Source organism: Chenopodium quinoa, unplaced genomic scaffold (assembly GCF_001683475.1).
Source record: "Chenopodium quinoa cultivar QQ74 unplaced genomic scaffold, ASM168347v1, whole genome shotgun sequence".
Taxonomy (NCBI): Eukaryota; Viridiplantae; Streptophyta; class Magnoliopsida; order Caryophyllales; family Amaranthaceae; genus Chenopodium; species Chenopodium quinoa.
Genome location: NW_018744633.1, coordinates 6,651,217 through 6,709,837, shown reverse-complemented (window position 1 = coordinate 6,709,837; position 58,621 = coordinate 6,651,217). Strand labels below are relative to the sequence as shown.

Sequence of the window (58,621 nt, the reverse complement as noted above, 5' to 3'; positions counted from 1 at the left end):
GAGTTTGGGATCTTCAATCCAGGAAAGTTCTAATCTTTTGTTTGTTATTGATTTCAACAGTTATTTTACCAACAATTTAGAAGCGAAATATTTTGATTTATTCTGTTGATATCATGACTAGCAATTCTCAAACTCGTCTATACCTAGATCTGTCTAAGGTTGAGTCTCTTGATGGAATTAATTATAAGAGATGGTCACAAAGGATGTTGATTGCTTTTGAACAAGTAGAAATTGATTATGTTTTGTTTAGGGATGCTCCAAAACCTATTGAGCAAACCAATACCATGATTGAAATTCCTAGTACTCATGTTCATGGGAATAAAGAATCTAGCTCCAGTCAGATGACCACTACTGTTGTTGCTAATGAATCTGAAATCAAGAAATTTGATCGTGATAATAAATTTGTTAGAGGTCATCTTTTGAACAGTATGAAAAACAACATATTTGATTTGTATGTTAATATGAAATCTGCTAAGGAGATGTGGGAGTCATTAGAGAAAAAATATGGTGCTGATGATGCTGGGAAAAAGAAGTATGTGACTAGAAATTGGTTGAATTTTAAATTGGTTGATACAAAGCCTATCATGGACCAAGTCCATGTGTATGAAAATTATGTTGCTGAAATTCTTGCTCAGGGTATGAAGATGTGTGAAATCCTTCAGGCTAATGTCTTGATTGAAAAATTGCCTGATTCCTGGTGTGATTATAGAAATCACCTCAAGCATAAAAAGAGGGATCTAACCCTAGAAGAACTTGTGAGCCACATGAAGATTGAGGAAGCCAATAGGCTTAAGGATGTTTCCTCTAAGCCTAAAAATGTGTTAGCAATCAAGGCTAACCTTGTTGAATCTGGTGCTGTCTCTGACAAGAAAGCAAGTGATAATCGTGCCAAGAAGGGGAACTCTGAGAAGAAGGGAAATCTCCAAGCTAAGGGCAAGATTGGGAAGAAAGTCACTGGCAAGTGTTGGTCATGTGGTGAAGTGAGGCACTTTGCTTCACAGTGCAAAAACAAGAAGAAGAAAAATCTGAAATCGAGTGGAGGAAACAAGGATCATGCTCATCTGGTTGAGAATGAGGATGAAGATGTCATTGCTGCAGTTGTCTCTGAAGTCAATCTGGTTGAGAACAACAGTGAATGGATCGTGGACACTGGTGCCTCTAAACACTTCTGTGCTAACAAGGACCTGTTTGTCAGTATGGAAGATGCAAAGGAAGGTGAACAAGTCTACATGGGAAATTCAAGCAGCTCTGAGGTACTTGGAAAGGGCAAAGTGGTTCTGAAGCTGACTTCAGGGAAGACCTTGGCTCTTCACAATGTGCTGTATGTTCCTTCTATTTGTAGAAATTTAATTTCTGGTGCTTTGTTGAACAAAGTAGGAGTTAAGTTAGTTTTTGATGCTAATAAACTTGTGTTAACCCGTAATGGGGAGTATGTTGGAAAGGGTTACCTTAGTGGGGGCCTATTTGTTCTTGAAATTGTAATTGTTCCTTCAATGAATAAGATTTCTACTTCTGCTTATATTGTTGAGTCCTTTGAATTATGGCATAGTAGATTGGGTCACGTTGGTGCAACAAAATTGAAACAAATGAAAAGTCTAAATTTGCTCCCAAATATACCATTAGATGGATTTGAAAAATGTGAAGTGTGTGCGGAGTCTAAATTCGTGAAGAAACCCTATAAATCTGTCACGAAGAGAGAGACCACACCACTCGAGCTAATTCATTCAGATTTAGCAGACTTTAAGAACTTGGAAAGTAGAGGCGGGAAACGCTACTATATCACCTTCGTTGATGATTGCTCTAGATATAGCAGGGTGTATCTTCTGAGGACGAAGGATGAAGCTGAGTCCAAGTTTCTTGTGTATAAGGCAGAGGTAGAAAATCAGTTGGAGCGGAAAATAAAAAGAGTTCGCTCAGACAGGGGTGGAGAGTATGGCTCCGATTTCCTCAAGGACTTATGTGAAAGTGAGGGAATAATTCATGAAGTTTCGGCCCCGTATACTCCGCAGCAAAATGGTGTAGCAGAGAGGAAAAATAGGACCTTGAAGGAAATGATGAATGCAATGCTCCTAAGTTCTGGGTTGCCAGACAATTTGTGGGGTGAAGCGGTACTATCAGCTAATTATGTACAGAACAGAGTAACTCACAAGAAGTTAGACAAGACTCCATATGAAATATGGAAGGGTTATGCTGCAAACTTGAATCACATGAAAGTATGGGGGTGTCTAGCTAAGGTGGGCTATCCATCGTTCAAGCGCTCAACTATAGGTTCTAGGACCTATGATACAGTATTCATTGGCTACGCTGAGAATAGTGCCGCATACAGGTTTATGAGTTTGGAAGATCGCTCTATATCTGAATCTTGTGATGCAAAGTTCTTCGAACAGGTATTTCCTTTGAAGAAAATTTTGGTTACTGACGATGTTTCTTCAGTTCCTTCATCTGCAGGGCCAGAAGTTGCTTCCCCTAGGGTTGAAAGTGAGATTCAACCTAGGAGAAGTAAAAGGCAAAGAGTGGAGACAAGCTTTGGACCTGATTTCCTAACAGCCTTTATAGCAGAGTGCGGAAATCTAGGTGAGTTTGAAGATGATCTAGATGAGATCATGCTGTGTCTTCAGGTTGTGGATGAAGATCCGAAATCGTTTGAAGAAGCTATGATTTCAGTTGATGCAACCTTCTGGAAGGAAGCTGTAAACAGTGAGCTTGACTCAATCATGTCAAATGGTACCTGGGAGCTTGTGGACCTGCCAAAAGGGAGTAGAGCCATTGGGTGCAAGTGGATTTTCAAGAGAAAGATGAGAACCGACGGCACCGTGGAGAGGTTCAAAGCTAGATTGGTGATAAGAGGATTCACTCAAAAATTTGGCCTTGATTATTTTTATACTTATTCTCCGGTGACTAAAATTGCCACTATTCGTGTTTTGTTTGCCTTAGCCTCATCTTACAACTTGATTGTGCATCAGATGGATGTTAAGACAGCTTTTCTGAATGGCGATTTGGAGGAGGAGATCTACATGGAGCAACCTCCGGGTTTTGTAGTTCCTGGGATGGAGAATAAGGTGTGCAGACTAAAGAAATCCTTATATGGTTTGAAACAAGCTCCGAAGCAATGGTATGAAAAATTTCATAAAACTATTCTTAGTTTTGGTTTTGTTGTCAATGGTAGTGATGCATGTGTGTACTCTAAGATGTTTGGTGCGCAATGTGTGATATTATGCCTGTATGTTGACGACATGCTCCTGTTTGGCACAAACATGTGTGTCATAAATGAAACTAAGAAATATTTAAATTCAAAGTTCGAGATGAAGGATTTGGGAGAGGTAGATGTGATCCTTGGTGTTAAAGTTACTAAAACCAAGAAAGGGTATTTTCTGTCTCAGTCTCATTATGTGGAGAAAATTCTAAAGAACTTTAATTGTTTTGATTTGCCTCCTTTGAGAACTCCTTTTGATCCTTCTGGAGCTTTGGTGAAAAATGTGGGGGACGGTGTGTCTCAAACTGAATATGCTAAGGTGCTTGGTAGTCTGATGTTTCTAATGAATTGCACTCGCCCTGATATTGCCTTTGCTGTTAGTAGACTTAGTCGCTATACTCATTGTCCTAGTGAGCAACATTGGGTTGCTTTGAGGCGTGTACTCAGATATCTATGTGGAACCATGTCTTGGGGATTGAATTTTGTTGGTCATCCTTTGGTTCTTGAAGGGTATTGTGATGCAAATTGGGTAACGGATAGTGATGAAACAAGCTCTACAAGTGGCTATGTGTTTACCCTTAGTGGGGGTGCAGTTTCATGGAAGTCTGGTAAGCAGACGTGTATAGCTAGATCAACTATGGAAGATGAGTTCATCGCATTGGATCTTGCTACACAAGAGGCAGATTGGTTGAGAAATTTGCTTGTTGATATTCCTCTATGGGGGAAGCCGTCACCACCTGTTTCTATGCATTGTGATTCACAAGCCGCTATATGTGTTGCTAAAAATAGTGTTTACAACGGCAAGAAAAGGCACATAAGAGTCAGACACGAGTCTGTGAGGCAGTTTATTGTGAATGGGGTTATTTCGTTGGACTATGTTCGAACAGAGAAAAACCTGGCAGATCCTTTTACTAAGGGTTTGAGTCGTAGACTAGTGGTGGAGTCATCAACTGGTATGGGTTTAGGACCTTTGTTTTAATGACTTGAAATGGTAGCTATTCTAGCTATGTGATATGATACATTGGTTATAATAAATTCAAGAACCTGTTTCGGTTATTTTGTTTCATTGGAATGAATCATGTGGATTTGTTATATGTGTATCATGTGTTTGAATCAATTACTCTATAAGAGTGGTAAGTTGATTCTGTTAGGATGAGTTTATCTCTTAATGTCATTAGTCCAGTTGTTTTCTGAGCAGGGATAGGTGGAGGAGCTTATATAGTTAAGACCTTTGTCCCAGTGGCTCTTAAAACAGGATAGATAATGACACCGAAAGTTGAAGGGTTGAACTTATGTTCTTAATGTTCTAGTTCCACTGCATGGATTTCTTAGGTTTGCAAGGTGCTTAAACACGTTTAAGCCTGCAGGGAAAGACCTTTGAATTTGCTGGGAACGTGTGTGAATAACACATAGGACGAACACCTACGTGAGTACGAGAGGTGGCCTCTCTCAAGGGAAGACTGGAGTATTGTTTTCCTGAAGTACTCATGAGAGCCCAAGTGTTGGCCAAGATTGGCGGAGTTGCTTAAGCTCTAAAGTCAAGGTATGTGTATTCAAGGTCCCTTCCTCGCTCCAAGGAGTTCAAATCTTAGGATACTCACTAGGGAAGTGTTGAAAACCTTGTGCACTAATGTGTTAGTTCAAACCTTTGGATACTAGCATTTAAGTACTAAGACTTTCATTTACTGTTCAGATTTCATGTTGAAGATCCGCTCGCATTAGTGGGGGATTGTTGGAAATAGTAATGCAATCGGATGACTTGCGCCCGATCGGGCGGCTCTCGCCCGATCGGGCGAAGGTGGTCAAGGAAAAAACGGAAGCTCTCGCGCCCGATCAGGCGACTTCGCCTGACCGGGCGACGGACAAGAGTTTTTCTACGAGATCTCTCGCGCCCGATCGGGCGGGCTTCGCCCGACCGGGCGGTGGACTCAAGGTTTTGACGAGCCCGATCGGGCGGATTCGCCCGATGGCTCGCCTGGGATGGGGTTTCTAGATCGCCCAACCGGGCGGTGTTCGCCCGACCGGGCGCGACACTACGTCTGGAAAAACCTGATCTCGCGCCCGATCGGGCGGCAGCTCGCCCGATCGGGCCCGCCTTTTTTCCTAGGTCGGTTTGATTACGTGTTTCTTTTTCTAGGACTCATATAAATACGAGTCATACCTTTTTCATGATATTCATTCACTTTTCTAGCCGAAAACACAAACCTACCTTTTGAGATCTGAACAGTTCTTGAGCAATTCCACTCTTCGAGTTCGGGTGCACGGATTACGGAGAGAGTTGTGTTAAACTTGGGGGGCGTGCGTCACTAGGAAACTTGTACCGGTGGTGGCGTATTTCGCTTCTAAGGCAGTGGATTATTGTTCCACGGCGCGACTGTGAGTTTGGGATCTTCAATCCAGGAAAGTTCTAATCTTTTGTTTGTTATTGATTTCAACAGTTATTTTACCAACATTAAATCCATTACAATTTTCAATCACTTCAGGATAGTCCTGATAGATCTATTCAAGGTGAAGGCAGGGGAGAGTACACAAGGGAATGACAGTTTTCAAGATTGACTAATTGCACCAAATGACTAGAAGTGTTGTTGCTACCAGCCTCATCAGTTGGACTTATTCTGCGGTAAGCCCAACATGTTGTCTACTTGTCTAGTCAAATTCTGATCCTGCAAGATCATTGTTATATATGTGGTGGATGAGAGTGGGGTGAGCGAGCTTGAAGCACAAAAGCCTCGCTTATTAGTGTCCAAAGTCTCCAAAATTATAGCGAACTTCACAGCGCATCATGCTCCAAATGTGAGGAGTCTGAGGCAGCCGGGAATCATCAGGGGATCTATAATTCGTACAGTTTTCTTGTTATAGGCTTATAGCCAAGGTGGAGGCATGGAGCAACCATAAGCGTGTTCTCAATCAGGTGCGTACTTTATCACCTAGCTCTTTTGGATAGCTACGTAAAATGTACTTTTTTTTCTTTTTTTTTTACAAAGGTTATACAAAACGTAAAATGTACTACTTAGTACATTAATGTTAACAGGCACAGAAGAATAAAAATACCTGAAATATTGCATCAATGTGACCATTTGGCATTTATAGGGAATCCGTAGCAATAACTTTGAAGTCAGAGGTTGATTTAAGGGCAATGTAGTAACTTTCATTTGAGGGATACATTAGTAAATACCTTAAAGTGGGTTCTTAAGGGAAAGGGTCATAGGAACCCAAGCACTATTCATTCACAACATGTTACATAGTACTCTCTCCTCCCCTTATTTTTTGCTTCAGTAATGTTACTTTGTTAATATTTGGTTGGAAAACAATTATAAGGGAGAAAAGTGGTGTTAATGGGGTGATTGTAATAGTAAAGATGTGGTCTCATATGTCAAAAGATAGAATGGAGTAAAAATAAAAGGCCCGCTAAAAAGAAAAGTAGGGCAAAAAATAAGGGAAAGAGGGATTACTAACTAGGAGTAGTCACTACGCTGAAGACTTTTTTTCGGCAACTACTGTAGTTCCAAAGTCTTTGGTCCAAGTAAACCCATGTCTTCTTAATGATTAAAAGGGATAATTCCCTGTTCCTCACCGTCGGAAACAAGGAACGTTTCTTATGGGGACAGAACAGACATTTCCCCGCTCAAAAGTCACTTACTGGACATGTTGATGTGTACTCATGAATACTATGTGTCTTACTTTGTTTGCCAACTGTGTTATTGGATGAGAATTGCTCTTGACGCCGTTAACTTTCAACGTTTAATTGATTTTCATAATTTTGAAATGTGAAAAAGGCACTCGTTTCCACTGGCTTGAGAAGGCACGAATTGTGGCTGATTCATATGGGTTGCAGTTGAGTTCTGGGCGAACACAAGTCGAGTACGCGGTTCCAGGTAACGTCTGATTTCCAGTCGAACATTAATCTTCACATTCCTCCTTTTTCTTTCCCCAATTTGAACAGCCTTTGCTTGTTTATATGAATGTTGTTGGGGTAGGTAACAATGGAATAAATTGACAAATGAATTGGTAATTTATGGAATTATTGAATCGGTAATTTATGGAATTTGCGACTCTAGTTAAATTGTGAAATTAGGGAATGAGCATAATTCGAGTTTATCAGTAAAATTTTGTGTTCCCAGATAATCAATCAGCCATTTCTCGCCAACATCAAAACTTAACGGCTAAAAAGGATGAGAACTGTGAAATCGTTTGCAGGGTAACGACATTACTCAAACATATTGCCACATAGGCTGTCCCCACATAATTCGACTCATCAGCTCAATAAGTGATAAACTTGTAAAAAATTTCCAAATGCCATCATGAGAAACGAAATTGTTTCTCACCGTGAGGAATGGGGGCTCCCTCAATTTAAAGTCTCATCTTCGCTAAGGGGTATCACATTTATTTTTCTTCTCTGTATTCTAATTTTATTACAAGAAAAGCTTGGTTCTTTTTATGAAAAATGGTCTTGAGAGAATATGAGAGATGAGAGAATATTTGCCGTGCCTTCTCATTAATCAAAGATTAGTATATATACAAGATTAGGCGTCTAGGTTAAGCTACGCTAAACTAGGAAAGATATACACTAAATATATGCACGATAATTACAAAAGATTATTTCCATAATCTATAATCTAACACACCCCCGCAGTCGAAGCGGTAGGACTACGAACACTGAGACTGTCCCGAAAATCATCAAATAAAACCTTAGGCAGACCTTTAGTGAAAATGTCTGCAATCTGGTAACGGGATGGAACATGTAGGACACGAACTTCGCCGCGTTGAACCTTCTCACGAACAAAGTGAATGTCCATCTCAATATGTTTAGTGCGCTGATGTTGTACCGGATTACTAGAGAGATAAATCGCACTAACATTGTCACAATAAACCAATGTTGCTTTCGTAATAGGAAGAAATAGCTCTAGCAACAAATTCCGAATCCAGCATGATTCAGAAACCACATTTGCAACTAGGGGTGTACATAAACTAGCCCGGACCTGAAAACCGACCTGAACCGGACCTGTTGGGACCGGACCTGATCCGGACCTGCAAATTCAGGTCCGGTCTCGGTCCTTGAAATTCTACGATTCCGGGTTTCAGGTCCGGTCCGGGTAAAACTCGGAAATTTCAGGCCCGGACCTGAAACCGGTAAAACTATTTTTTTTATTTAATAAGTCTAAATAGGTCCATAAACAGGTCCATAACAGGTCCAAACAGGTCTAAACAGGTCCAATCAGGTCTAAATAGGTCCAAAACAGGTCCAAACAGGTCCATAACAGGTCCAAACAGGTCTAAACAGGTCAGCACTTTCATCTTATTTTAAAAAAATCAAAAAAAAAATAATAATCAGGTCTATTCAGGTCCAAACCCGGACCGGACCTGGTTTTTCAAGTCTGGACCGGAACCGGACCTGTTGATTCAGGTCCGGTCTCCGGTCCTTAAAAATCAAGGATTCAGGTCCCGATCCATTCAAGTCCGGGTCTAGTCAGGTCCGGTCCGGTTTTGGACCGGTGTATAGCCTTATTTGCAACCCCTCTGTACTCTGCTTCACAACTGGATTTAGACAAAGTAGGTTGGCGTTTCGAAGACCAAGAAATCAGATTATCACCAAGGTACACACAATACCCTGACGTAGAACGACGAGTGTCCGGACACCCGCCCCAATCTGCATCTGTGTACGACACAAGAGAAGATACGGGAGATTTATGTAGTTGTAAACCAAAATCTGTCGTACCTTTAATATAGAGAAGAATGCGTTTCAACGCATCCATGTGCTCAACACGGGGTGAGTGCATAAACAAGCATACTTGCTGAACCGCATAAGAGATATCAGGTCGAGTGAAAGTCAAGTACTACAAAGCACCACATAGGCGCCGATAAGAAGTAGGATCGTCTTATGGAGAACCCTCCTTAGTACTCAATTTGCCTTTGGTGTCAACAGGAGTAGACGAAGGTTTGCATTTCGCCATTCCTGCTTTTTCCAAAATTTCCTGCGCATGCTTCTTTTGAGATAAAAATAAACCATTTTTACCTCTAGTAACAGCAATACCCAAAAAATAACTCAGGGGACCCAAATCTTTCATAGTAAATTCAGAGCTGAGCCTAGAGATAATATGTCGTCGGAGAGAATCCGAGGAAGCAGTAAGCACAATATCATCAACATATAGAAGGAGATAAGCAGTATCATTACCATGGCGATAGATGAACAATGAGGTATCAGATTTGCTATTAGCAAAACCAATTGTAGCCACAAAATCTGCAAAACGTTTGTACCATGCTCGGGGTGCCTGTTTCAGACTATAAAGTGACTTTTCCAATAAACATACATGATCAGGTTTGGCAGGATCCTTGAATCCTATAGGTTGATACATGTAAACTGTTTCATTCAAATGACCATGTAAGAAAGCTTTTTCACATCCAATTGATGAATTTTCCAAGACTTAGCCAAAGCAATGCTAAGTACCACCCTAATAGTTGTCGGTTTAACAACCGGACTAAAAGTCTCATCACAATCAATTCCTTCCCGTTGAGTTTTACCATCACCAACAAGACGAGCCTTATGTCTTTCAAAAGACCCATCAGACTTGGTCTTATGTCGAAAAATCCACAAAGACCGAATTATGTTCATATTCGGCGGTCGGGGAACCAATTTCCAAGTACCATTGTCAATAAGAGCATCATATTCTTCCCGCATAGCAATTTTCCAATTATGATCACGAAGGGCATGAATCGGGTTCTTTGGAATAAGTGATATGGAGGTAGAGGTGTGATGGGATTGATCTCGGTATTTGGGATTGGGCTTGACAATGCCATGTTTACTACGAGTAACCATGGGATGGGAAAGAGGAGGAGAGGAAGGAGGAGAAGAGTGAGGAGAGGAGTGGGGAGGGGAGTTAGAAGGCTGCCCATGGTGCTGGGCAGGAGCTGCGGGCGCAAGGAACAACCCGCGGCTTGGCAGTAGCTGCTGGGCAGTAGCTGCGGGCGCGGGAACAACCCGCGGCCTGGCAGTAGCTGCGGGCGCGGGATTGTGAAGCTGCGGGGCTGCATTGCTTGGCAGAATGCTTCGCAGGCAGTCCGCGGCTGAGGAGTGTGTGCCATGGCTCGGCTGCGGAGTAGACTGGGAAGGGGAAGAGCGTGCACTAGCAGCTCGGTCGGCACCCACGGTGGCGCCCGCTGGTGACCCGACGGGGATAGCAGAATACGGCGAAGCCACAGGCTGTTGGGCGCTCGTAGGGGCGGACTGAGGAGCTTGGTGCGTGCTAACATCATGAAAATGTTGAAGCAACGGATGAGGTTCTAAACCATCACTTAAGAAATCATAGGTGTGTGGTTTGGGAGTATGAATTTTAGAAAATGGAAAAACCGATTCATCAAACCAAACATTTCTTGAAATAATTATTTTCCGACTCGAAATATCGTAACACTTATAACCTCTATGATTGCTTGGATACCCAAGAAAGACACAAGGAGTAGAGCGAGGTTGAAGTTTGTTAATTTGAGTAGAAGAGAAAAGAGGATAACAAAGACAACCCAACACTCTAAGATGAGAATAGGCGGGGTGTTTCTGATACAATATTTGAGTTGGAGACTTATAATCAAGAATTTTAGTTGGTAAGATGTTATGTAAATAGGTAGCCATTTCTAAAGCGTGATGCCAAAAAGAGGGAGGCATAGAAGCATGACATAGAAGAGTGCGAACAATATTATTAATAGTCTTAATTTTACGTCCGGATTTGCCATTTTGAGGGGAAGAATATGGACAAGATAATCGAAAAAACCATTCCATGTTGGTGACCAAATTTAATAAAGGGATCATTTTTAAACTCGGTTCCATTATCACATTGGAAAGCTTTTATTTCCCGTTCAAATTGAGTACGAATATAGGTTCTAATTCGAAGAAACAAGTTAAAAACTTGAGACTTTGATGCAATTGGAAAGGTCCACAAGAAATTTGTGTAATCATCAAGAAAGAGAACATAGTATTTGTGCCCAAGAGAACTAGATACGGGAGAAGTCCATAAATCACTATGAACAATGTCAAAGGGCATAGTAGTATAAGATTGAGAATCATAAAAGGGTAACTTTATTAATTTTCCCATAGGACAAGAGTGACAAACATCAATATGAGCCTTATTACATTTAATCAATTTACTACTACGCAAAGAACCTATAATTGCATTTCCTAGATGGCCTAAACAGGAATGCCACACACTTGGAGAGATAACTGCAAAAGCGGATGGAAAGGAATAAGAAAGGACTTGACGATCCGAGAAGAAAGGGTAAAGATCGCCACTGCTATCACATCTCACTATTTTGCTCCTCGTCTGCAAATCCTTCACAGAAAACCCAAAAGGATCAAACTCAATGGAAACACTGTTGTCAGTAGTGAATTTTCGAACTGAAATAAGATTTTTGATTAGCTTTGGGACATGAAGGACATTTTTGAGTTGGAGTGTGTTTTGATTAAGAGATTCGTGACCATAACCTTAAATTGGAATTTTTCTACCATCACCAACAAGAATAGAATTATGAGCGCTATTATTTAATTGAAGATACGAAGACAATTTACCTTGGGAATTTGTCATGTGAGACGTAGCACCCGTGTCCATGTAGTAATTCGGATCGGAAAGATTCATAGTATGCATAGCTTGCTCAATGTTGGTTGGCATATAACCCGAGGCTTGAGACGAATCATTCACAAAATATGCTTGAGGTGGTCTCGGTCCTTGCACACCGGACTGAGATGACATAGGTCGAGGGGTTGCCCACTGTTGTGGCCCTTGACCTTGAGAGGGATACGGGCATGGAGGCATCGTCCAAGGTGTTGCTGGCTGCCAATAGGCCCAAGGGGGGGGGGGGACGCCCACCCTGCCTGCTGCTGCTTGTGAGGCGTCGGTGCTCCACGCGAGGGCTTCTGCTGCTGTTGCGTGGAGCCACCACACTGCTGCTGTCCGGCACCACCCTTCCCCTTGGTGGTGCCGCCTTTACCCTTATTTTTCCGGCCACCAGAACGCTGTTGATTTCCCCCACGAGAGTGAGAATTGTGAGAGTGATCATGTTGATGTTGCGGTGCCGAGGGAGAAGCTTGCGAAATAAGAGCCTCATCATGTGACTCGTGAGACAATTCCGTAGCATTCCCCTGTTCCTCCAATTCTAGCATAGAACGGAGAGTGTCAAAAGAGGGCAAAGGGTTGAGATGTCGAACGGATGTGCGAAAAGGTTTATACTCCCCCGAGAGACCTTTTAAGAGTTGCAAAGCCATTCGATTGTCGGAGACTGGATCTCCTACATTCTTCAAACCATCAGCCAGAGACTTGAGTTGAGAGCAATATGGACGGATGATGGGCGTTATAACGGTCGTACATTCCACACTCAATCAAACACATTTATTAACAAACACCTTACAAACCAAGCATAATGACAAGTAAGAGTTCGGTCCACAAGGAACGGGATATGGTTGCCAAAGATCTTTACACTTAAGCTAATTCGAAGTCAATTGGTGAATTGGGGTTAGTCAAGAAGACAAACAAACTATGGTTCTAAATCAATGAATTAAAGATACTAGGGAATGGGATCCACTCAACCAAGGCAATTAGGCAAACGGGGAGTAAAGTAGACAAGATATAGCAAGGACTATATGTAAAATCAACCTCATGCAATTAGAAAACAACTCACACTACTAAACTTAGATTCCTCATTAGTTTAGCAATAGTGGTACATAATCAAATTACAATAAGTAATGACATACTTAATTTACACTTCCATGTCAAATTAGGCATATCATACTATCAAGCTCCTAAGTCAAGGGTAGCTAAACCTATCATGGGGAACTAACAAGTAATCTCAATAATCAATTTAATTGCAATACAAACATTAATGCTTCTCCCACATTTGCATAGTTAACCCAAAAGGTCGAGCTTCACCCAACCCCTAGCAAGAAGACTACTCACAACTCATGTTTATCAACATGCAATCAAGAATTAGGGTTCTAAATACTTCAATAATTGGGGAAAAGTGGTTAACAATTGAAATAACTATCATCCAATAACAAATTACCAAGAACTAAGAAGATTTAAATAACATGCAAATACCAAATAAAATCTGAAATTAAGTGAAAAAGGGTTGGAGAAATTACTAATTGAAGCTTCAAATGTTGAATACAAATTGCCGAACTTTGAGAGTAATTCTTGAATTTCACTAATACAATGATTTGATTTGATGAAAACTAGGCTAAATTAATCCTAAGGAATGTTTCAAACTAAGAGAGGTTTCTGAAAACTAGGCTACTGTACTCTCTCCCTAAATGAGCTAAAAGTGGAAGTATTTATACTCCCCGAAACACATAGGGAAAACCGTCAAAAGAAAACGGATTCCCAGCGAGGAGCACCCGCTCCTTTTGGCTGCACGCCCTCTCCAGAATGCTTCAATGAAGGATCAGATTTGAAAGTGTCAGGGAGGAGCGCCCGCTCCCCTGTTCCAGCAGCATGGGTAGATTCAACTTCAAAGGGAGTAGCGCCCGCTCCTGGTGAGGAGCACGCCCGCTCCTAACAGCACCTGAACTTGGGCAGAATGTAGCTAGAGTCGAGGAGCGCCCGCTCCATGAGAGGTGCACGCCCGCTCCCCTGGAGAGCCCTCTCCAATCTTCAATCCTCTTGTCTTAAACACGATTCATGCACCGAAAGCCTGCCCAATTGAGTCCATAGACCTGCAAAACATGGACAAACACAAACCAAGAGGGGGAAAGCCGAGACAAAACATTTTCATTCAAAATTGGGTTAGAAAGAGGGGAAATGATCGCAAAATCGGGTTTAACTTTACACAATAAGTGGTCAAATAAACCACTTATCAATGGACACCCTCAAATTGTTCCAACCGAGTGTTTGTGAATTGGGCATCAAGTTGCAAAGCCCTAGCCGACTTGTTATTCCTGAAAAAAATTTCCAATCGATTCCACGCATCAACCGCTTTATCATCCGAATCAATGATGGAATTGAGAAGATCAAGAGAAATTGTGCTATAAATCCATCCACGCACAATATCATCAAGGCGTTGCCAGAGGTCCATGTTAACTTGAGGTGGTTCCTTACCGTCGGCCTGGGTAACTGGTTTAGCAGGGGGTTTAATATGATCGAGGACCAAATTTGCGCGGCAATGCAATTGAAACACAGTAGACCAGGTATTATACTGCTTGCCATCATAATCAAGAACTATGGGTATACACGCCTTGATATTGGTAACGACAGTAGCAGGGTGAATCTTAGAGGATTCGACCATTGATAAGGAAGAAGAGGAGAAGAGAAGAGATGAGCGGAAGAGAATTAGGTCGGATCGTAACCTAAACTCGTGATACCATGAGAGAATATGAGAGATGAGAGAATATATGTCGTGCCTTCTCATTAATCAAAGATTAGTATATATACAAGATTAGGCGTCTAGATTAAGCTACGCTAAACTAGGAAAGATATACACTAAATATATGCACGATAATTACAAAAGATTATTTCCATAATCTATAATCTAACAGGTCTCTAATGGTTTTATAAGCATACAATTTCCTTTCATAACCTGTATTTTCTTGTTGTTAGATGTTGTTCCCTTGTCAAATTCTGAGTATGCACCATATACAGCATGCTCTATTCCATTTTCATGCGGGCAATTCCAAAATGTCGGGTATCCATTTTGGGGGGATAATAGGCCCAACTTATGTGGAGTCCCAGAATTCAAGGTCATATGTGGTAATGATTCTGAAGTTTACATGAACGTATTTCAAAACAACATCATGAAGTTACAAGTGCTTAGCATCAACCAATCTTCCCACACCATCGCTTTTTCCCTAAGCAACTTGTTCAACAGCTGTTATTTGCAAAATACAAGCTATGTATCACTTCTTTCCACGGCGATGAAGCCAATCCTAGACGTGGATGATAGAAATATAAGTCTAATCTATGGTTGCAATAATAGTTGTAACTCTAGATATTACTCGACGACTTTTTCTTTCTCCAACGGTGATGGTACCAGTTGTACAGCTTATTACTTTGGTAACCCATCAATTGGGTGTGAGGTTCCTAGTTCTTGCCCGAGAACTGGTGGTGATACTGCTTATCACTTTCATAATTATTTATCAGGCATAATTAGATCATGTTCGTGCAAGAGTAATGTTACTATTCCGATAAGTAAGAGAGGGCTAGATGAGCTCAGCAGCAGAAATGTTTCACTTGTTAATGACTTAAAGAGGTGGTCAAATGTTAGGGTGGAGTACAATGTGAACTTCACTGCCTGTTCTAACTTCTAAGTGTGAGAAGTCTGGCGGCAGATGTGGATCATCAGGGTCTTTAGCAGAGAATCAGTTCGTTTGTCATTGCGCGGATGGGCCTCATCCATTAGTATGTTCTGAATCAGGTGCTAATTCATTACTTTTTAATTTGCTTTTTAATTTTGGAATAGCAAAAAAGCCTTATCTTTATTACAACAGATCACATTGACAAATAATAATACCATGTTTAGTTATTGGAGATAACTCAATAGAAAGGTAAAATTGTTGATTATTTGGTAAATATATATATCTGGTTCATCTACATTTCCTTTTAAAATCATCTGATAAAAGAAGTGAAAGTCTAAAATAGACTTTTAAATTACAATAGTATTCCTCTACATTGTAATAGACTATCAAGTTGTATTAGACTGTAAATCTGGTTTGTATATTCTAATGAATAAGTGGAAAATTTAAGATGAAAGGTTGGAAATTTTATTTGATTGATAATGGCAAAAGGAGGTTACAAATGATAGGTTGTTGAATCTATGAACACACCCATGTGTGAGTGAAGGTGTTGTCCCACATTGAAAGAGAGTAAAACTGAAAAGGAGTATTAGGATGCGAATTCCATATTGAAGGAAAGAATTAAAGTGCACACTTATAGTGGATGTGGCCCAAGCTCGTTTATCATAGGTCCATAGTTTTAGGCTATTATTCTCTTTGATAGGTTGCTTGGTGATTTTTTTTTTTTTTTACTTGCAGTATTATTAAGGATTCAAAAAAGAAATCAATCAATATATAAAAAATGTACAATTTATATTTATAGACGGACCAAAAAAAACTAGCATCACTCAAGGATTAATGCTTAAGCACAGACTAATGTCTACAAGTTTTCTTTGTGCAGGTGGACGACGAAATTTAATGTTAGGACTTAGGATCAGGTATTGTACATACAATTCTCTTTGTACCATTATGAATTCCGTAGAAAGTGTTTGTAAGAAAGGGAACGAGGGATTCAAAATTGAGGAAACTTCAATATGATTATTGTTCTACAGGTGCAGCTGCTTCACTAGTAGGGACAATGATGTTGGTTGCTTTGATCATTTGTCTATATAAAAGACGAAAAACCAGTAAATTTTCATTACTATGGAGTAGGCGAACGATAGGGGATCAAAATGTAGCAGCCTTTTTACAAAGTTATGGATCTCTCGCGCAAAAAGGATACACATATGCAGACATAAAGAAAATAACCAATTCCTTCAAAGATAAACTTTGTGAAGGAGGTTATGGAAGTGTTTACAAAGGAAGACTACACAATGGTCGTTTCGTGGCAGTGAAGAAATTGAAGGTTTTAAAGGGTGATGGAAAAGATTTCATCAATGAGGTATTAAGCATTAGCATGACTAATCATGTCAATGTCGTGACTCTTTTAGGATTTTGTTTCGAAGGATACAAAAGAGCTCTTGTGTTTGAGTTCTTGCCTAATGGATCACTTGAAAAGTTTATATATGGTAAAGAGATTAGACAGCCATTGCAATGGGAAACTATGTTCAACATTGCAATTGGAATTGCTCGGGGATTAGACTATCTACATAGAGGTTGTAACACACGAATATTGCACTTTGACATTAAGCCTCATAATATTCGGCTTGATGATGAATTTCATCCAAAGATTTCTGACTTTGGCCTTGCTCGATTATGTCCACCAAAGAAAAGTTTGATATCAATGTCAGAAGCAAGAGGGACAATTGGGTACATTGCTCCCGAAGTTTTTTGTAGAAATCTTGGTGGCGCTTCCCATAAATCAGATGTTTATAGCTACGGGATGATGCTCATAGACCTAGTTTGTGGCAGGAAAGTTCCAACTAATGAAGTTCAGCATGACAATAGTGAATTGTACTTTCCCGAATGGATATACAGTCGATTTGAGCCTGTGCAGGAAGCTGCAGTTGATGGGATTGAAGATAATGACATTAACGAGTTAGAGAGAAAAATGATTTTGGTTGGCTTATGGTGCATACAAACATATCCTTCAAACAGACCGCCAATGAATAGAGTTGTAGAGATGTTGGAAGGGCCACTTGAGTCACTACAAATGCCGCCCAAGCCACATTCATCTTCCCCTGCAAGCAGGGCTGGCTAAGGGCCTGTGCAAACAGACCCTTAGCACAGGACCCCGAAATTTAAAGGGCCCATTTATGCCGCGCAAAATTAACTCTTATTCTCACGTAAAAGAGGGAAAGCAGCTTATCTTCCTCCTTTATTCTATCCTTCATTTTCTCCCAATTATCTAGATTCTTGTACCGTAGTATCTCAAAAATTGCTCCCCAAATCCCTTTAGTTTCCTATATTCTTCAATCTTCTTTCCTAATTTCCCATTTAATTTATTGTTTTACTCCTAAATTTTCAATTTCCAAATTAAACGTTTGTCTTCTATCACAGATGATTTCTCAAATCTTGAATTGCTTTTAATGGAGAAATTAATTTTGTGTTTTGTACAATGAAATCCCTTAATGTTCATTAATCAACGATTGAACTTTTCACCCCCTATAAATATAATTTCAATCTCCTATCTTCTTCAATAACAAATGTTATTATACCCCGTCAATAAAAAAAAAAAAAAAAATTAAAAAAAAAAAACTAATGTTATTATCAAACTCAAATTACTTTTTGCCAAGTGAATTGCTCATAGTCAGCCATGGAAATGCTAAAGTGAGTTACAACAATTAGAGTTGCAAGTTGTTAAATCCTTTTTGCAATTTCAACTATTAGTTTAACTAGATAAGCCTCGTGCCATGCGCGACATAAAAAATTTTTTTGAACTAAATATTTATTTTACATATGTCACTTGTATGAGATAAATTATAAAAACATAACCATTAATTGCAATGCTATTTAGATCTAACTAATTTTTAAAAAGAGTATAAATTTAAGTAAATTATACAATACGAATTACTCTTTAACCAGGAGTAATTATATTTTGAAGCCAAATAGTAACTCAAATTCATCATAATATAATATATGGAATATAATATAATACTAGATTAGGTCCCGTGCCATGCACGGTAATTTTAAATAATTATTATTGAATGAAAATAACATTTAATTATAAAAAAAAAAAAAAAAAAACATACATTTGCTAACAAAAACAAAAAAAAATAATATAATGAATTTGTCTAAAATAATATGATGAATTTATTAAGAAATATCCCATCAGCCTGATACGTATTTTAATATACACATTTGACAATACCCGGTCTATAATATTTGTATATTTAACCAACATATTAGTATCATTTTTTTTATTTTTTTTTTATTTTTTGCTTATTAACCAAATGAATTTCTTAAAGCTATGTACTATGTATTTAACCCGTAAATATATTTCTATTTTAATTTTTTTTAGAAAGTAAATTGATGTTGTAAAAAAATAGTACATTACACTCAATATGTCACATGTTAAGAATCCTTTTTTTTTCCTAAAACTTATACTCTGTAGTTGTTAATATTTTTGTGGAAGGATTTATCAAATATTTTATTTTAAGTAATTTTTAATATTCTAGTCACTTTCTTGAAGCTTCTAAATATACATCATTATTTTATAAAGATATAAATGCAATTATTGAAGTACATGACACTATAATTGGCAAAATTATGTTGAAGCTAAGTTTGATTTTTTTTCCCCCTTTACATAAGTTTATATAGTTGTCAAGAATACATGAAATCTTTTATTTATGTATAAGTTTATAATAATTTATTTTATTTAAGATTTATTTTTTAAATAGGTTTTTTTTTATAAAAAAAAAATTTTAAAAAAAACTAAGGGACACACCAGAAAATTACACGTGTCATTGCTGGTGTATCTTTTAGTATATAGTTATTGATAATAACTAGATTAGGCTCGTGCGATGCACTATTTTAACAATAATTTACGATTTTAACTATATTTGTGTGTAATATGTATGTAGTAGAAATAATTTAAGAAAAATCTAATAAATTGATAAATTAATAAAGAATAGACACCCTAATTCATATACGAAGTAATATGTATACAATATACGGAGTATGAGAAAAAGATATTGTTTATAAGAAAATGAAATAGTCCGACCTTCTTTTAATTTATAAAATCTATTAGAAAAATATTTAGCATTTTCAAATTTTTATTTTTCCTCAAAAAAATATATTTATGTTGAAAAATAATAATAATGTCATTATTAGTTTTAGTGGGAAATTTTTTTATAATAAGTTGAAATGTGGAAAGTAATGACATCAAAGGTAATTACTTTAGTTATATTTATAGATTTATAGATTGTTTTTTTTTTAAAAAAAAAAAAGTATTGTAATAATTTAAGGTAAGAAAATTAAAAAAAAAATATTAAAATATGATGTCAGCAATGTATTTAGGCGGGAAATATTTCAACCACAATTTGACATGTGTACAATTTGAAAAGTGATGATGTCAGCGGTTGTTGTTTTAGTTTATTTATAGATAGATTGCATGATTTGTTGTTTTTTTGGCGAATTGTTTGTTTAATTATTTACACTATTGCAGTTTTTTTTTTTAGAAAATTATGCCTCCCAAAATAAAGTATGTGTTTAGTTATGATAAACTTATGAGAAAGAAGAAAAACGGAAGAGCTAACTCAATCTCAAAGAAGAACTCTGTTCAAATAGTTTTAGTAATTTAGATTGTATTGGGATATTAATCATATTATTTACAATTTAAATAAAGTAGTTGAGTTTTTGGGTTTTGTTTAAAACAGTTAATTATTTCATCTATGATAATATATTGAGATAATTTCTTAGAAAAAAATAATATTACCTTTGACATTTTTTTTAATCTCTCTTAAATAATACTCTAAAATTGTAGATTTAAAGAAATTGAGGTAGTACTTCATTATAAGGGCCCAATTTATGAGTTTAGAACAGGGGCCCTAAAATGATTAGGACGGCCCTGCCTGCAAGATGTGTGTTTGATGCCTCGCTAATGAGCATCACATAAGTTTTGTTTTTGCTTATGTTCCTTATGTCATATTAAGGCTGTCTACCACCATTTGATCGAACAAATATGATAGAGAAGCTGGAGTACAACTAGGCGCATAGTTCCTACGGAGTATGGTCATGTTTGATAATTAACTTTTTAATGGCTTTTTGGTTAGTTTTTGGCTTTTGGCTTTTTTAGGTGGTCAAATAGCCAAAAAATGTGCTTGGTAATTGGCTTTTTAGTCAGCAAAAAAGCTGGCTTTTAAGCCAAAATGAAAAAGCTGCTTTGAGTAGCTTTTTTGTTGGCTTTTGGCTTGTTGGCCCACAAATTATCTAATAAACAGCCAACAACCAACAATTAATTTACCAAACACTTCTATAAACAGCCAATTCCAAAAGCCATTATAAACAACCAAACATTCCAGCTAGTCAAACAAGTCAAGTGAACCAGCCAACAGCCATTTGCCAAACAAGGCCTATATGTTTGCTAAACATATAGAGGGCAAAATTGTAAATTTGATAAGTTTTTGGAAAAAGTTGAATCTACAATGGTACATTATAATGTACCATTATGCATATATAATGTACTATTAAAATATAAAATGTTTGAATAATACTTTTGTGTAATATTGTGCATGCAGTGGTACTGTTTACCATCATATACATTGAATATTTTCCCCTAAAATATTTACCACCTATCATCTAATATACATGTAATGGTACATTTTTCATCCTATATGTTTGATAAACCCATAGGAGCTATGCACTAAGGGTTAATCGAGAAGCTGGGAATTGGGAGCGATGGATAAAGTACAGTTGCCTTTTCATTCATGTTGTTTGATGCTAAGTCTTGAAGTCAACTGAATGTGTTTTTGCTACTCAAGTTAAAGATTCCCAAGCCTATTCTTACTTTATACTGTATCATAATCTTCATAAACCCACATGGGTGAAGTGAAATGTCACTTGTACAGTTGTACCCATTTGATTTAAAATCCTATATGAACTAGTGAACTATTGATCATTTGCAGGCTTGGGCGTTTTTTTTGTCCAACGGGCTTTATGTATCAATCTCGAACCCTTTTATGCTGGCTTGATACTTTGTCCAGGCCCGCTTATTAAACGGGTTGGGCTTGCCTCTGCGAGCTAACGGGTTTTTTTTGTTTTTTATAAAACTAATTAACCTTTTTATTATTTATCGGTGCTAAAATTATTTTAGTATTTTTTGTTCACAAATAGTAATAGAAATTAAATAGAAGGTTCAAAGGTTGAAATTATGACATATGTTATAAATATAGGAAAAAAAAACTTATTTAATAAGTGTTAATGATAAAATATAAAAATAAAATAAATAATTAAAACTAATAAAAACTTATAGTTCAATATAGTCTCTTTGTATTTATTTTCTAAAATACACAATATATGTCATAATTAACAAACTAAATAAAATTATTATTACCAACGGACCGGGTTGGCTAGCCCACGATACATATTTTCTTGTCCATGCATACCCGTCCATTTATATTAACGGGCCGGGCCTAGCCCGCCCAAATATCCATTTTTTTCATAAAAGTTGTCCAAGTGCGCCCTTTTTGCAGGCCGGGATGGGCGGACTTAACGTGTCGTCCCGCCCATGAACAACTCTAGAACTACCTACTCCCACAATTAGCTTACTCCGTATTGGTCATTTCACATAATCAATCAATTATTTACCAATATAATTAGCTAATAAAATAAGTTAGTCAAATCAATAAGCTACATCTTTCAGTTAATCACCAAACACGACCGTTCAAAAATTTTGTGGAATGATGTTTTCTCTAGCTAAAAAAACTATATATATTTTGCAAACTTTTCAGCTTTTGAAAATAGAAAAAATGTCGGAAAAGTAATAGATAAATCATACTCTGTAACATACATCGCATGAAATATCACATTCAAAGGATATATTCGGTACCAATTGAAAACATTAGCTCTTTTATTTATTTTTCTAAAGTAATGTTAAATTAACATTAAGTTTGGTAAGATGACATAAAGAAATTTTATTACATTTGATAAGAATTGAACTCAAAATCTCAAACCTTTCGTATCAATTTTAAAACTTTTTACGTCTTCTATTTAAGAAGTTAGCCTATTCAATTATAAGTTTTTTTACATAGTCAAATTTTGGTTCTATTAACATTAATCTTTCTTCTTCTTTTTTTTTTTTTCTTTGCCACCAAGGCTAGTTAGCTGATGTAAGTCATTGAACTCATTTAGCTGATGTAAGTCATTGAACTCATGTAACTATGTAAGAGCAGTTAGACCCTTAGACACATGCTAAGCTTGGCTCAGAAGGGCTATTTTTGGCATAAAATATTGTTAATATAATAATAATCCTGCTTAATTACAATTAAATTTTTTTATAAAAAATCCTTGCAAACCAAGTAATATTAGGATTAGCAAACATTTAGCACCATTTAATCATCTCTCCTCTTCATAAATTAATCAAACATTTTTTTTCTTCGCTCATAAAATTTCGTTGTACGTCGTAGTAAGAGAAAAACCGCATTTTCTCTCAACTAGAGCAATAATTTTTTCACTTTCAATCCAATCTAGGGTTTCTTCCTTTCAGGTATAATTTAATTTCTATCCAATTCATCACAATTTACTTATTTTTAATTTTTTAGCATTGGGTTACTTTACATTTTCCCTAAATTTGCAATCTTACAAGTTAATGTTTTTAAAGTATGAAACTTTGATTGATTTTCTGCTCATTATGTAAAAATATGCTGTTTTTGGATTTCATTTCAGGTATAATTTACCCAATTCATCGCAATTTGCTTGTTTTTGTAAATTTTCAGCATTTGGGTTACTTTACAATTTTTTGTAAATTTGAAATCTTAAGGCTTTGTTACAATTTAAATTCATAAAGTTTAGAACTTGATTGAATTTCTGTTCTTAATGTTAAAATTTGCTGTTGTTGGATTTCATTTTCAGTTGGAATTTGGTTGTTATTACATTTGGGGAGTATTGTGTTGTTTGTAGGGTGAGTGAAGGGGGATAATTGGAGGGGGTTAAATTAGCAAAAGCAGAAGTAAATGAGTGGTGCTCCGAAAAGAGGGGCGCATGAGGAAGGCGTTCATTCGTCGTCTTCCTCGATGCGGCCAGGTTTTGCTGGTGAGGAGGAGGAGAATTCTGGTTTTCCAAGGGTTAATTATGGGGCAGTTCAAGAGTCTACTAGACCAGGATTGTTACCTCGTCCAGAATTTCGTGATGGGGAAAGACGATCCCCTTTGCATTCGGTGTATAAAATGCCCTTGTCGTCTATAAATGCTGATTCTGCACATGCTACTCATCCTATTGCTGGTCCTGAGATTAGGACAGAAGTAAGGGATTCAAAGGAGATTAGAGAAAGCAAGGGCGGGGAGGGTAATAGAGATGTGAAAGTTGAATCTAGAGAGGTGCATCATCAGGCTGTCAAAGCTGAGAAGGAGAGTAGGGTGGATGAGAGTAAAGAAGGGAAACATGAGAGGGACATTCGTAATGATTTGAAGAGTGAGGTGAAAGTGGATAAGGATGTTTATGGAGGGTCCGGGAGTCATACTAATTGGAAAGAGCAATACAGAGGGAAAAAACATTCTGATGTTCCAGGCGGTGGTGGAATGCCAAACTTTTGGATGAATGCTACTCAAATGCGCCCCAAATTTGACCCTGCCAGGGATGCTGCTGTGGCATTTCGTGAAATAAGTGAAGCCGTGGGAGAGAATAGAGTTGACCTTAAAAGCGACGATAAATTCAAGGAAAAGGAGAGAAAGCGTAAGGAAGGGAAGCACCATGATTGGCCTGAAAGTGACAAAGATAAGAGTGATCACAAGAGTAATGTGCAAGCAGCTGGTACTACTAGTAATAATGTTTTCAAGGAAGTAATTAGAGAAGAAAGGGAATCTGAGCAGTGGGGGAGGGAGAGAAAAGAAGGTTTAAAAGAGAAGGAAAGACCAAAGGAAAAAGAAAAGGAACATGTTGACAGAGAAGGTCGGATTGGCGGGGAGAAAGAAAATCATCAGAATGAGAAAGAGATCGCAGAGAAAACATCTGTTCAGGAGAACTTTCCTGTGGAACAGAAGAAACCAACTGAATCTTGGAGAAATATGGAAAGAGAAGCTAAAGAGAGGAGGAAAGAGAGAGATGCTGATTTAGAGGCAGAAAGGCCCGAGAAGCGCACTAGGGTCTATGACAAAGAGTCTGAAGAAGGGGGTGCTGATGTTGATGGAGCTGCAGACAGAGAAAAAGACACCTTTAGTTACGGGGTGCAGCAGCGGAAGAGGATGCTTCGTCCAAGAGGTAGTCCCCAAGTTGCTAATCGTGATGGACGTTTCAAGTCTCGCGGTCAAGATGGAGAGGGGTAAGTCCTATCCTCTATTTCTAGACACTTTTACTTAGCTTAGGCTTTTAATTGCTTCATTGGTGTGCTATTCTGGTCCTTGATCTAGATGTTGTGTGAATGATGTTTTGAGTTATGGCTTAGGGCAGTTCTTATATATGTTTGTATTGGTGTAATTCATTTGGTTCTAAAATGCATGTATACCACTAAAATATAAAAAATTGACGCTATGTATCTGCTAAGTAGTCAGGCCATTTACACTTAAGAATATTCTGAAATACTACATGTAGGTTTAAGTGTTTAACATAGATTGTTCTGAAATGTAGGTTTAATATAGATTGTTCTGAAATATTACATATAGGTTTAACATAGATTGTTCTGAAATATATTACATGTAGGTTTAACATTGATGGTTTTTGAAAATCCCATTATAAATATGAATATGATTGTCTTTTATTTTTGAGGTATTGACCTACCAACTTTGTAAACATCTATGTCCATGCTGAATGTTGCTTTTCAGACACTTACATTGCATTGTCTAAGACATTGCTAACCCTCCTTTTCTGCTTTCTTTGCAGGTCTCAAGGTATGCCTGATATGTTGCCATTAAAATTCACTAAAATGGACTTTCTGTTCACCGTGAAAGTCATTTTGGCATAAGCCATGACATGTTGCTTGGTGCTCTCTTTTCCCATTGTATTTTGCTGCTTATCTTTCTAGTAAAAATTGACTTAATATGTGAACTTCTTCAGTTGGTGGGTATATGGTGGGGTTTTACTGAGTAAACTTTGGGTATATATATGCCCTTTTTAGGTCTTCCATGGACATTTTTATAATAGCCTAAAGGATGAACTATTTTTTCAATATTGTACTGTCATCATTACTTTGCCGCTGATGGTTTTTCTCTATTATATAAGCCAAGGGGTAATAAGTGGTGTTTGTGAAATTTCTAAAATTGCTCCTATCAATTTGATATGAATGTGAAGTATTATTTCTTTCGAAGGAAAAATCTTAAAATTATATATACAATACAATTTGAAAGATCCCAAATTTCTACATATTTATTGTACAAAATTGATATTTACGGAATTTTGTAATCTTATATACATTATAATTTTAAAGTTTCTATGTAGCATTCTATATTGTTCGTAAATAAAAATAATAAAATGATTTATTCAACATAATCTTATAATCAACGTACCATGTTCCAAAATATTTTCTGTAGAATGTAAAAATTGGCTATAAAGTCAATGACAATCATGAACTTAGTTTTGTCATCTATGTTATACTCCATTCTCTCTAAAGAAATAATAAACTTCAGATTAGAGGAATTAGGTTTATGTGATAACAATTGTTGAACTATGATAATAAAATTTTCATCATGTTTATATGTATATATTCTGATATTATTGGCTTACACATTACACCATATAGATTTATAAGTAAAATTAATGTGAGGATTATATTGTTAGTTGTTTCACCTACTTTTTAATATAATTCGCACGTATCGTGTGTATATAGAGCTTATTATATATGTTGCAAGTTTTATAGTGCAATGCAGTCAATGGTTTCATTTAAAGGGGTTAGATTATGTCTTTGATTGTATCTTCTTTTGGCCTTCTTGAGTTATTGTACTCATCCAACTGTTTCAAATTCTGTGACCCCCCACTCCTCTCTCTTTCAAAAGTAATAATTATGTAAATATTGAGTACCCTGTCTTTTCTAATTTTTAAATTTTTAACAGTATAGTCTGATACATGCTTTACTTTGTTTGGCCAATCTTCACTGAACATTAGTTAGGGATTCATACTATGTAATGACACTCATTCGTATCTCACTCCCTATCACGGATAATTACATATTCATCTAGTTCAAAATAATTACATTTGGATTAATGGAGATGTAGGTAGCATTTGGTCTGCAATATATATAGCCACTGAACATTTTTTCCACAGGTAAAACTGAGGTATCTACTGTTTATAAAGTTGGTGAATGCATGCAAGAATTGACAAAATTATGGAGGGAATACGAATCATCCCAGGCTGATAAAAGCAGCGATAATTTATCTAATGGTCCTACTTTAGAAATCAGGATACCGGCTGAGCATGTAACTGCTACAAACCGTCAAGTAAGTTAGTTCCTGATGATTGTTGTGTCTATTTCAGAATTACCAGGATCTAATTTCTGTTTTTTCTTTAATAATTATACCAGTGAGTCTACCATAAATAGTTGAATTGATATAACTTGCAGTTAGGTATTTTGAGATCTTTTTAGCTTTTGTACTTGCTTCTAGAGTAGTTTCCCAAACATTGTCCATATGCAATGTTAGTTGTCAAGGCTGACGAGCTTTGCTTGTTAGTAAAACAACAATTCACATATAACGGCTCTGTGATGGAAATGTTGGTAACAGAAAAGCGTTCCTCTTCTTCTGATTCTTAAAATCACTGTTCCATTTATTACTTCATTATTTAAGTTTGTTAATTAATTGATTGGTAAGTCGTAATTTTCTTAAATGAAACTGCTGGATCAGTTGGCATATTTGGTTAGCAACAGTCCTGATGATGTTTTTGGAGTGTTCTGTGATTATAGCGAGGTTGTTTGAGTGTGGAATGATTTGTTTCTCCCCTCAGTGATATCCTATTTATCTAGGATCGAGTTTTAAAGATTGTGAATTTTTTGTATTTTAGTCTATACTCTGTATGCTATGGGGTTTTTTTGTAAAAAATTTTTTTGCTTTATTGGAAACCCAATGTTATTTTCAGTGATATTTGATATGTTTACTGAACAGGTTAGAGGTGGACAGCTTTGGGGAACAGATATATACACTGATGATTCAGATCTTGTTGCTGGTAGGTAATTTGATAATATTTATTGAGCTGAAAGAAGGATCAACATGTTGAAGAAACACGTAACGTGAAAACATTGTCTTTTCAGTTCTCATGCATACAGGCTATTGCCGGCCAACAGCATCTCCTCCTCCAGCAGCTATTCAAGAGTTACGTGCAACAATACGTATTCTACCTCCGCAAGATAGTAAGTCGAAAGATTCAAAACTTCAAATTTTGTTAAACTAGAGTGTATCCGTGTATATACGTAACATGTATATTTAGAAATCTCATTAACTGACTCTGTAATTATATTATAGATTTTCACAATATGACTATTTATATTTGATTTGAAGCAGTTTCTCATTTGTTTGGTACTTTGGTATATGCATACAACAATGTTTTTTCATATTTTAGTTTGTGTTTGTAAATTGTATGCTTAATTTTCTGTGTGGATGATTTTTGGTAAAAAGTTTTATTATAGTGAGATAGGTTAAATACTGACATGGTGTTTAGGAGAGCTCTGTCTTGACTTTATAGTTCTATTGAAATTCTATTTTTAATGTGGAAATGTTTAAAATGTGATATGGAGATTACTTCTATAGCCTTTGCCAGTTGCCTCTAGCTTTCTCCCTAATGCATCAGCATATATTTTGCTTAAAGTGGTGCTATCATCTCCTCATTGTGGAATTGTTGGTTAACGTGAAGGGTGTCAGCGTGTCACACATAGATGGGTGCAGGATATTTTTTTTCCCCCTCAAATGTTATTTCAGCTAAAAAACGTGAGCAATGTGAAGTGAAGTATCTTCCCTCAGAATACATGTTTGAAAGTTTGACCTTTAGTTGGCAAATGTCTGGCAGATAGACGTTTCCTTAAATTATGCTGCCGGTTTTGAGTTGCAACTCACATTGTATCATCTCTTCTTTTACCCTGCCTTCCCCCCTTTTTCTTATATATTCACCTTTTTCTTTCATCTCTAAATCAATTTCATTTCCTTCCTTCCATATTCTTTCCATAAAAAAACAATCCTTTCTTTTTCTTGCTTTACATAGAAAAAGATATGCAATTTTTGTTGAAAGATTAACCCACCAAATCTCATCTTGTCTCTTTCTATTGTTTTGATGACAAATATGTCACATTGAATTATGAGTTTGGTATTTGGTTCTGATCATCTGCTCTGATACGTTTTCATCTGGATTTAAAGGACATTATATATTAATTAAATAGAAGGTCTATGGTTGCTTCTGTTTCTGTCCATAAGGGTCTACAGTTTTGTTCTTTGCTAGTTTTTGCACAATGCTTTGTTTGTGTTATGTGAGCTGCATTGGCGATCTATTTCCTCTTTTTCTGCTTGTTAAATTATAGACACCCTTATTCTGTTCAGCTGTCTATATTTGTTCCCCATTTGCTATGTTTGATATTTTTTTTCCTAGTAAGAAACACTTATATGCATGCATCCTGCCTTTTGCTGTTACTGCATCTAACAAGTGAACTTGGACTGCCTGAAGGTTATGTTTCTACTCTGAGAAACAACGTCCGATCTCGTGCATGGGGAGCAGCAATCGGCTGTAGTTTTCGTGTTGAACGTTGCTGCATTATGAAGGTGCGCTATTTGGTGCTATCCCTCTTGTTTCTCCTTCTCTTAGTCAAGATTTTTCACACTTACACTCTTTGTTTCCTTGGGGACTTTCATGTTTCTCCATTTTCAGAATGATCTTAAACTAGATGTGCTTTTCTTTTTTTTTTTTTTTTTTTTTTTTGGGGGGTGGGGGGTGGGTGGGGAGAGGTATTTAATGTGGCTCACAATAACAATTTACTCCCTCCGTGTTTTAATAAGTGTTACACTTGACTGGCACATAGTTTTAGGCAATTTAATTAACTTAAATAAAATAAGAGGTAAGTGGGGTAATTGGAGTATTAAAAATTATAAAAGAAAGATAGTGGGGTTAATAATTTATTGAAATGTAATGAATGTGAGAGGAAAGAAATAATAAAAAAAATGTAGTAGTGGGTTTGGGTTGGGACCATTGAATGAGTAATATATAATATTAAAATGTAGATTTTTGCCAAAAAAAAGGACATGTAAAACTTAGTAAAAACACAGCCGCATTTGGTGAATAACACTTATTAAAACACGGATGGAGTATAGATATTAACTGAGGAAATATTCTTTGGTTCTTCTTGTATCTGCGAAATAATGAATACGAAGCATAAAAATTAGGTAGTAAAATTAATCAAATTCTGGATTAAATATAGGAGATTGAAAATGGACTATATTTATTGGGATATATATGGTATATAGTTGTTGATAGCCTAATTCAATGAATGAATTCTTTACAAAAGATTGCCGTTTTAGTACTCTGTATAATCTTAATGAGAAATGAATTCTATTTATTTGCAAAATTATCAATTCAAGTTAAATATCTCGACAAATGAAGCTAGTTGATTGCTTTACTAATCAGAAGATTTTTCAAGCAAGATTAAATGTATTATGCAAAGTTGTGTACTTTGACCAATTCTGTCCTCACTAGAAATGAAGCTAAGTAGTATGATGTTAGCATTTGGGGGGGAGCAATGGCAAGGATTTGAACTAGTTAGGAAAGGTATTTGATATAAAATGGTTGAAATCCTGTGAGGAGGAATTAAATCATAGGGGATTAAGTATTATAAGGACCAGATCCCATCATGCTTGCAGTAGATAAGATCTTGGTCTCAGAATAGCAGCGTGATTCATCAATTCTAATTGATTTGATGGTTTTTTTACTTTCTTTGTTTTATTTCAGAAAGGAGGTGGATCCATTGATCTTGAACCTTGCCTCACGCATACATCTACAATTGAGCCTACCTTGGCTCCAGTTGCTGTGGAGCGCTCAATGACAACTAGAGCTGCAGCCTCGGTAACTTTTTTTGTTTTCTCTATGGAATTTGCAGCATTTAACTTATATATAGGCTGTTTAAGCAACGAAGTTCCCCAACCATACATTGGTCAACTATTATTGTTGGGAAATCTTTTTAATGTTGAACTATACAGGAAAGTTAATTGAAGAAGACTGTATAAAAGTAATACTGTGAAATGTTTCGCTGTTTTATATGGTAAAGTATGGAGAAGTATATAATTACACATTTTTTTCATTGATTAGTTTGCAAAAGACAAAAATAAGTGAATATGTATGTATATATTAGTGTTATTGTTTTTTTTATATTTTTTTTTCTCTCTCTCTTAATTTTCCTCAAATTTATCATCAAAAAGAGAACTATGGACAAATTGGTAAACCTTAATTGTATGGTGTTCTTAGCTTTCTATCTTGTCCATGGTTTTCTTTCCAAGGCATCAAACTCTGTAAAATTTAATACTCTATTGTTTCCTTCTATTTTGCTGATTTTTTTTTAAAAAAAAAAAATGATGCTGAAAAAATTTGATGAATGTAGAAATCTTTCTGTCTCTGTTTATCTTGTTGAATAATGATAATTTTGTTTTATTTTATTTTCCAGAATGCATTACGACAGCAAAGATTTGTACGAGAAGTCACAATACAGTATAATCTCTGCAATGAACCTTGGTACACCATCTTACTTGTTAATACGGAAGTTTTAACTTTTAACATAATACATTACTCTCATATATGCTTGTGTAAGTGTATTAGTGTGTATTTCATTGCATGTTCCTATTATACTTGATTGACACAGTGAGGTTACAGATATAAAGACTTTACATGTGTTGTTCAATGCTCTCTTTCCCGTATCAGTGTCTTAATTTCTACTAAATACATTATACATCTACAATTACCCTTATATAGGTTTCAACACAGTTTGAGATTTGTATAGTTAAATTTACTGTCATTTTTATAGCATTAAATTTCCAGCACACCATTTGACATACAGTTTCTATCTTAATTTGTGTGTTTTCAGCAATCAAGCCTACTTGTATTTATATAGGATGTAGAGAGTACTTATGATGCTTGATATGTTTTACCAGGCACTTTTGACAAAATTCATTTTGTTCCTTGGTAATTTTAAGTTTCAATTGTCTGCCATTGCATGCTCCTTTAGTTGGGAATTCAAGTAATCAAGTGAATTTTAAGGGGGGAAAGTTATCCTTGTGTATAAAATATATAAATATAAACTCCTTTTAGGAAGGTTTTGATGCACATCCTTTTACCCTAATTAGATGAAGTGATAATAAAACTTTCTGTAAGTCATACGTAACAAATTTGCAAATAAACAAATGAGGTTTTTTAGAAACAAAGCAGTATTAACTGAAATACCTTCATAATAGACTTGATTACTGTTAATCTCTATGGTATTTCAGGAATATAGATATACTCTTATTTTATACTGTCTCTAAATTGATTGTTTTCATGATTACTTGTTTTTTTAAATGCAACTCATTATTGCATTGTTACTGGTTGTGGTATTAGGCTACTAGCCTCATAGTATGTTAATCTAAAAGTGGAGCTTATCTGCTTTCATATCCCTCTCACACAGTAAATACTCTGGTTTTGGAATGTTTAAAAATTGTTCATATTATGTGATGTCTTTTTTTTTTTTTTTTTTTTTTTTGTCTTTTTCTTTTCTTTTCTATTTTCAGGATAAAATATAGTATTAGTATTGTAGCTGATAAGGGATTGAAGAAGCCCTTGTACACATCAGCTCGTCTGAAGAAGGGAGAAGTTCTCTATTTAGAAACTCATTTTTGCAGGTAATATGTTGTCAATGCTAGTTCTTCAATGAGCATTCTTATTTCCTATTGCAGTTTTTGGATGATTTTTAACAGCAATGTTGTACTCATAATTGGCATAGTCCCCAAATACTTGTACTTCTTTGTTTGCCAGCTTGTTTCATTTGGCTAACTATTTCTGACATGCAGTGGGTGAAAGAATGGCCCCTCTCCTTATTACGCCTGTTACCAACAATTTTTGCATTTTTATGACACATTGTTCGTCATATGTAGGTATGAGCTGTGCTTCACCGGCGAGAAGATTGTTAAAGTCCCATCTGTCTCACAAGCACATGAGGCGGAGTCAGATAAGTCCCAGAACCATGTTCATACTGCAAATGGCGAAAGAAGTAGTGCAGAAGGTGATAACATGGTAGTAGACATGTTCCGGTGGTCTAAGTGTAAGAAGCCTCTTCCGCAGAAGTTTATGCGATCAATTGGGATCCCTCTGCCTCTTGAACATGTGGAGGTATTGCAAAAAAAACGATGCTTATTTCAATTGCATGATGAAATCTTTTTCTTGTCCTCAAATGGTGTCTTTTACTCCATGTATGTAACTTATTTTTGTTGTGAATTAAACTTGGGCAACTCTTACTTTAACTGAACTGAATTTACAGAATTGTATGATGAACTTACCTGAACATTTTTAAAGTCGAACTTATTTAGATTGACTACGAAGTGAATATAAGGTGAAAGGATCATAGCCTCATTTGCTTCATTTTTGCTTTGACAGGTTTTGGAGGAGAATCTCGATTGGGAAGATGTGCAGTGGTCTCAAACCGGTGTTTGGGTCTCCGGAAAAGAATACCCGCTTGCAAGGGTGCATTTTTTATCTCCAAATTAAGCCTAAGCCTTTGTCTATGTTAATCATATTACCTGTTGTAAGTCGATCTTGAATTGATATAGCCAACATGGATAGGATAGGCGATAGGGGTTGTAACTTGTAATATAGGTTAAAGTTTATGTAATGGGGAACTCTGAATTTCGAGTTTCTTGTTAATTATTAAGGCATCATTTGGTGTATTTTCAGACCTTGGCACCTTACCATTATATTAATAAATTGCATTGGAAAACATTTCTCCTTGTTATGGTCAGGTTCTTTTCACCTTAAAAATTAAGTACTGTACTTCATAATGTATAATTTTAATTGGTTAAATGAGAGTTAAAGTACGGTAGTTAAAAAATTAGTATTATTCAAGAAGTCTGAAGTCAATCAAATTCAAAGTATTAAAGTGAAATGGTAAAGACATTATGGTTAGGAATAACAGGATCTAGTTTACTAGAGATTGTGTTTTGTAGCAGTGAAACTTGATAAAAATGTTGCAGAATTTTGACCACAAAAGGACCTAGTTAACCAGAGATAGTGCCCAAGATTTCGTTTCTAATTTAAAATCAAATACTTCATCGTCTGCATCAAATGCCTTTATAATTCCCTATGAAACCAATCATTCAGAGATATTTTACACCCTTACATGCAGAGCCATACAAAGTACTTTCTCCGTTCTATTAATATTGCAATAATGGACTTTTTGCACTATTCATCACTCTTGTTTGACCATATAATATGATTTATACGTTAAGCAAAATCTAGTCATGTAGGATCATGTTGGATTCGTCTCATAAAATACTTTCACAATATCAACTTTTTATAATTTTTACTCTTACACAACCATACATATTTAGCATATAAAATGTGCTTTGGGATGCGTAATTTCATCTTTGTTGCAATATTAATAGAACGAAGGAAGTATATAATAAAGGAAAAATTAGAAAAAATAATCCCAACTTTGTCTAATTTATGTAGAATAATCCCAACTTTCGTTAATACTGGAATAATCCGAACTTTGAGGGGTCTTCTTTTTCTTCAATCCCAAATGCCGGTTACCGGTTGAATGGTTTTTTTTTTTGGTTAAAGTGACACGTGTCACAATTTAATTGGTTAAAAATAAATTAAAAAAACAAATTAAAAAAACAAAAATTAAAAAATAAAAACCCCACCAGCCAAACCCCAACCACCCAGCCAATCCGATTCCGACTACCCCAACCACCTCCCTCGCCGGACGACCGAAATTCCCCCACCACTGGAGTCCCCGTCCCCGAAACTCCCACGCCACCAACCAAACCCAAAAACCACCAACACTACGACACCTTTCCTCCACCACTGCAGTCCCCGTCCCCGAAAGTCTCACGCCCCTACTCTCGAAAACCCCAAAACCACCAGCCCCAATCTCGAAAATCCCTCCAAAGCCACCAGCCCCACTCGAAAATTGGCTGCGATTTCATTGGCTCCGGTTTCGTGGCTACGGCTTCGTGGCTGCGGTTCCGTGGCTGCGATTTCGTGGTTGCGCCTCCGTGGCTGCGATTGTGGGGTTACGGTGGTTGGGGGTCTCAGTGGTTGCGTTGGGTTTTGGGGAGAGGGGAAAACGGTGACTCAAGGAGTGGGGGAGACGCGGCGGGCTGCGCTGTGATGGTGGAGGTTAGGGTGTAAGGTGGGGTGCGGGGCGGGCTGTGGTGGTGGAGGTTAGGGTGGATCGGTTGGGGAAGGGGGAGCTGGGTGGTTTTCTTTTTTTTTTTAATTTTTTTTTTTAATATTTGGACCAATCAGGATTTGACACTTGTCAAGTGACCTGCTATAATAGGTCATTGACTTTTGTTGACCGGTTTGGGATTGAAGAAAAAGAAGACCCCCCAAAGTTCGGATTATTCCAGTATTAACGAAAGTTGGGATTATTCTACATAAATTAGACAAAGTTGGGATTATTTTTTCTAATTTTTCCTATAATAAAAGCCTAAGTTGTAAAATCTAAGGCTAAGCTATGTTTTTCCTTAAAATTATATCTATAGTTCTATCAAACAGGCCAGCAACTTAAGGAAGCAAAATGCTCAATCAAGATCCTGATGTCACAAGAAACTGCAAGAGCTGGCCTTCTATTGGAATAAACCTACTAGTATATTTGAGTGTATAGATTTTGCCAAATACTACAGAAATAAATTCTGTACACAAGGATGATTAACAGCAGTAAGTTTCGTCAGTATGGATGCAAGGCATGCAACAGTTCACCATTCATTCCATTCATTCAAGAAATCATTCCACATAGAAGTTGCAATCGATTCTCGTAGCAACATTCCCATTTCCTCCTTTAAGGGAGGTCCTGATGGCATATCAAGCAGATCATCAAAGTCTGGAACTTCTTCCACCATTTGTTCTTCAACGCTGGAAAATAACCGATCATTGCAATCTTCTTGCCGGATAAAATTATGGATAACACAAGCAGCGATTACAATGTCTCTTTGAATCTGAAATGCGTACTGAGGAGCAAGTTTCAGAATAGGAAATCGCTCTTTCAAAACATGGAAAGACCTCAAGATGGCTTGTCTTAGGGTTGAATGCCGATGATTAAAGAGCTCTTGCACATTTCTTGGTAGACAGTTAGCACCTTTGAACTCATGATTGCAGTATCGAACTCCTTGAAATGGGGCGACAAATCCTTCCATATTTAAGTAACTTGTATCTACAAGGTAGTATTTACCTGCAGCACATAATCTTCAGGTAAACAACCTGCGAGAAATAAGGTAAACACCCACAGACTCTGTACCAGGTCAAGGTTTGATTTAAGTTAGGGCATGAAGATGAAGGTGCAAATGTAGAAAGAAGACAGGGGCATGTGGATGTATCCCAACTTAGAGAGTATGCAGATAGAAAAAGACATGTGTAAAGTAGAATAAGGCATACTTTTTTGGTAAGGGTTAACCATGAACTTGGACATAGTAATTACACTTTTACAATCAAATAAACAAGAACATCACCTTCAGGAATGCGAGGGAAATTCTGATCTGGGTCATCAAGAACAGCTTGCAGTACACGAGAATCAGAAACTGAACCTTCCCATCCAGGATATACAAATATAAACTGCATATCAAAAGTACAAGCTACCAAAACATTCTGTGATAGAAAACCTCTCTTGTTACGGAATCGAGTCTGATCTTTTGCAGGTACATGTGCAGGAACATGCATGCCGTCTATTACCCCAATACAATCCTGAGGTACAAAGAAAGGGGGTTAATGTGCAAAATAATAGCCATAATTTCCATACAAATTGACACGAGTGTTTCAAAAGCGTACTTTGAAATAAGGGAAGAGTCTTCTGCTACCAAGGATCTGTAGGGGTGTGTTTATAGGTGGAGCTTGTAGGAACTCACGAGACAATGACTTGATAGCCTTCAACACACTATTGAAATGCCGACTTATGGTCTCTCCAGAATGTTGAAACCTGTCCTGTATGACTCTATTACGCTCATTATGCCCGATAATATTCAAAAAAATTGCTAGTTGCTCTTCAATTGAAACTCCAGCAGTATCACGAAGCATGCCTCTTTGTCGAAAAATGCCACATAATTTATGGAAGACATGTTTATCCATCCTAAGCATTTCACGACATGCATCCTCTGGCCCTTCCATTAGTCCAGTCATGTAATTAGGTTGATTAGGTGACAGACTATGGCGAGGATGTTTATTTATACTATTATGATAATAGTATCCAACTGCAGCAGCAACTAGTTCCATCTCATCCAATTCTATATCAAAATCCTCCATGCCAGCTGAGGTATCTGAAGAAATTGCATAGCACAATAGATACTTCATAACAAAAGGAAAATGGTACTTACTACAAGTAGCAAATCTATAATATCAATAATTCATGTATAAACTTTCCTATCTTTAAAAAAGATTTCATAAGGGACCAAAGAAGGAATATACATAGAGTGCTCCATAGTAAATACTAAATGCTAATCTGGAAGCTAAAGGTTAGTTCTTAGTAAACCTAAAAAGAAAAGGCCTCAATTAGGACTCGCTACCCCACAGAGTCCACTCACTATTAACAAAGAGCTCACCTAGTAAAGAAAAAAATAATAACTTGTAACATAATTTCTTGAAAGGAATTATAGAACATCCTGTTGTAGCTTATAAACCAAATTAGAAGTAATTGATCTTATACGATTATACCACAGAATTGGTTTTGCACTTCCCCTGTAACCAAATCAACCTTCTCTCACTTTTAAGAGCTATAAAAGTCTCTCGTGCGTTGGAGTTTTCAAATAAGTCTAAGGCAAGAAAATAGAGGCGCTGATCAACACCTTGCATTTCATCCAAGACTTTGATGCATTTGCTAATTGAAAATCGATCTTCATTCTTCATCATTGCAGCAGCTCTCATTTTAGATGCAGCTGCTATTTCTAGCATAGCGTCAACTATGGCATCACCCGTTGCCTTGCGACTTCTTTTTTGACGTCCTGAACTTGATGGGACAGCAGAATGACGTTTGTTATGCCCATCAACCAAATTCATCTCCTCTCCAGAGCCAGAAGATGCATCCTCATCCACTGAGTTTAATGGTGCATTAGGATAAAGAGACATCTTCAAAGCCTCAGGAACGTCAACAACTGTCTACACCCCAGCACAAGGATAAAGTCCATAGTTATATCATTGAAAGTCTAAATTATCATATATTAGAGCAAATAGATTGCATCCTATGGTCAAAAATCCCAAAATTCACTAAGAAAACATAAAAAGCAGCACAGAAGAAACTTCAAGACTTGAAAATAAGCTTGAAGTTGACTGCTATTAAGCAACTAAATCTGCATGTTCTAAATCAAAGAGAATGATAAATCACCTGCCCCAATCCCAACTCACTCTAAGGTGAGGGGAGATGCAAAAGAGAGATATTTACAGAAAAAGTGCAAGACAGAAGCTAGCTTAAAACTTCTTCACAGGGAAGAGCATAAAAAAATAAAAGAGTTGGCATGTAAGTATCTTAAAACTTAAACTCCTATGAGAAATCGATGAAGCCTATTACTATGAAAAAAACTGAAAAACCACTTCAGACTTCGGCTAGAATAACAATCAGGATTTCCCCAACAGCAAACCCAAATTTATTGATATATTTGCCAAAAATCTGAAGACAGCAGTCATCAGTACAGAGCAGCAAAACATGCTAAACCGTAACCTATATATATGATCACATACCCTTTTTGTCCAACTTTATAAACTAAAGCTTGCTTTGCTCTAATTTATAATGGACAAAGGTCCTCAACATCCTTTATTCTACCCATAAGTTTCACCTTATATCACCAATAAGAATAATATTCCCATGGTCTCAATTTCATTAGGCCATTAGGGTGGGTGCAACTATGCAAGAAGTGAAGAAGCTTAGGTAAAACTAAAGAAAAGCGAGACAACATAACAACGCGTTATAGCACTCCTATATCAGTACATCCTACCAACCAGTAGAAGTTGAGACCCTGATAAGGACACTTAAGCCATTCAAGGACCACCATCAAGGTGTACCCAAATTACACTTGACAGAAAACTTAATATAGTCAACCTTTTTCATCAAACTCTTAAATCATGGGCCTCCCCTAGTTAAGTTATGATAATCACCATAATTCCATAAATTTCATATGATGCTAATAATCATCACAATCTTTGATTGCACAGCAAATATCATAATCAAGTTATAAAAATCAGCAAAATTTAATCAAGGATAAAGTCACAATCAAAATTGATACAACATCAAATTATGTATATACCCATATGAAATTAAATCAATTAAATAAGCTTTCCTACATATTTTCACTTTAAATTAAGAGCCATAAACAATGTACATTGTACAATTTCATCTTTTCCTTCGGTTAATTAGAGAACATAAAATATAAAAATCCAAAAAATTACATTTAAACAAAATTAACCCAATAATTTCCTACATCCCAATTCTTATAATATACAAAAGAATTAAAATTTCACAAAATTGGGATTTTTTAATTAATATAATCAAATTACCGGATTTACAGAAAATTAAGAAATTTCGCAGGCAATTAGGAGAGAGAAAGAGGGAATGAGGATTACCAAGAGAAGCTTGATCAAGTAGCAATTACAAATTGTAAGCAGAAGAGAAAGTTGCGAGGGAAGATAATGGCAGCTTAATCAAAATTATTTGGAAAAAAGTTAGGCAGAAGAAGAAAGAGGAGAAAAGGGGAAGAAGGGTTTAAGCTCCCCTAATTGCGTGTGTTTGGCTCCTAGAATTCACAATTTACAAACATGTTGGATTAACTGGTCGGGTCGAGTTCGTATTCGTGTCGAAATATAAATATAATGGGCTGCGATTTTAAATATAGAAATATTGATTGGATTTATATTAAGGGTAATGCTATATGTAACCCTAAGATTTATATATATAAGCATTAAATACATAATTGAAAATTGTATAAAATTAGGAATTCACGACAAAAACACGCGTAAATCAGTATAATTAGTGTTTATATTTTGATGATTTCTTAACTTTTTCCGATTTTCAAATGTAAATGTAATGCTTATATGTAGCCCTAAGGGCTATGTATAGCATTTTTCTTATATTAATAATTGAGTTTTTACTTATAATTTTGAGGTTAAGGGTTCGATTTTCATTGAATAACCACAAATATAATAGATCATGTAAATTTAGAGTCAAATTAAATCAAATTTGGCTCGGCATTAAACAATGGTTTTTACTATTGGAAATTCTCATTGAAGCATAACAAATAATTTTATAGGGCTTAGGGTTTGTCAAAAAAATTAATAATGGTAGCTCATTAGTATGCTTAATTAAGATCATTACTCTTTTCTTTTTTTAAAAAAAAAAAAAAAAAAGATCACTACTCTTGATCATATGGAAAGAACAAGGCTAAGCTATTTAATTGGAGTTTGTGACTAACCTATAGGTCAGAGCAAAACATATTGTTTTTTTTTAGATCGTACAAAACAAATTGAGTAGTAGATTGGATTGATATAACCACAAATTTGTCAAATTTACACCAATCTGCTAATTAAATGGTCAAATCACTCGTTATTAAACAAAAACAACTACTACTATTAGTTTCGAATGAAGGGAAGATAAAAACACTTGAATTATAAAAAGGATAAATCCAAAACACAAAAAATCTAACTAATGTTTAGTCTACAAATTTATATATTCACTGTTCTTGTGTGAATTCTTTCACTACATACATTATATTATGCCTCTATATATATGTCATCTAGATATGAGACTTCTTTTGCATGCTTAAGCTTATATTAACTGAATTTTGTAGTGCATACTAATACTATCATGCATGATACCTAAATTATCTATTAAATAAACTACATAATCAAAGAAGGGGACAAGATAATGTCTTGCTCGCAACGATCACATAGAAAAATTCTTGGAACCTCTTCATTGTTTGGAATCCTAACACATCGAGTATGCTGCCACACTTCACATATGTCACAGGCAACCATTCTTTCGCCGTCATCCTCTTTAGCACCACAGGCACAATCTATGCATCCATAGCCTTGATTATGGCAATAATTTCCGAGTTCATATACATTCCATCCTTGTATTAGTGATCCATTCCTATGCTCGTTCCCATTAACCTGACCGATAAATCCTGCTTCAAAAATGATATCCTTTCCTTCTTCAATCACCCCACAAACAAAATCTGTGTCATTTGCATTAACATTGACAATTGATTGTTTCATTCCATAATATACATCTTTAAACCATTTTTCAACCTCCCTTTTTAACTCTTCAATTATTATGCTTCCTTTTAATTTAACATTTTCATAAGGCTGCATAATTTGCTTGTCTTTTAGCTGCAAAGAGCAGAACAAATCAACTAGTTCCTCCCCAATGCTGAATTTGTTTCGGGGTGGAAGGTTTTGTTGATGATTAAATTCCTTGACAAGGTGTTTACTGTCAAGGATTACCCTGCTAGCTATTAAAATTGTGCTTCCTGAACCTGATGTTGCCTTTCTTTCTTTTAGTGTGGATTTGTAGAGGTACATTATGTCCTTTGCGAGTTGAGCCCTAGTGACCGCCATCATATTAGACTTAGACTCCCTCAACACCAAGTTATGATCATGACTAATGGACATATCTTCCAAGCAATATTCAAGAACTTTGGTCACAGGATTCAAGCTACGACGAACAAGGTATTTTCCCACAACATGATTACCAAGTGACTTGAGAACAAAATCTAACAGTCCTGTATCACCAATGTATACCCTTGCTGCATCCCTGACCTCTTGTCTTGACACCCATTTGGGCTCAGCCCTTTTTAAAGACTCAACTATGACTCGAGTAGCCATTTCAACCCGCTTAGGAGACCACCTACAGGAAGTTTCTAGAAGGATACCCGGATTGAACAGCTCAGAGGGGCAGTCTCTTTTGGGAGGCGGGACCTGAGCTCCAGCATGAAGTGGAAAAGGTCACTTAGGGTTATTAAGGAATGCTCAGATAAGGCTTGGTACCGTGAGTATATGATTGGAAGGTAATTGTCTGAGGGGCTTAAGTGGTGGAACAGAAGGCATAAGGGGATGTTCTGTAAGGCCTGGATTGATTTTTGGTACATGGATTCTGTAACTCCAAAGCTTCCACGTCCAAATTTGTAATCCCACCGCGAAAACCAGGGTCCTCCATATGCTAGTCCATGAAGTAGTCTCAAGTCCATGCCCTTCTTCTGAGATATATCGGTCAAGCTCACTTTCCTGCATAATAAAACTTAATTTCATCAGTTAACTGTAGTATGTCTGAACAATATCACCTATTTTTTCAACTAAGGAAATCCAAACAAATTTGATAAAGAAACAAGCTAAAAAAAACTCTCTTCTTTCAGCTAGCTTTTTTCTCTGAAAGTTACTATTTACTTCTTAGTTCTTCTCTTGCTGTAAGCATAGTCCTAGCAACATAAAATGCAAGGAAACAAATTTGGAGTCGGATACACAGGGGGGCATTATAGGGTCATATAAGGCTAAGATACATACCGAAAAAATATATTTTAAAAAAAAAAAACTCCCTCTTGCTCAGCATTACTGTAGGGCTATTGACAATAACATGGCAAAAATTGAAGTAGGGAACAAGATGACTGATTACCTTGCACGCAAGCCAGTGCAGATGCGATCCCAAAAATCCATGACCTGGTGACCAGTTAAGTCTGAATTCATTTCAAGGCCATTAACACAGAGCAAATGCCCAAAGCCATTGCAGTGGAACACTCCATGCAGAGTGTGACCCTCCAGTTCCACCAAGCTGCAGGACTTGGTACCGCATCTTGCAGCTAAAATTGTACCATCAGCACAGCAATTACCTTGGCAGCTCAAACATGTTGATGCCATAGCTGCAGTTTCCTTGGAGGGCACTACAAAATGATACTTCATGTTGCAGATCATATGCTGTCCCCATCCTGTTACAATCAACAAATGCAGTAAATAGCACTCCTGAAAGGCTTCAGAATTTTAAGCAATTACTTGTTTTTCGATCTTTCACTCATTGTACTTCTGAGATGATAAGTTGTCCCTCTTTAATGATAAGGAAAATGAAATATTTGGCTTTATATCATGCTAATCACCCGAAAACCTCTGTATCAGAATACCTATCCACTTATACTGCTAACCCTATGGGGATTCGAACACTGCTAGTGTCATGGAAAGTCAGGGGCTAAGTTTTTGCTTTAAACAATAACTGGTATGTCTATGCAAAACATGGGATTACTAATAATATTCGACAAGTTTTTTGTAAAATAATATGGCCCAATGTTAGAGAGGAAGTAGAGAGGATAAACTTAAAGAGAATGTTTAATTTTTTTATAGAATATGCAAAATTAGTTATGTATATAGACAGAGGGAGTACTATTAAGATAACTTTCTAACAGTGTAGCATAAAAGCTAGACTACAATCCACAAGTTTCAAATAAGTACCTATGTAGCGACAATGTTTGCAGTAGAGGTAGTTTGAAGTTTCGATTGGCTCCTCTATAACAAACAGAAAGACACGGTGATCAGGTCTATGGCGATGAACTTCCAGCTGAAATGACCAGCTTATCATACCATTGGTACTATGAATACTCTCCATATGCCCAAATTCGAGTAATGCTCTGACATTCTTCCAGAAAGGGCCATCAAACTGAGTTGGATAGCCTGGTTCACAGAAAGACTTGAACCTGAAAACCCTTTGATCAGCAGATGACCTTTTCCTCCTCTTGTTGCAGCTATGCAAGTACTCTAACTGTGACATTTCAACCGCCTTAGTAAAAAACAAACGAGTGTACAAAAATGTTAGTATCTAGCAAATACAAAGCAAGATATCAGTTGAAGGAGAGAGAGTAAGATAGAGAGAAAGTCTCAGAGCTATATACCAATAATGCTGCTTGATCACACGGTAAGTGCCTTCAAATAAAATTGGAGGAGAATACAATGAAATTAGCTATATGAGTTACACTCTCTGCATGAACTTTGTCAAAAAAATATTAGTACCATGCAAACTTGTCGCAACAACGCTTGTAACAACTGTTAAATTAAGGTTAAATAAATAAGAGCATGCTTTTGGTCAGATGAAAATGGTACTATAAAATGTTACATATTCCGTTAAAATTTGTGGTAAGATACGGATGCTCTAATGTGAGCTTACATAAGAGGAAATAAACATGTAAATGCAACATTCCTTTGCCAACTACCACATTCAAGGTAAAAATAATAAACCTAGAATAAAAAATGATGAACTACGAAATACAAAATATGAATCATGATCAATAAAAATTTCAATTAACTGTACTTTCATTGCACTAGCACAAAATAGTCCAACTTTGATGTATCGTTATTGTATAAATTACATTCTACGACCCCAAGAAATATAAACTAATCGTCATCTTTGACACTAGGATTTAAGATGGTACATATTTTGCTAATCTAATTGTCAAATTATGAATTAGGCTTTAAGAGATTACATAAAGCAAACAAAATTTGAAGAGAATTACAACACAATTTGCTAGCACCCTAGAATCTAAGCCACGGATCTCATTTTTGAGATAGTTGTCGACAAATGGGGCATTGAGAAGAGCCCACAGCAGATTAGAGTCACTGTGACATAAGCGGCCTGTGGCGTATTTTCTCACAGCTGCATACTGTTGGATTCTTGGGTTCCTCAAGAAGATATTTAACCACCAAAAAATTGGAAGTTCATAACGAAGATTCTGGGCTCATAGATGGTCTGAGTTTAGACGGCATTTGCATAGGAGTTTGTGAATTACGACCAAATCTACTTTTAAGTGTAGAATCTTTAGGCGTGATGGACATTCGGTTCAATGTATCATTAAACTCGTCAAGATAATCATCTTCAAAACTTTCTACAATCCCTTCATCTCGGGATGCTGCTCTATTTGTTTCTGGGTAGAAAACATCAACATCTTCATCGCTGCTGCCTTCATCATCTTCATATGTTTTACGAACCATAGACCAGTACACAAAATTTGGGCGAATGGAACTGCAAAATTCAAACAAAGGTTATTAAAAATGGAAACTGTTCAGAAACCACAACACCAGGGACATATTCATATTATGGCCATGTTTTGTTAACTTTATTTCCTCCTAAAAACAAGTTCATATAAGTTCTAAAAAGAGTAGATAAGTTTAAATAATACACGTACAGGAAAACAAATAAGTTCAAAAAAGAGTTAAGGACTACCCAAGTTCAACTTAAAACTTATATAAGTTGTATTAAGTTCAGGTTTAGTTCATACTAGTAAATTTCAATTAAATTAAAAAACACCGTAAGTGGAGATTACACCACCAACTATAAGATCCTTAAAACATCATTCTAAATGTATACAACATCCAATCCATTACTTCGCTTACACTGGGCACATCTGCCAAGCAATTTTTGCCTTATTCGCGCCACACAAACTAAATATGCATATCCTTACATAACACTTGGCATTAAACATCTTCCCATCAAATTTTAATTTCAGAGAAAGAATATTCTATTTTAAATTATCTTTACAACATCCTTAGGGCTGCTATGGTTCGCAAAATCCTTAACTATAAAGGGTAATAGTAAAGTCATAGTGAATAAAAATTTCAACCAGCTTCCAATGTCATTTTCTACACAGAAATGTCTTGATAGAAGAAATGTGGACAATTGGAGGTAAAAAACTTTAATCAAACTAAAAATTGTACAGAATGAGGACAGCACTTATAAATATACTCCATAATTATACTAGATATAACAAATGACATAACTCAATATAGTGGCATTGAATACGCATAGTGAAGATATATGATAGTCCATACAGACATTCTAATTGAGAAAGTATAATAATCACCTACAATGGCTACAAACCAGGGACAAGGGATTCATGTATTACTGCAATCTACACAAGCAATGGGTCTTAATCTGGCATATTAATTAAGGGAATAATTTATGAATCCCTCCTCTCTACCTTCTCTTCATGATTTACAAAGAATAAAACTAACACTAATTAAGTAAGAATTTTCCTTCAAAAAAAAAAAAATTAAAAAAGAATTAATATGGGGAGTTCTTCAATGCCAGGCCCAGGTCATAAGTGCTATGTTATACAGCAGAAAAAATGTGGCTGTTATCTTGAGAGTTGGGAGTCATCAGCAGCTCCTAACGAAAGTACCCCTCTCATTACAGGTGCCAAAGATTTATTAACTATGCGTTCATATAATGACTGACAGCTTGGCTAACAATAATAGTATAGTAATTAATTGGATCACATGTCATCTCCTACATCATATGCACAGCACACACTGAAATGCACATGGAGCATGGTATACAAGGTAGTGAACATTCCCATGGCTAAGTTGTGTAAGATATATAGTGAAAGAAATGATAAAGATAAAAATAGAACCTGTCACTTTTCCTCAATAGGCATGGGTCAAATGGAAAGAACATGTCAAGCCTCTCGATCCCACCAAAAGCTTTAGAAAGTTCAGACTCTAGCATATCATGAAAAACAGGAGTACCACTTTTACGAAGTAAATTAGCTGATTTTGCTTGCTGTAAAAATTCCTCTACAATTGATGGCAAGCAAACCTGTCATTGTTGGCATTTAAATTAAATAAAATCAACATTAGAAAGGTCTATAAAACATTAAAAAGGCACAATCAGAGGAGAAAATTTCATATAATATGATAATTTTGAGTAAACAATTAACCTTCAAAGGCTCCAGATGACTTGTAAATATTTGACTCAAGGGAAAACCAGAGATTTGCGATTTCAGATTTGGAATGTCGATGATAGATCTCATACGGAAACAGAGAACATACATGATGGCCTGCAATAGATGAAATTAGAAGCTGCTGCATCTTAAAAGAGTAGCAAAACTATTTCAACGGACGTGTAAGGGAATTACAAAACAATCCTTAAACTAAGACTTCAACAACATTTCATGCTTATTAATAACACAACATAACAAAATGTAGAAAATTTCTTCAGAGGGAAGGAGGGAAGAGGGGGGGGGGGGACAAGACTTTAATAACGTGGTTTTTACTTGTAGAAAACAACCACTTCTATTAATTTCAGCCCAGATTACAGAATGTATGTTCAGACACAAAAGTTCCCAGATGTTTTACTGAAAAAAAAACAGCTCTCAAAATTCTTCAAATTTATAGGTAAAGAATTGGATACTTTTTATTTCCATTTTTCAATGATGTACACAGAGAATCGGAGATGCTAAAAACAGCCTTTACATTTTTTTTTTTGGGGGGGGGGGGGTATGTTTCAGATATTTACTGTTTTACAATGACCCACGAATGAAGATTTATGATGCAAACTTGGAACATTAAGCCAAGCAAACAACCTATGCCGTCTATTTACATATTTTTCTTGTTATGGAAGAGGGATGTTGCAGAATTTTTCATTTTACTTTGATTATAAGACGAATACATATAACACCTAAAGGGCTAAAATATTATATACTCTGTTTTATTATTGTATACGCACTTTTCATTTTGAGGTGTTTTTGTTGGATGTATCCATTTCTTCTTTATTCAATTTTTGGCAAACACATATTATAATTTGACCCCTTACCCACCAATATTTACACATTTACAGTTTGTTTGGATAAAGAAAGGGGAAGGAAAAGAAGGGGAGGGAGGAAAAGAGGAGGGGAGGGAAAGGAAGGGGAGGGAAGAATGGTGAGTTTTCCTTCCAAATCTCTCCATTGTTGGAGGGATCAATTTTCTACAATTTAATCATTCCATTTCTCTCCCCTCAAATTCCCTCCCTTCCTCATTTGTTATCCAAATGAAAGATACTCCATCTTTCCATTTCTCTTCCCTTCCTTTCCCTCCATTTCCTTCAATCCAAACACACCGTTACTCTCACTCACATTTTATAATCTGACCCCTCAGCCACAATATCCAAATTTTTTTCTTATTACACCCCACTTTTCGATACACATCCATCACTTTATTAGCAGTTTTCTGATACCCAATCAAACGCTCAACTCTCCTAGAAACAAAAGTTTAAAGTAATTAGGTACATCAAAAGAAAACGCAGCTAGTACATTGTTTCAAGATGCACCATTTTAATCAAGATATACTACATTGTATGACAAAGGATCACTTAAGCAATTTGTCAAGAAGGGCACATAAAAAAATAAAGAAATCGAGCTGCAGGGGAGTGAGTATATTACCTGGCATCCAGCATAAAACACTCTATGAATTTTAGGATCAGAATTGCCACTTTGAAGTCTGCAATAATCTGAGCAACACTTGGCAAGTCTAAAATTTTACAAAAGTTAGAAATTGTCTTTATCTTGAAAAATTTATAAAAAACTAAACTAGAATAATTGCATTTAGTAGACATTTGCACCAAACTGGTCTATATAAATTAATTTCACAAATATGCTGAATCAATTACCTTCCCAAAATGTTCACAACAAGGGGCGTAGACAGGAACCTTCCACGAGACATGAAACTTGCCAGATATGCAACAGCACTCATCCTAAACAAGATCAACATGAGAATCGTAAAACGAAGGCTCATTTCACAGCACCCAAAAACAAAAAGGACAAAAAGAAAAGGGATGTAACATAACTAGCAGCACAAACTACACAGAAAAGCATTACAAATATCAAGTGCCTGGGTAAGATACCAGATTTCATGGTAGGAGTAGGTCAACATGTACCGTATATTGTCCGTATATAACATGTGTGCATGCTCTTTTTATTCTATTAATTACAACATGTGCCCTTGGAGATTTAGAGGTAAACAGACAAATTAATAAAAACACCAATAACTCAACATGTCCCTTTTACCAGAATTCAAAAGGGGGTGTATTTACAACCTAATATGTTCAAAGCCTAAAATTGCAGGAATATTATAAACAATTACAGCATATCACATTAATCACATAGTGGACATATGATTATACCTAGTAAGTGGGGGAAAGCTGCAGCAAATATACATATCCGCAAGAAATTCAGCAAATCTTGTGCCACAAATTTCAGAATCCAGAGAGCAGGCATAGAAAATCACAAACTGCAACAAGAAAAAATACAGGTTACTATAAAGTGACTAGAATCATCAAAATAACTTCGTTAAATAAAGTATAACATGAGTGCATCCATTTTTTTTTCTCTAACAACGTGCCGCATAAACCATGACTAACATCAAGGAAGTAAAAGTATGAAATAAATGGAGATATACTGTAAATAAATAAACTATAATTAACACCTTGAGCATTTTTTATTTTTATCCTTCTCATCTATTGTTAGTACTAAAGTATTAATGTTAAAGGCAAAATACTGGGAAATATACCCTTGAAAAGTTTCCATCGAGATAGCATAAGTTAAACAAAAATACAGGAGTGCCCTCGACTTTGGGACAGAAAAGGTATGATAAACCTTACATTTAGTTTTTAAGCCTAAATTCTATGATTAGTACTCCCTCTGTTTCATAGAGACCAGCATAGTTATTCTACTAGTTGAAGGCAAAGAAAAGAGGTCAGAGAGTGAAAATGGTTCTTTTTCCTCTTTATGTATAGAAGAGAGAGTCTGATTAAAGAGAATGTACTACATTGATTAATATTCGTTTGTCGATAACGTATCTACATTTCTCCTCAAGTACACATTTGTTAAAGGTAATGGACCAAAATAAGGTAATAATTTTTTTAAAAAAAAATCATTTAAAAAAAGTTAATTGAAATCTTAATTACTTAACATTTAAAAAATATATATAATATAAGCTTTTAACGGATACAATTAGAGAAAAGCTATGGTACTGTGAAGAGGAGGAAACCGAAATGATTTTGTTAGAGATTACGGGTTTCTTGCAAGAGCTTAAATGACAAGGCACCATATATAATGAGTACGGAGTACTTGAGTTTTCACCCAAAAAAATGGAGTACTTGAATGGCTATATAAAAATGTTAATTGTATATCCATCATTATTCAAAACAAAAAGATGCTTTAGCTAGAAGTATATAGCACTAGTAACCCTCAATCAAAAGTATCCTAAAATCATTCAGCGCCACTTTAAAATGCTTCATAGTCATATCATCACAATCACATGACCTCAAAGATTGTGAACTTTAAAAAATCTATAGTTTACTCGTGGCTTGAGGTAATTACACCACGAATTGTATTCCACCATGAAATATGAAGTGGCCTCAACTTCAAAGTAGAAGGGGGGGGAAAAAACAAAAAGTTCTCATGTGAAAATTCAGCATCAAACCACAAGCATGGAACCATCTAAAGAGACACATAAGATTTAGATGTAGGAGGCTAAGAGCAAAGAGGAATCACGAAACAATATCAAAAACGATCTACTTAGTACAAAAGATTATTCCCGAATTGTTTAAAGTCCACCAGGAACAAAACTTTATCATGTGAGCTAGTTGTGCATTTAATGCAGATAATCTCTGCTAACTGGATAATTCATTTAAACAGAGTAACATGGGAGATACTTTACCTGTGCAAATTTAGACTTGTAAGCATTCAGAACTGTAATCTGAAATGACTGGAGGAGAGATTCAAACACCTAATCACATTCAAAGACAAATTTAGAATAAAAGGCAATCAGATAGTACAGAACATAGGTATGTGAACATTACTTAACACAAAAAGAAATTCAGAAAGTACCTCAACCAAACGACCATTCTCTTTGCAATATTTTAGATGCTCAAAAGTAGTGACCATAAGGCTATCCAATTTTTTTAACTTGTCAGTTACTCGATTTTTCCAGAGACGTCTCTGACCTGAGGTTTCTCTCACAAACTGAACAATTCAAATTGGCATGACATTAATAGATGCTACTTTAACGGGCTTTAGGTTTTTTTTTTTTTTTTTTTTTTTGGGGGGGGGGGGGTTTGGTAAATGGGAGTTTCTGCAAGTATAGTTCTTCATCATTACCAAAATAAATTTCTTAAACTGGCCTTAATTGAGCAATATCAAACCAGAAGAAGTCTACATATGCATAATTCAGTAATCAAAATAACAAGAGAATCAACATACCCCACCTCCATCGTCATCATCATCCTCATCATCTAATATTTGCTCGTCTTCCAACTCCATCTCAAAAATGCCTTTCTGAGGATTCTCCTCTAGAATATCATCCCATCCAACCTCCACCTACACATACCACAGAACAATAGCAAACCAGAAGTAGAAATTGTCATTTTAAAATGCCAAAACAAAGAATATTTACAGGTTAAGAAAATAGAAAAATAAAATAACTAATGATTATTTGAAGGTACTGGGTGCAGCAAAGTATTGTCTCTACTACATGTTACTTCAGCATACTCACGTCAAAATCTATCAGCAAATCAACCACAGCCATGATTAGCATTCTCCTGCCAACCAGCTCCCCAATAGCACTGCTTTCAAGCTTGAACATGTTTTCTACAAACATCACCACCACCTACAATAACATCTCACATTAACAGTAATATAATTGAAAGAACACGTGAAGGCACAGCAAAATCACAGCACCACAGATTATATACTATTTCTTGACAATGCATAGAGATATAGTATAAAATAAGAATGGCAAAGTGAGAGGGAGGGAGGGTAAGAGCACTGAATCCACAAATCGCATCATTGTTGTTTAGCCCACTACGCAAATTATGACCTTCACAACAAGGCACACCAAAATTCCCCACTCAACCACCAAGGTGCTAGACTGCTAGGGGTCCAATATCTCCCATCTTGTCACAAATGTCAGGCTTCCATTATCCTCTAACTCTGCCTTTAACCTGAAAGTCCATGGACTTTGTCGCTATCATCTAATCATAATGAAAAGCCATTTCTTCCTTCCCTTGCTTTCTGCCAGCTTGAAGACAGATGCAACAACAAGAGGTTGAAATAACTACACACAATCCTGAGTATTTAATGGAAGAAAGAATCCCATATAATTATTGGTTGGCATATTGGCAATGATCTTCACCCAAACAATAAACATGCCTCTCTGAAATAGACTGTATATGTACCTCAATCTAATTGACATCTATAAAAAAATGATATGAGAAATACGAGTTACAGCAACATACAAAACATAACATCAGACAGGTAGGATGCAAAGACCATATAACGTATTCATCCACGAGAAGATAAAAATTGCTTGAAAAGTTCTCTTCCTCCATTCTCCTCTAGCAATCTGGCTGCAACCCCTCTCCCAGCCTGATCACCCTTCCCCTGGGCTATACCCCCTCTTTAATCATTGGAAACTAAATCAAATTATAGACTACACACTCTCCTTAATACAACCTGTTTCAATAAACTCTCATCTTTACTTAGTTGTTCAAATTTGAAATTTTATTGTCCTCTCTCTTCATTAACCTGTACTCTTTAATTTAAAAATTCCAGCTTGAAGAAGCAAGATTGATGTAGTTCTATCTTCTTTCTCATTTATTTTTCGCTAATTTTGGGTTGATTCTACAATTGTTTGGTTAGTATATATTAGTAGCTTAGAATTTAGTGGACTTTCCTTCACTTAGTTTTGTAAATTAATTTAACATGCTTCTAAAGTATTGAAAACCTTTTATTTTATCCCTAATTTTATCTAATGAGAACTTTCCTAGTTATTACAGTAGGCTTAGAATTATTTACAAGTACATTATAATAAATGAGCAAAATTTTAATTTTAAATCGTGATATACGCAAAATCATCAAACTTACAGATTTGTTATGATTCCATTTGGTAACTCTTTCAAAACAGCATCAAACAAAGTGTAGGGAAGAGCATATACTCATAGATTGCATACAGCTCATCACAAAAATAATACAGCAAACACATCCCTTTTTATACTGAGAATCAGAAATCTGAACTTACAGGTTCTTGCAGGTTATTAAAAACTTTAGGCATTCTCTGCAGAACAATGGGCAATAATCTTGATGGCGCAAGTGGAACGAGGCCTGAAATATATTCCAAAGCAGAATGCACCCTAACCAAAACGTGATCCTTCTTTGCAACACCATATGGCCACTTTAGAGCTTCTATGAACCTCTTGGGAGGAGTGAAGTTGCATACAAGCATATCCAAACATGAATCAACATATTTACCACTGGAGGCAGCCTGCAGCATGTGAAGTGAGACAAGAGAACTAAAGGCCTTACAAAATCAAGGTCCATATATGATCACATACCAGGGTTATAATTAACTCGATCAAAGCGTCCATGACCTCGGGACCATAGCTCCACAAGCTCATATTAAAAATCTGTACAATCGCACAATTTAATTACTACACACAGCTGTGGCAAGACACAGGTGCCAAAAAATATTACACTGGGAACTAGTGGATCAAGCAGATGCATTAAATGCAGACTATTAAAAGAGTGCTTGAGAGTAACAAAGTATGTGAAGCTTGTTGGGTCAAGGTGTAATCTCATGGATCCTGCTAAAAGCTAGTCCTTCCATGAATCTATCCTCTAATGCTTTCCAAAGATACCTATTTTAGACAATCCCAATTCCCAAATAGTTTCTCACTTCCTTTTTGGGTACGTAACACCATTATCCCCCAAATATACCCTTGTCGCCACAAATCTAGAAGTCATTTGTTTTCCGCTTTTCTCTCACCCCATATGAGTTATGATTCCATGTGAACGATACTAACACTTAAAAATATCAACCACAGCATGTTATGTGTCATCCATAATCAAAACATTTGTGTCAAACCTCAAACCCCAAACCCCATGGTAAAAAAAAGTAAAGAATGGAAGATGTATACTTTAAGAAGCCAAGGGAAAAAAAATGCATTACAATAAATTGCTATAAATCACTAAATCGGATATATTTTCAGCCAATGGACAATGAAAATAAAAGAGGATTCATATGAGACATGTACACATAAGGAAAAAAGCAAAGACAAGTTAAAGAACAATATTAGTAAAAACTCAAGATCTCACATGAAAATTAATTCAACAAATTTACTGAAATGAATGCAAACAAAATTTTTAATCTTACGGTATCAAGAAGACTCCCATGGAGCACAGTATCTATGCATGAAACTGCACCGGATAAGGCCTTCAAACTTGTCTGCATATCAATAAGAGATGCATTTTAGCCAGAAATCGCATGTACAGAGTCTATAGACAGTGACCTAAAGCAACTTCCATAATTAAATAAAAGCTTACCACAAGCATAGCTACATCCTCGGGGGAGAGTCGATCATTGTAATGTAGCAACCCAACTAGTTCGTTGTAATCATCATTCTCATCCTACAAGGTGCATGTCAAACTCATAACACACAGCAAAAACAATCAAAATCTTTTTTTTTTTCCTGACACTCAAAAGTCCAATGGTATTACTCTCCCATGAATCTCAAATTGGAATTCCACACTACCCTTATACTTCATATCAATAATTCTCATGCAACATCTATTAAATAAATGAACTTTTTATTTTGTGTAATCAATTTGCTAATTGCCTAATTGTTCTCATTTTTGATATCTCGTCCAATGTTGAGCTCCCTTAAGAGTTAGGACAACACTCATCGTCTCATCCTCTTCATCCTATTGGAGATGTTCTTGTACACACTCGATTCTGATAGCTTTCAAAACCAATAAGAATTGAATGAGAACAAATATAACTAAAACTCGAGCAAAAACTCAACAAAATGCATTACCCTCAAATCCTGAAGCCTGAACACTTAAAAAATATTAATGTGGCCTAATTAAAGCATCAAATCACAAAATCAAGCACAATTCTATACTATTATCAACAAACAATCATCTCGAATCCAACAATTTTCTCTTCCCAAGCATCAAACAAATTCAATTCATAATTTTACCAACACAAACTTCAACAACAAATTAAACCTCCAAAAATCTCAATTAATTAAAAAAATTCATACCGAAGAAGCAGATTTTAGAGCTTGACGAATATGAAAAACAATTTCAGAATCAGTTCGATCAATATCATCATCAGCCTCCATTTGTTGATACTGTTCTTCCTTGGTATAATTCGCCGGCTCAACTCCCATGATAATCCCTTGGAAAATTCTCTCTCCTCCGAACACGGCGGCGTTGCTTGCCGGAAAATTGATCGGCGGCGAATTTTGCGGCGGAGATAATTGGAGAGAGAAAAAGGAAGAGAGTTTGGAACAACCCTACGCGAAAGAGGAGAGAGAATGTGAAGTGAGCAAGGGTTTTCAAAGGGTTTGGAAAAGGACAAGTGTCGTCGTTTTATTTGGTTAACCGATAGTAATTTTAGGGTTTTATTTTTATTTTATTTTTTTGGTTATCGGTTAATTTCGCGCTTAAAATTGGGGGAATGAAAAAAAAGTCAAAAACAATGAAGTGAACTAATGAAGTGACTAACTATTGAAAAGAGGTGATGAGTTCAGGAGTAAATATTAACCACTACTAGGTATGGCCCGTATGGGTAATACTACCAATACCACAATATATTTTTTTTTCCCTTTTTTTTTTTTTTCCTTTCCTCTTCATCTTCTTCCTCCCTTAAACCCTACCTTCACCTCCAACAGTAAGAAACCCACCCCACTAACTACTACCTTAGTCGAAAATCCAAAAACACTCAACTATCTCCGTTAAAAATCACCGGAAACCACTCAAAAAAAACATAACCCAAAAACGAGAGACACAAACTTATGGCTCTAGCCAAAATCAGTGAGTTCTATGCTGGAAATCGTTGAGTTCGGTCGAAATTGACGACGGTACTTAATTGTATACTGTTATTCTTAATTTGTATACTGTTAGTAAGAGGAGGGAGACTACATTTTTACAACATAGGTAAATAATACATGAAATTATAGTTTTGCCCCTAATATGAGCCCAACGAGCCCATACCTGGTAGTGGTCTATCACTACTAATGAATTCAGTGTGTATCTACTTGTTTAAATGCTAGGTTACCATAGGAATAAGGAATTGGTAAGAATTGTGACCTATTAAGTCATAAGGTATGTACGAGTAAGTTATTTTATGATTTTTTTTGCATCTCGGACTTCTTATATATATGTGTGCAAATTAATACTTTGAAGTCTCACTTCTCCATTATTTATTTGTAGGTAAACACGAATCGAATAATGAAATATAACAATACCTCCTTTCATTTTCAATTGATATATGTATTTGAAATTTTTATGAAGTCCAATGAAAATAGAAGGTAGGTAATACTCTCTTGATAAATCTACAATAGAAAAACATTTTCAAGTGGAGTTTTATAAACTCATCTAATATGTAGTTCAAATAATTTTTACAATATGTATATACAACAAATTGGTTATTGGTGCAGTGATGATTGACACTATACTTAGTAAGGAGCATATGTATTTGATCCTCCGCAACAATAATTAAGATGGGAATAGAACCTAACCAATGCATAGAATTTGTTCGTTGGAGCCTTATGCTGTAATAGGTTTGAGTTGTGATGTGCAGCAATTGGGCATTCAATGGACTACAATTGTTGGTATAGAGCTTGCATAGAATTGGGATTGGGATTTTAGCACATTTGGCAGCTGCAGATTTGGGCTTCAAGTGCAGCAATTGAGCAATGCCCCGGCGTTGGATTTGTTTTGTTGGGCCTTCTTTTGTTATTGGCTAGAAGAAGCTTTTTCTCATGTGGGCCCTGTTTTGCCCTTTTCATGGGTATAAAAAGAATGACCTAGATTAGGATTTCTTATGATTTTCTTAAAAAATAAATAAATAAAATAAAATAAAAAATTAGGATCTCTTATAAATAAGCAAAGCTAGCTATACAAGAGTGATTCTTAGAAAATGGAGAGTCTATTATGTACACCCAGGTGTACACGTATATCGGGGTCATTTGCTCATTAAATATTTCTTCGTTTTTACTCATTTATCGATTAAATGAATAAATGATTTTGGGTATACGGTACACTTGGGTATACATAACAAATTCTATAGAAAATGAGGGATAAGTTGAGAGAATACTAGAGATGAGATGACAATTAGGTCGTTTGGATCGGTTAAAAATAAAGTTTTTATATATTTATTTTCTTATTATTATTATTAAACTTATTAAGATAAAAAATAATTATTGAATACTTTGTTTATTGATTGTTAGTTAGGTTACTTTTTGACTTGATTCGTGTGATTTGGGTTTAAAATGGATAATTAGGTGAGTACAAATTAACTAAAAAGGTAATGATATCCCCACTACTTGGAAACTAAAATGAAAAGAATAGTGATAATTCGTGTGAAATTTATTAATTACGAAAGTTATGGAAAATTCAACAGTAAGTTACGAGATATTTTATTTTATATCTTTCAAAGTTTCAAGCCACAAATTAAAGTTTCCTAGCTTGCCGTCTATTTTTTTAATCACCTATCCGATCATAAGCTTATTAGTCACACATTTCACGATAGTGACCACTTCTTTCTAAAGACAATCAATGTCAAATAATTTAAAAGCTAGGAAAGAAATGATAGTACACAACTTCACATCTTTTGCTTACCCATCTTAGTTCTTGATCATATTGTCATTACATTTATGATGATATAAAAATCATTATTAAAGATATTGGTTACCTAGACACTTTGGCTTAGTTTATGCCAAGTGATTTCATGTTTTTTGAACCAGATAACTGAATACGAGTCAGTTTTCAAATTTTAGAGACTCTCCATCTCTAAAAAAAAATCGAATAGTGAAAACTGAAGAAAGTGGTAGTACTCTTGTAAATTTATAGCAAAATACAGTGCAACTTCAATAGTGAGATACAAGATATTGTATCTTGCCTCAAAGTTCTTAAATACATAGTTGGCCACAACACTGGTTTGCAATTTTGCATGCGTTGCTTTATTTGTACTCCACTTTTATGAAAAGAAAAGATTAAGGTACACAAATTACAATTAGCTTAGGCTCGTTTTCTCTAACCTATCATAATTAAAGAAGATAATAATAAACTTAATGTATGGGGAAATATCTACATAACGGAAATCATAATGGGCCGATATTAGTTGTATGGGGAAATGTCTACATAACGGAAATCATAATGGGCCGATATGGTTGGACATACCGACATACGGATTGAATTCGATCCATAAATGGCCTTTGTTGATATCGGCGTTCCTATAAAGTAGACATATCAGCATATAGGTAGCTGCCACGTGTCGCGCTCACAATTGACACGTGGCAGAAATTACATTACTTATTAGACTGCCATCTGTCACCTAGTAAACATATAAATAATCCGATTTTACTTCATAAACAAGGTAGCATTTTATGATACTTTCTCTCTCTAAATCACTTCTCTTCTATAAACACTTACTGATTTAATCTTTGGAGTGGTTATCCCCGGATTCACCCCGGGGCTAGCTCATCTTTTCTCTTTGTGTAGGTTCTTATTTGACCGATAGGAGCAGAACGGGTTATATACTCGAGCTTCGGATCCTGAATTCGGGTTGTCGGATTTCTGCAGAAACAGTTGGTGCTAGAAGGGGGGGGCTACTTAATAGCTTCTATCGCCTGAAAGAGCCTTATACTTTCCGATAAAAAAAAAAAAGTATATATATATATATATAAAATATATATATATATATATATATAATATAAAATATGCCTGATCCAGAAATTCAGATCGAGGATGAGACTCATACGTTGGGGGGTAATGAATTTCATATGCCGTTAACCCCTGAAAGGCAGGCTAGGGCAGATATAGACCCTATGGCAGAATTTACATCAGAAGAGTTGGCAACAGCTGCAAGGGTAATGACAGCTATGAGCAGAAAAAGAAAAGAAATAGGGGCAACCCAAGATGGAGGAGGGATGCCTTTTACAGCTCATGGCAATCAATTTGACCAGGATGGAAGTTCGCAAAGACGCCGGAATGATGGGTCGCCGACAAGATCCCAGCAAACCCTTAGGGAATCAGAGGTTCGATCCTCAGCTCAGGACGAGAGTACGGGAACTTACCAGCAAGGAGCGGGGCGAAGAGTAGTTCAGTTGAGGGCATCACCATTTATACAAAGCATCCAACCAATGGAGAAAATCAAAATGCCGACATGTCGGTATGATGGTAGGGGAGATC

At 36.0% G+C, this 58,621-nt stretch overlaps 5 protein-coding genes and 2 pseudogenes across 6 annotated transcripts; 2 read left to right on the top strand and 5 right to left on the bottom strand.

The window, feature by feature from the left end:
• Positions 1 to 9,560: 9,560 nt before the first annotated feature.
• Positions 9,561 to 10,007, bottom strand: LOC110701481 (uncharacterized mitochondrial protein AtMg00820-like). The gene has a single exon (XM_021879129.1). The coding sequence runs from the start codon at positions 10,005 to 10,007 to the stop codon at positions 9,561 to 9,563; it is 447 nt and encodes a 148-aa protein (XP_021734821.1).
• Positions 10,008 to 14,020: 4,013 nt separating this feature from the next.
• On the bottom strand, positions 14,021 to 14,449 carry LOC110701480. Its single transcript, XM_021879127.1, has one exon. The coding sequence runs from the start codon at positions 14,447 to 14,449 to the stop codon at positions 14,021 to 14,023; it is 429 nt and encodes a 142-aa protein (XP_021734819.1).
• A 106-nt stretch (positions 14,450 to 14,555) lies between these two features.
• On the top strand, positions 14,556 to 18,028 carry LOC110701479 (annotated as a pseudogene).
• Positions 18,029 to 22,825: 4,797 nt separating this feature from the next.
• LOC110701361 lies at positions 22,826 to 33,383 on the top strand. Of its 2 annotated transcripts, none has more exons than XM_021879011.1 (12): positions 22,826 to 23,016; positions 23,430 to 24,786; positions 25,344 to 25,351; positions 26,721 to 26,893; positions 27,554 to 27,614; positions 27,700 to 27,798; positions 29,100 to 29,194; positions 30,375 to 30,488; positions 31,084 to 31,151; positions 32,180 to 32,290; positions 32,543 to 32,777; positions 33,042 to 33,383. In XM_021879011.1, the coding sequence occupies exons 2-12, from the start codon at positions 23,483 to 23,485 to the stop codon at positions 33,150 to 33,152; spliced, it is 2,379 nt and encodes a 792-aa protein (XP_021734703.1). In that variant the 5' UTR covers positions 22,826 to 23,016; positions 23,430 to 23,482; the 3' UTR covers positions 33,153 to 33,383. The 2 variants fall into 2 exon arrangements, with proteins under 2 accessions (XP_021734703.1, XP_021734702.1); XM_021879010.1 differs by having other exon boundaries at positions 23,382 to 24,786.
• Positions 33,384 to 34,858: 1,475 nt separating this feature from the next.
• Positions 34,859 to 39,414, bottom strand: LOC110701360. The gene is made up of 5 exons (XM_021879009.1): positions 39,210 to 39,414; positions 37,442 to 37,751; positions 36,432 to 36,916; positions 36,116 to 36,347; positions 34,859 to 35,838 (listed from the first exon to the last, which is right to left on the bottom strand). Exons 2-5 carry the CDS (start codon positions 37,719 to 37,721, stop codon positions 35,366 to 35,368), a joined length of 1,470 nt encoding a protein of 489 aa, XP_021734701.1. The 5' UTR covers positions 37,722 to 37,751; positions 39,210 to 39,414; the 3' UTR covers positions 34,859 to 35,365.
• An 802-nt stretch (positions 39,415 to 40,216) lies between these two features.
• Positions 40,217 to 43,424, bottom strand: LOC110701529 (annotated as a pseudogene).
• Positions 43,425 to 43,894: 470 nt separating this feature from the next.
• On the bottom strand, positions 43,895 to 54,774 carry LOC110701359 (RNA polymerase I-specific transcription initiation factor rrn3-like). The gene is made up of 15 exons (XM_021879007.1): positions 54,466 to 54,774; positions 53,747 to 53,830; positions 53,577 to 53,648; positions 52,759 to 52,830; positions 52,446 to 52,688; positions 50,922 to 51,035; positions 50,630 to 50,746; positions 50,258 to 50,392; positions 50,088 to 50,156; positions 48,550 to 48,656; positions 48,037 to 48,120; positions 47,810 to 47,897; positions 46,328 to 46,447; positions 46,022 to 46,206; positions 43,895 to 44,634 (listed from the first exon to the last, which is right to left on the bottom strand). The coding sequence occupies exons 1-15, from the start codon at positions 54,592 to 54,594 to the stop codon at positions 44,331 to 44,333; spliced, it is 1,923 nt and encodes a 640-aa protein (XP_021734699.1). The 5' UTR covers positions 54,595 to 54,774; the 3' UTR covers positions 43,895 to 44,330.
• Positions 54,775 to 58,621: the final 3,847 nt, after the last annotated feature.

Coding starts and splice junctions, on each gene's coding strand:
- LOC110701481 (XM_021879129.1), bottom strand. CDS start 10,007: ATGGTTACTCGTAGTAAACATGGCATTGTCAAGCCCAATCCCAAATAC.
- LOC110701480 (XM_021879127.1), bottom strand. CDS start 14,449: ATGGTCGAATCCTCTAAGATTCACCCTGCTACTGTCGTTACCAATATC.
- LOC110701361 (XM_021879011.1), top strand. CDS start 23,483: ATGAGTGGTGCTCCGAAAAGAGGGGCGCATGAGGAAGGCGTTCATTCG. Junction 26,894..27,553: donor TAACTGCTACAAACCGTCAA/GTAAGTTAGTTC, acceptor TTTACTGAACAG/GTTAGAGGTGGACAGCTTTG. Junction 27,799..29,099: donor TATTCTACCTCCGCAAGATA/GTAAGTCGAAAG, acceptor GACTGCCTGAAG/GTTATGTTTCTACTCTGAGA.
- LOC110701360 (XM_021879009.1), bottom strand. CDS start 37,721: ATGTCTCTTTATCCTAATGCACCATTAAACTCAGTGGATGAGGATGCA. Junction 36,917..37,441: donor AGTCTTGGATGAAATGCAAG/GTGTTGATCAGC, acceptor CAATTTCTTCAG/ATACCTCAGCTGGCATGGAG. Junction 36,348..36,431: donor GACTCTTCCCTTATTTCAAA/GTACGCTTTTGA, acceptor TTTGTACCTCAG/GATTGTATTGGGGTAATAGA.
- LOC110701359 (XM_021879007.1), bottom strand. CDS start 54,594: ATGGGAGTTGAGCCGGCGAATTATACCAAGGAAGAACAGTATCAACAA. Junction 46,448..47,809: donor TGTTTTATGCTGGATGCCAG/GTAATATACTCA, acceptor CATCTATTGCAG/GCCATCATGTATGTTCTCTG. Junction 44,635..46,021: donor CTATTGAGGAAAAGTGACAG/GTTCTATTTTTA, acceptor TGAATTTTGCAG/TTCCATTCGCCCAAATTTTG.